At 39.0% G+C, this 72,089-nt stretch overlaps 6 protein-coding genes across 7 annotated transcripts; 5 read left to right on the top strand and 1 right to left on the bottom strand.

Annotated features, from left to right (window-relative positions):
• Positions 1–3,620: 3,620 nt before the first annotated feature.
• On the bottom strand, positions 3,621–27,989 carry LOC307121909 (piggyBac transposable element-derived protein 4). 2 transcript variants are annotated; one of them, XM_079809694.1, is made up of 3 exons: positions 27,798–27,989; positions 24,900–25,005; positions 3,621–5,705 (listed from the first exon to the last, which is right to left on the bottom strand). In XM_079809694.1, the coding sequence occupies exons 2-3, from the start codon at positions 24,905–24,907 to the stop codon at positions 4,070–4,072; spliced, it is 1,644 nt and encodes a 547-aa protein (XP_079665820.1). In that variant the 5' UTR covers positions 24,908–25,005; positions 27,798–27,989; the 3' UTR covers positions 3,621–4,069. The 2 variants fall into 2 exon arrangements, with proteins under 2 accessions (XP_079665820.1, XP_079665819.1); XM_079809693.1 differs by lacking the exon at positions 24,900–25,005 and having other exon boundaries at positions 27,798–27,983.
• A 13,126-nt stretch (positions 27,990–41,115) lies between these two features.
• Positions 41,116–41,427, top strand: LOC307121973 (histone H4; the record flags this gene model as incomplete). Its single annotated transcript, XM_079809764.1, has 1 exon — positions 41,116–41,427. One exon carries the CDS (start codon positions 41,116–41,118, stop codon positions 41,425–41,427), a length of 312 nt encoding a protein of 103 aa, XP_079665890.1.
• Positions 41,428–43,010: 1,583 nt separating this feature from the next.
• Positions 43,011–43,385, top strand: LOC307121958 (histone H2B-like; the record flags this gene model as incomplete). Its single annotated transcript, XM_079809746.1, has 1 exon — positions 43,011–43,385. The coding sequence occupies one exon, from the start codon at positions 43,011–43,013 to the stop codon at positions 43,383–43,385; it is 375 nt and encodes a 124-aa protein (XP_079665872.1).
• Positions 43,386–48,402: 5,017 nt separating this feature from the next.
• LOC307121919 (histone H1.5-like) lies at positions 48,403–49,008 on the top strand (the record flags this gene model as incomplete). Its single annotated transcript, XM_079809708.1, has 1 exon — positions 48,403–49,008. The coding sequence occupies one exon, from the start codon at positions 48,403–48,405 to the stop codon at positions 49,006–49,008; it is 606 nt and encodes a 201-aa protein (XP_079665834.1).
• A 675-nt stretch (positions 49,009–49,683) lies between these two features.
• On the top strand, positions 49,684–50,070 carry LOC307121944 (histone H2A-like; the record flags this gene model as incomplete). The annotated part of the gene is made up of 1 exon (XM_079809733.1): positions 49,684–50,070. The coding sequence occupies one exon, from the start codon at positions 49,684–49,686 to the stop codon at positions 50,068–50,070; it is 387 nt and encodes a 128-aa protein (XP_079665859.1).
• A 3,519-nt stretch (positions 50,071–53,589) lies between these two features.
• LOC307121936 (histone H3.2-like) lies at positions 53,590–54,000 on the top strand (the record flags this gene model as incomplete). The annotated part of the gene is made up of 1 exon (XM_079809725.1): positions 53,590–54,000. The coding sequence occupies one exon, from the start codon at positions 53,590–53,592 to the stop codon at positions 53,998–54,000; it is 411 nt and encodes a 136-aa protein (XP_079665851.1).
• Between the last annotated feature and the right edge of the window lie 18,089 nt (positions 54,001–72,089).

Raw genomic sequence — 72,089 nt, forward strand, 5'->3', positions numbered from 1 at the left:
TAGGGAGAAATGTGATTGGCCATCGTGCTACAGTCAATGTCCCTGGACAACGAGGAGGCAACATCACTCTCTGTGCAGCAATTTCTACAACTGGTGTTGTGGCACACAATGCTGTCTTGGGACCATACAACACAGCAAGGCTCCTACATTTTTTAAACCTCCTCAATGAAATCCTCTTTCCTCAGGGTGATCAGGAGCATATGGTGCGGAATTTTGTAGTTGTTTGGGACAATGTCCAATTCCACCATTCAGCACTAGTGCGAGAGTGGTTTGAGAATCACCCACAATTCAGGATGGTGTTTCTTCCACCATATTCTCCTTTCCTGAACCCAATTGAGGAATTATTCTCCTCTTGGAGATGGAAAGTACATGATCGCAACCCTTACAACCAAGTAAGTCTTCTTCAAGCGATGGAAGAGGCCTGTGGAGATATTGGGGCACAAGCATGTCAAGGATGGATACAGCATTCAAGGCGTTTCTTCCCACGATGCATGACTCTTGAAAATATTTTCTGTGATGTTGATGAAATTCTCTGGCCAGATGTAATTGAGAGGCATGATCAATAAAATAATTGATTCAATGAATGCAGTACATTTATCACTTTATTTTTTTATTTACTTATGTACTTTATTTGCATTATATAAATATATATATTTGTGTGTGTGTGGTGACAACTTATTGTTATACACCTGAACTCCTCATTAAAGAACTTAATGCAAAACATGTATTTTAATTTATTTCTTTGTGTATCTTCAGCTGAATTTGTTATAAAATCAACAGAGAACACACTTTTAGTTTTGTTGTTTATATTGAATTTTAATAAATGCATTACTAGAATAAAATGCTGTGTTTCATTGTGCAGTGAATACTTAACGGTTTCGCCAGCATAAGAGTGTGTTTAGTTTGCTGTGTTAACTGTTTTGAGAGCTGTTACCTGAGTTTGGAGAAATGTACCAAATCGATTGAGAAAAACTGTAATGATCCCGACTGTTACGTAATGGTATTATGTTGGAACCAGGGGCGGATCTACCGGGCTGGCAACCGCCACCCTAAAGGCCCGGGTATACTTCGGCCACACCCCGTCCACGCGCAGCCCAAATTTCGAGACTGCGCAGACAGTCCGCGCGCAACAGCGCATGCGCCAGCAGTACAGAAGAGTCCACTAGGTGGCAATACGCACAGTATTGAGCACAGTGTTCAGCCGTCGAAGAAGAGTGTGCAAAGACCGGTTTAAAAACAACACGCTTGGGGAAAAAAAAGAGATAATTTTTGATTCTTCAGTGTTTCTTCCAAACTATGTAGCAATGGTGGATGCACTACAGTTCTTCTCCGATCATGCCCAGCGAATGTGCCGTAAATAATAAATAACTTAAATACAGTAATCAAGTAAAATTACTCAAGTACTTTACACCTCTGGCGGTGACTGACAGCCAGCCACACAAACTCCTCCAAACTTTAGATTCATCCGCGCTGAGGAGCCGGGCCGATGCACAACCCACGTAGAGAATAACTCTGCTACTAAATGCAATTCCAGGTTTCAAACAGAGATGGCAACAGCATTATAATGGCAGTATAAGGCAGTTAAAAAAAGTGCATCCATCAAAAAGTAATCCATACAGCTCCAGGGGGTTAATAAAGGCTAGTCTCAGCCTCAGACGTCACGACCACAGACCGTTGCCTGAACCTCTGATGCATATGACACGTATGCATATTATCTGGAAACACTTCAGGTTTCAACACTTCTACACTTTAAACTCAAATTTACATCACGTTACTTACAAAAACATGCCATCATTAATTATTACATACTTTTATATAAAGCTGTTTTGACCATTATTCTCTCTTGATTTAGTCAAATGAACTATAACGATCAGGTTAGCTGCTTAAAGCTTACTTTTTGAAGTGGTGAATGAAGTTAGAAGTTGTGATGATCGTGTCCAATATCCCTTGCCAGTTATTATGCATACAGCATACGTTTTCTATCGAAAAAATGTTTTTCAAATGATCTTCAACTACCCTCTGTAGATTTAGCGTGCTCACTGCGCTGTATGTTTTTTTTCTGTGCTTGAGCAGCGGCAGGCAATAGCACAGACTCTGATCACTGGTGTCGATGCTTACATTTAGTTTGATTTATATTTAAAAAAAAAAAACAATTGTAATAAATTTAGTCTACTTTAGTTATGAACTCATTCTTGAGTCATACAGGTCAAGTCTTGAGTCATTGGATCTCAAGTCAGTCATTTTCTTCATTTAGTCAAGCAAATCGCAAGCAAATCTGACTCGAGTCCGCTACCTGTTCTAACCATGGCCTAAAAGCAATCAAAAAGTATACTAAAAATGTGTAATGGGTTACACTACCAGGGCTCCAGACAAAAATAAATAAATAAATTAAGGAGCCATTGGCTCCTATAAGGGAAAAAAAATAGGCGCCAAATAAATGGGTTTTAATGGGTTTCCTTTTACAGCATCAGCATTTTCCTGCGAAATAAGATTCACTTAAAGTAGGAACTGAATTGCTTTTACAACTTTAAGTCCCAGTGAAGGGTTTCACTTCAGCGCTCCTCCTCTCCATCTCACGCTCATAGCAGACTAACGGTTGGAGGGGAGTGGTTAAGGATATTCAAACCCAAGCCGTCACATAGTCGTCATCGGAAAGGGAACGCCATTCAAGACCGGAAGTTACTTTCAGATTTTGATTAAAGATTACCACGGCAAACACTTTTTTTTAATGTGTATTAACTTGCACGGATTAATTGTTCACCCTAAGACCTGTAATGTGGGCTAACAAAGTAAATAAGATCGATTTTAATTTCATGAAGACTTTAAGAACTACATAGTCACAAATAATCATTCTTTACACAGAATCTGAACCAGTGTCATAGACCATAATAATGTCAGCATCACTTGGCCAATGAGTATAGTTTGGTGAAAGGCAGATAAATAGCTTGATAATTTTGGTGAAAGGCAGCTCTTTACGTGCAATTATATGAGCAGTGTTTAATTTCATGTTTAGCTACTTCCATTCCTTTTCATGTAGACATCAGGTTAAGTAAAAAATATAAGGATTAGTGGATATATTTAGCAAAATACGTTTTTCTATAGCAATTTTTGTAGCTGACTAACGAGTTTATGAGCATTGAATGTCTTTTATAAGGTAAATTTGACATTACATATGAAATACAAGCTTTTTCCCAGGTCTAAATGCTGAAGGAGCGATCCCGTCAGGCCACATTAAAGAGCACATTTTTCGTGATACAATTAACAAACACATTAAAAGGTGACAGTTAAATCTTTTCGCGATTATGGATGGCTGCGCTACAAATGTGAAGTTCAGGCAGTAATAGAAAATAGCAAAGATTAAAAGATATTGAGGATACAAATCCATATCGGTATCAATTAAAAACAAGATTTGTTAACGATTATTTTGCGTCCACCCAACTGACATGTCTATACCATTGTGCTAATTTTCAGGAAAACTTAGGATACATGGAGATACCGTAATTTCTCAAAATAGTTAATGGAAGTCTAAAATCTCCATTAAAAATTATTGAAAATCCATTAAAAAAAACAACAACAAATTTTTGAGCACCCACATTCAACAAAAGCAATAGACCAAGGAATTAAAAACAATCTTTATTCAACTGGACAATTAATACATGGGACATTTTTTTTACAAATGCATATTCTGTTCAAGGACAAAAAAACATTTACCACATTTAAATATATACACACACATCAGATATAGGCAACAGTTTTCATTGCAATAATAACTTTAAACAGTCTCTACCTCTTATATTTATAACTACAGTTTCTAATGCTTACAACAGCAATTCAGCCTTGTAGTGGGTGTTACCCATCTCACCATTAGATGGTTATTTCCTATTCAAATGGATTTTTTTATTATAGGATACCCTACTTTTTATATTCTGCTTCATTCTCCAATGTAAAAACCCCCACACCTACTGTACATAATAAACAATACACATTGCGTGCTACAATAAACTAAAGACTTGATATCATGAGCTCTTTTTGGGGCTGAGCTTCCAAAAGTCTACTGTTCAAAATCTACTTACAAACCTTTGTGCCATTCCTGGAAACAGTTCCTGTTCAACTGAAGACACAAGTGAACATCACATTCCTGGCATTTCCAAGGTGTTTGCTGTTTCTTGCCACGCACTGCTTTGCAATGTGCACATATGCGGCGACCAGCAGTGGCAATGTTTCTGACATCTGAGGTCAGCTCAGCTCCTGGAACCGGCACATGGCCACTACTGGAGTGTTTTGGTGCTACTTTCTGAGACACACCACAGAGCTCTGCAATAAGCTGTTCCATAAATGCTTTGTGCGTCATGTTGCCGTTTAGCTCCTTGTGCAATATGAAAGCGTTGGCAGCAGCAACATCCAAGAAGTGTAGAAAAACTTTTCTGTACCACTTCATGGTTTTGTGCTGTGCGGTGTAGTACTGCAACAGCTGATCGGACAGGTCAACACCAGCCATGTGGTGGTTGTACGCGGTCACAGGTGCAGGACATGGAAAGATTTTTGTCTTCCATTTATCTTGTGCTTTCACTTTCCTTTTCACACGGTCTCCTTTATAGGCAGCATGGATGGTGGAACAAACAGACACCTCTTGTTTGTCCATCCACTTCACACACACAAGAGGCCCATCCCGAATCCACCTGATGGATCCCCTGGTGGACTTTTTGGTCAGTGAATTTGATGCGCTTCGTGGGAAGTCCTTCCTGTAGTCTCTGTAAGTCCCACAAGCACCAAACTTCATAGCGAACAAGTCTGTTAAGAGCTTTGGACTTGTGTAGAAATCATCCATGTACACATGGTACCCAGAGCCCAAAACTTTCTTGTCCAGAAGAGACATCACAGCATCATAAGAAAGCCCATGGCCGATGGGAAAGCTGTTCTTGCCCGTGTACACATTTAAGTCCACAGTATATCCATTTGACGAGTCGGCAAGGACAAAAAACTTGAAGCCCACCTTAGTAGGGATGGGTTTCATGTTCCGTGCCATTTCTGTATTTGCCCTGCATGCCACAAATCTTTCATTGACAGCTAAATTTTTTCTAGGATGATAGAAGGCTTTGCAGGCAAGACGGATAGTGTCCATGAGGGGCTTGACCCTGAAAAGTCGGTCATGTTCAGCTGTGCCCCTCTTTTTGTCATTTTCCTTGTCTGCATCTGGGTGACTCATGTGCACATTCCATGAAATGGTGCGGTATCTGTCCCTTGACATAATTGTGGCAGGAAAAGGCACAGAAAAAATACTGTGCTGCCTCCAGTAGTCAACGATGGAGCTCATCTTCACCGTGGCCATGTAGAAAACAAGTCCAATGTAGTGGTACAGCTCATCAACACTGACATCTGTCCAACTGTATTTGCGACCCTTAGCCTGTGCCCTGGCAGCCTGAGCGTTTGTGTTGTTGCACAGATTTGACACGGCGCTCTCTGAGAAAAACAGTTTGAAAAGACTCATAGGGGAGTGCGAGTCAGCAAGACTCAACTGCGGCCCAGGTTCCTGTGCAGGCTGGAATCTCATAGTCTTTGGAGTCATGTCGACATCAGTCTCTTCTCTCCATGACAGAGTCTTCTGGTTTCTTTCTGCATTAGTCTCTGCTTTCAATGACAGAATCTTCTTGCCTCTTTTTGCAACAGGTATCTTGTCACCGTCACTGTCACTGTCATCCTCACATCTGTTAAAAAAAATAAAAAAACAGCATTAGCATGCTGACAAGAACATAGGCTGGTATTAGCTGAATTTTTCAGTACATCTATGCTGGTGGCTGGTCCTGACCATTAGCTGGTCATCAGCATCACTAGCTTGGACCACCTAGTTGACTAGCTTGACTGAGTTGGTGAACCACCCTGAACAGATTGCCTTTGGCTAAGCCAAGCTGCTCCATAGCTTGGTTGGGTTGCTATTAGCTTGGCCTAGCTCAGTGGTGTCCAATCCTGCTCCTGCAGGCCACTTTACTACATAGTTTATCTCCAGCACACCTGCCTGGAAGTTTCTAGTGATCCTAAAGACCTTGATTAGCTTGTTCAGGTGTGTTTATAGGACTAGAGCTAAACTTTGTTAGATAAGCCACGTTTCCACCGCAGGAACTTTCCCCAGGAACTAGGAACTTTGAGGTGGTACTCGGTGTGTTTCGACCGCAGGAACCAGGGTCTAAATGAAGATCCAGGTAAATATTTCCCCCTCCAAACGGCCCTGCTCCCGGGGTGGTACTTTTTCAAAGTTCGGGAACTTTCGGGGGTGGGACTTGGGCGCTGAACATGCTGATTGGTTGAACTCACACAGTGTTTTATGCGAGGTTCGTTCGTTCTGCGTTCAGTAAATATCAGTCGTGCTCTTTCTGTCTGACGGCGTGCATTCGTCTCAGCCATCTCACAGTCAATGTCCGTAATAGCTGATAACATATGTTGTCTTATTTTAAATCTAGCTTTAGGCGTGGGCTCAAGTGTCTTATATCCTTGGAATCCTTCGCTCAAGGCGGACAAAGTGCATGCCTCAGATTGGCTTGCCCTTCAGGCGCCAATTTCAAGAAATTTTGGGTTTTTTGAAAAACCTACTTTTGTGTAACTACTCCCACAATTTTTCCCTGATTGGAACCAAATCACTGTAGAAATGTTTTTTGGAGAGAGACTATTAATAATTATGAAAAAATTTAAATTTTTCGATTCATGGTCGCTAAGGGGAATGAAAAAGTTCAATGTGTCGGGGGCCACTTTTACTAAAATGACTATAACTTGTGAACGGAACAAGATATTTTCACTAAATTCGGGTCACATGTCTATGATCTAAAACTTCGGTCACTTAGAAAATATTTTGATAATTGGCCACTTGGTGGCGCTGTAAGAGGAAAAAATGTCATGAAAATGGCTATAACCTCACCCAATCATTAATCAGATAATAAGTGGCATGCAGTGTCTTTGTCCAGGCTGCCATGATAGTTTATGAGAACATTGGCGTATCTCAAAAAACACAGTTTGCATATCGGCACAATGCCTTGAAGGAGCCTAAGAAGTTTCAAGCCAGTGTTTTTCACGGGAGTCATCTCCTTTGACTCCTGAATCCTTGCCGAGTCCAACGATACCAAACATGGAAGGTTTTGCCTTATGGTTTTCGTAACAGTGTAATTTAGCACTTACAAAACTTTTGCGATTATCCTCAAAACTGCTAGTCCAATTGAAACAAAACCACCACAGGAAATATGATAACATAGGTCAATAGCTAAACAATAACATCCAAATGTCAAAACTATGATAGGAAGTGAAATCTAATCAATGTTGCCCATTAGTCATTTTTATACTCTCATCAACATGACATCATGACTTTGCGTAAACATACACGCCACTTTCTAAAGCCAAATGGCGTGTTATCTGTACGCATTTTGAGCTATCCGCGTGTATGTCTACGCCATGTGATTCCGCGTGTATGTGTACGCCGAAACGAACCATCATCTCCGCGTGTATGTCTACGGCGTGTGATTCCGCGTGTATGTCTACGGCGTGTGATTCCGCGTGTATGTCTACGCCGTGTGATTCCGCGTGTATGTGTACGCCGAAACGAACCATAATCTCTGCGTGTATGTCTACGGCGTGTGATTCCGCGTGTATGTCTACGCCGTGTGATTACGCGTGTATGTGTACGCCGAAACGAACCATCATCTCCGCGTGTATGTCTACGGCGTGTGATTCCGCGTGTATGTCTACGGCGTGTGATTCCGCGTGTATGTCTACGCCGTGTGATTCCGCGTGTATGTGTACGCCGAAACGAACCATAATCTCTGCGTGTATGTCTACAGCGTGTGATTCCGCGTGTATGTCTACGCCGTGTGATTCCGCGTGTATGTGTACGCCGAAACTAACCATCATCTCCGCGTGTATGTCTACGCCGTGTGATTCCGCGTGTATGTGTATGCCGAAACTAACCATCATCTCCGCGTGTATGTCTACGGCGTGTGATTCCGCGTGTATGTCTACGCCATGTGATTCCCTGTGTATGTCTACGCCGTGTGATTCCGCGTGTATGTCTACGCCGTGTGATTCCGCGTGTATGTCTACGCCGTGTGATTCCACGTGAATGTAAATGGATTTATAAACATACTAAATTATGTTTTTTTTGAAAATGTAAAAATGCAGAATGTTTCTTGTGATGAGTAGGTTTAGGGGCAGGGGCAGTGTGTGTGTGTATGTGTGCGTGTATGTGTGCGTGTGTGTATGTGTGATGGGTAGGTTTAGGGGTAGGGGCAGTGTAGGGGGATAGAATGAAACGGCGTTGATAAACATGCTAAAAAGCGATTATGCGTCTTGATAGCACGCCAAAATGGCATAGCGAATTGGTGTGTCATACATATGCTATTTCATGAGATCAGTCTGCTCTCATAAATATACTGTAAGTGTCTATAACGGGGTGTCCAATCCTGCTCCTGGAGGGCCACTGTCCTGCAGAGTTTAGCTCCAACCCCAATTCAACACACCTGTACCAGCTAATCAAGGTCTTATTAGGCATGCAGAAAATTTCAGACAATAAAAAAACTTTAAAAAAAATTCCTTAGTAAATTGGCTCTAAATGGTCTTTTTTCCATCCATGATCTTAGTTTATTTATTTATTTGGATCCCCATTAGCCAATACCTAGGCAGTGGCTACTCTTCCTGAGGTCCCAACAAGTAAAAAATACATCCACAACAATAAAGTCAATGAAACATACAAACCCAAAATTCATTTCAAATTTCAAAATCAACAATTTACTATTGTGCCATTAAATGTTCCTTAAAAGATTTTGTACAACTTATTTCATTTTTATGACTGGTGTTGAAATTATGACTAGTCCTACTATATAAAAGTTGACATTACAGGACATTAGGAACTCACTACAAATTATTTCTTATAAAACAAAGCAGAGAGACAATCTTAAATTATCTTTAATAATCTAAAGTAGTTATTCTAATCTGGCTTTGGTGAGTGACATTTCAGATATTGCTGACCACCCAACTTATTATTCTGTACCTACTTTGACCAATTGTAATTCCTCATCCAAAGCAGTAGACAACTGCTTTATTGATGTTGCAGTTTAATATAATGTTTTGTCTGCATACATGACTGTGCACACTTTAAAACAAGAGGAAGTTTGTTGGTAAAATAGAAAATAGTAATGGTCCTTAAACAACTTCCTTGAGGAACACCACATTGCATTTCTTTCACATCTGAAAAACGTCCAATATAAAATACACAATGTCCCCTATTAAAAAGATAACTTTTAAACCAATGTACAGTATGAAAAGTAATTGTAAAATAAAATCTAACAATACTGTACCTAATTTATTTTCAACAATCTGTGCTAAGCAATCGTCTGTCATCTGTGTTAATGCTGTTCCTGTTAAGTTTCCTTCTCAATGTGCATGCTGAAAATTATTAAACACTTACATTTGCTCACAAACTATTGTTTCCAATACTTTGCTAAGAACCATTAGCAAACTTATTGATCATATTTACGTTCACTTATTTTAATGTAACATAAAACATTTTCTTTTTCCTATACATTTTCCTTACTTAAAGGAACTGTATGTAAGAAATGTATTTCAATTAATCATAAAATCGCCCTGATATGTCACTAGACATTAAGAAATCATGTTAATTTCAAATACTTATATCACTGACAACAGTAGTCCGGCCAGGATATTGTCATATAAAAGTGAAGTTGCAGCCCTCAACTGATGTTGATGTTGACATGTTGTGTTTTGGCCTGAAGCGCCACCCTCCACCTATCTACCAATCACAAAGTCAGTAGTGTTTCGGCATCCGGGTTGCCAGTTACCACAGCTGCAGCTACAAACTTTTTGGATAAAAAATAAAACTTTACGAAACCTAAAAGACCTCGTTATGAATCAGAAAAACGTTGTGACAATGCAAAAAAAAAAAAAAACTTGCTGTGTAGGACTCGTCACTTGCCATTGGAAGCTCCTTGTAGCAGCCTACGTTCGTGCTGGATCCTGCAGCCTATCTGGCAACCTCGAGTCAGGGGGAGAGGGGATACACCACTCTACAGTAATTTGAAAGTGATTGCAGTACCAGTTTTGGCCACAATCTTACATACATTTCCTTTAAATTCTTAATTTGCAATTGACCTCCCAATCCTCCTTGCTCCCAGTTCTGTTGGCTGTACCCTTTGAATCTCTTATATGATTGTTTATAAGTTACTTTTGGTTTTTGAAGGGGTTACATGCTTGCTAAATAAAACAATCTATTTTTAATGCATATGTGCTTAAAGGCCTTAAACTGCTTGAACCCCGCTAAATGCTGCTTGCAGCTTTAATTATAATACTTTTTAATAATTCATCTAATTTTACATGTGGCTTGAGAAAGTCATGTCTATTATTTTGGTTTGTTTGCGTCACTGATAAATCCAAACGTGCTTCTGCACTTTGGCTGGCGCTGAGCCAGAGACGACGTGCTCAGTGCTTTTCATACATCACTATTCAACCACATGTTTATTTGAGGTTGCAGAGATTTAAATAGACATTTAAACAAATTACTAGTCTATATAAAAAAAAAGACATGTATAGTTTGTTAAATTCAAATTCCATACACTGATATCTATGGAAGCTGCAATAATAATGCTTTAAATTATAATTTGAATACATGTTTTATTCATATCAGATACACATTGTGCATGAAATAATAAAGTTTGTTGTTCTCTCATGTTCACTGGCACAATTCATGATATAGTTAATAAGTTTGTAAATATTTTGAATGTAAAAGGAAAACTGACATGAACGCGATACTTATCTGTATTGTGACTGCATGACGCGGAATTCAGTACATCTATGTTCTTGTCGGCATGACGTCATGGAAATAATACTTTCTGAATTAACGGTCGCTTTAAAACAAAACCTCACGCTGAGGGCTCAGCTATAGACTGCTGACTTCAGGCGTTTCTTTGGTGGAAAAAAAGCTTGGCTGTTTGGTCCCTCTGCCACAGTTAATCCAGTGTGTACAGTATAGAGCCCGACCGATATATCGGCGGGCCGATATTATCGGCCGATATTAGGCTTTTTCCAAACTATCGGTATCGGCATTTATGATGGCCGATAAATGAATATTTTTTTAAAAATAAAAAAACCGGACGAAACGCCTCTCAAACACATTGAGTGTTGGCGTTTCATAGTTTGTCCACCAGAGGGCACTCTACAACGTGCCGGCTGGCAACACCACCAGCTGATCCAGCAGAGTCATGCTGAGCTTCAGCGCTCTGAGCGCTGCATTCACAACACAGATCATCCGCGAAATGCATGTAAGTTGGCAACGAGACATACATTGCTTGAATTGAATAACAGTTAAAAGAACATCCCCATCAGTTCTCTTAACTCAAATAACATGACACAATTTGTAACTGCCAAGTCCAGTTTTGCTGTTACATGTAAGCCAAGAGAGCTGGTAATTACGCTAGGTTACAGTTGACTGACTTATTTTACCTCGGACAATGTGACTGAATAAAATGTATTTCTTTAATAGTCTGACAGTTTGACAGCATGAGACGTATCATCTCTCCCCTGCCCGTTATTTTGAAAAAGTATACATATTTCTAAATTATAACTTATCATAGACGCTAACCACAAAGCTAGCTAATGCCATGGCTATCAGTGGGAGACCGCTAACATTAATGCGCCTTGGAAATCACAACAAACTTATTCTGCCTAAATAAAGTAATGATTACTGTATTTATAACTAGTATATTTGTAGTTCCAGTCTCTGCATTGTAAATCGTAAGTTAGGCTCGTGAAGAGTGAACGAAAGTGCGTGACTTCGTTCAGACGCCGCATTAACGAGTCAAATAATGGATTACACGAGTCATCATCAGTAACGTTAGTAGATTTTAGAAGGCAGGCAGCAAATGATGATTGAAAATGGTTTGTGGTAGCTTGATGGATAGAATTAAAAGTGCATGTAAAGGGATAAGCAAGTTGACATTGTAATTATAAGGTGGCTCATTTTTATACTGTATATAGTTTATGTTTTGCTGTTGTTGTTATTTATCAGAACTTCTAGAACTTAACTGAATATTTTTTTTCCAGTCTTGCTAAAAGTTATATTTATAAAGCTTACCACATCTATTAATACTGGTAACTTTGATTTTTTGTTTTTGTTAGCCTATTGTGTTTTCGTCCAAACGACTTTAAGTTTCATATCTTAAGTTTGTATTTTTATACATTTTATTTATCAGAACTTTAATATATTTTATGTTCCTCTGTTCTGTTGTAACAATAAAACAAACAAGTTTATTTTTAAACTGCATTATCATATTATTTTAGAGAGGCTCAGGGATCATGAATAACTACAAATAACTGATGTATAAGGGAAATCTGTTTGTGTTTTTTTACGCGTTTCTGTTATTTTATTTTTTTATTTTTTATATATATCGGCTGATATATCGGAATATCGGATTTTTAAGTGACCAAATATTTGTATCGGTATCGGCCTTAAAAATCCTTTATCGGTCGGGCTCTAGTACAGTAGTAGCCTCCGTGTCTCTGATAAGCACAGCACTTTAAGCTAGTGCACCGCTGGTGTAAATTTGTTTTTGTTTTGTGCAAGTTGCATTTCTGTTCAGTGCAAAATAAACACTCAGTGTTGCAGAGCCTTTACGGTTAATTAACCATGACGTTGTTAAAGGAACACTCAACCGTTTTTAGAAATAGGGCTTATTCAACTTCTTTCCTACATTTAGATATGTGGGCAAATGCATTTTTGTCTAAGTTGCATGCATTGTTTTAGTTTGGCAGGGTCGCCGCTAGCTTAGCATAATGAATGGAATCCTATGTTGCCAGCTAGCATGTCCCGAGTAAAAGTGATAAAAAATAAAATAAAAAAAAACACCTAATTACTTCTTGTGGCCTGCGTATTCACAACGAATACAAATAGTGATGCAGATTAAGACTAGGCGATTTCCTAGGCAGATATTAACTTGGGACTATATTATGGGAAAGCACAGGCAAAGCACTTGCTACTTGGGCGCAGCGATATTACTGGGATTTCATGTGTTGCGTGATATCTCTGCGCCCAAGTAGCAGTGCTTCGCCTGTGCTTCCCCACAATATAGCTAGCGGCAACCCTGTCAAATTAAAACAATGTATGCACTGAGACAAAATTGCATTTGCCCATATATCTAAATGTAGGAAAGATGTTGAATAAGCCCCTTTTCTAAAAACGGTGGAGTTCCTTTAACATTCACAAAGCCCTCATCAAGAATATTACTATTTCTTGTTTGAGTCTTTACACTGTTCAAATCACAGCAACAAAGTCTCCAATTTGCACTGGTTTAAATCACCCAACACGATCACAGGTGCATCTGAGCAGCTTAGCTGTAGTTTGTGAATATAGTCTGCTATCAGGCTGGCTGGCTACCTGAGATAATTTACCACTGGGCGGAACGTAACGTAGACTAACCATGTTCCGTACACAACGATGTTCCGTACAGATGAACTTTTACCGCTGATCGCTGGGTAAATACTTCCTGGTCATACATAAACTATATATCTGTGTCATCGTCATTTCTCCCTCTTTCACATCCGATCAAGACAGAGAGCCTACCGCCGTTTGTTCCAGTGAGATTTCAGTAAATTTGCATGGTGCGCCCACTGCGCTTGAAATTGGACGGTGGGGAAGCTGCACGTCAGAGTGCAGCTTGTGTGGGGAGATGACTAGAGCAGCGAAAATGTACATTTTGATTTAATTCATGCTTCTCAGAGTATTACAGTCTTTATTAAATGAATATTATGTTATCACAAATTGTTAAATATATGACCTTTTGTTGAATAAATGCTTTTAAATTGGATTTTTTAAACGTTAAATTGCAGGCGATGACCGCTTGGCGCCACTCAGGCTGAGACAGGCAGAGTTTTGAAGCTTACATTTCAAAAAAGTTTGTTAACTTACATTTTAACCAAATAAAAAGGTATTCACCTTTATTATTCATTTAAATTATGTTTTCTTTAGTTAAAATAAACACACAGCTCACAATTTATCAGATAAATGTCACTTTTCGCAGTTGAAATCAAGTTATTCGCTCTGTACGGAACATCATTGTAACCTGTACGGAACACCGTTAACGCTCATCATCTTCCGTACACCAGCGGAGGAGGTACTTTTCCCCACTTTTCTCAAATATTATTGGTCCAAAAGACATCAATCAAAGTGTGGACTGTCCAATGGGTATTCACCTAGGGAATGATCACACAAACATGCTTGTCTGGCTCTCAACAACGGTGGAGTGGGCGTAGGCGTGCGGTGAATGGCGAAAAGTGTACGGAACATGGTTAGTCTACGTTATACCACGAACGGCAAAATACAACCAAATTCTCTAGGCAGATTAAAAGGTCTTAAAATTGTGCAGAGAATTTTCACATTGGGATTACATATCAGTGTTTCCCCTACTATTGTTTTAGGGGGACGGCCCGCCTCCCCAAAACGACTACCCCCCGCCCCCCCTGAATGAATGACAAAAATAATTTGTCATTACAGTCGACAATATGAATTGCCCGATGGTCCAGTGGCAACGTGAAAGACACTCGGGCCAATGCTGCACCTTCACGGATCATTTGTGCAGCCTTGCCAAATTAAATATTCAAGCGCACAGAGAGGAGAAAGTGTCTCTGAGTTTGCTACTCGTGAAGCGCAGCAACAACACGCATAAGCATGGCCATGCGTCTCGGGTCACAGCATGCGAATATTCACACAAAATTATATCAAAATGCCTGTCTTGTTGAGTATCATCGTAAACAACATAGTCGGTTATGTTGTTAACGTAAACATGAAATTTGCCAGTCACCGCCATCATTTATGGTCATTTTCACAAGTTTCATGGCCCACAGAATATCTTGTATGATCTAAACATGCAAAATATCAAAAGAAAGAACAGACCCTCTGTTTTATTCTAGCTTCATACATTCTTTTTTTAATCAACACTTGAATGTTGCAAGTTTCATGAAAAAGCCAAATTGAGCATAAAACTGAGAAAAATCACGTTTTTGTAAAAGACTACATCCGAACGATGAACGATTATCAAAACACAGATGGACTAGATGGAGTTCATCAACAGCCCAAAGCTTCACAGTCCTAGAGCTTGTCCTGGGTTGAATTTTCATTCAATAACATTAGGCAGTTGTGATTTATATGCTGTTTAATGTGGATGATCGCGTTATTTTACATATGCATCTGCTTACATATGATATCGCACGTTGCTGCTTCTTCGTCTGTGTTTTGATCAGGAGATTCTGTACTCGTCCAGGAGATGTGGAATAGCGCCCCCTATCAGTGAAAACACCATGGAAAGCCGGAAAATATTGTCATTGGCTATATAAATATTGAGATAACAAAGGACAAAAAAAAAAAAATTCACTCACTGCTCTTGACTGAATAACTTTTAATAAGGGTTAATCTATATTTATATGCTGTGACATAATTTTATGCAGACTATGCAGTGATATTTTACATTTGATTATTTTTTTACCTGACAATCTAGTTTAGACCTACATGAAAATAACTGTTTTATTTAATTTGTATATGTTTGTTCTGCTGTATTTATTTGTGCTTTGCTCGTAATTCGATTATTTGTTCTTATTTTATTACTGACTGTCTTTAAAAACTATTATCCAAACAATTTTTTTATATATATATTGTTAGAGTCATAACCTTATTTAATAAGGTTACATGGCTCAAAAACAATACTAGGCCTATTTTATTTTATTAATCAGTTTTTTTGTGGTGGGGCCAGTGAAAATTGGCAGGGCAAGTACAAATTTGAACCCCTGAAAAAAATCCTTGGCAGAGCCCTGAAATATATTCCAAAAAAACAAAAACGGATTTGCACGTTCCATGTAGTAACTTTAGCAGTAAAAATGTCGAAGAGGAATGAAGAAAGGTGAAAAAACCTAAACAGGCAAAAATTTGGGGGGCAACAAAATCCGGAGAAAGAACTCAAGCAAAGCCAACCTCTTTTGTGATGTAAATAAATGTTTATATTTATTTACCAAATGTATTTATTTATTTATTGTCTATGACAACACCACGTAACACTCCCGCGGCACTTGATCGTGATGTCGGTCGGCCATCATCGGCCCAACCCTAGTGGAAGTAATCCAAGTATTCCGAATACGTTATTCAGATTGAGTAACTTAACGGAATACTTTACAAATTACATTTTTGGACATGTATTCTGTAACGAAATACATTTAGAAAGTATCCTTCCCAACACTGTTCATTCATGTAGCCTCATCCTGTCTGCAAATCCAGTCTCTTGTTTACAAACGAATCTGTAGTTAAATTAAGGAACAGACGCACGCGCAAGGTCTTCCCAGCGTGATCTGGATATTCATTAAAAATAAAGTTAATCCATGCATTCATAATATTGGAATCCAAATGAAGCTTATGTGGTATGTTTACTGCTTAGAAATTTGATGCGGTTTAGCTCTATGTAGGCCTATGTCATGTTAGTGGCACGAGTTGGGGGGCGGGGCTACAGAATCAGGCGTTTTTCTTTTTCTGCCTGCTTCACCACACAATGACGTCAATGGTCGTCATATTCTGAAATCGAGCGTTTGCTGGGCCTGGTGTCAATAAAAGCTTTTCTTTGACTAACAAGGAAGTTTTCAGCTCTGAAACGTACAGGACATTCTTATATTTCTATGACCTTTTATATATCAAAGGAAAAGTTGATTTCTCAATTCATCACCCCTTTAAAAGAGCAGCATATAGCATATAAGCCAATATCAGCATTGACCGCATCAAATATAGTTCAGTGCTTCCCATTCATTAACTAGACTGTGGCGGCCCGTAAGTATATTTAAACTTCTCATAACATAAGAGGCCTTTAAAGTGTTGTGCAAAGAGAAGTGCGTGCTTCGCTCACGCAATAAGCACGATCAGCTCACAGTGAATTAATGCAGTGAACTCCATATGTGCATGTGCTGAGTTTAGCATTTGGGAACGTAGTTCCGCATTATTTTCACATCTGCATAGTTGACATTTACCTTATTTTACTAGATTTGTAATGAGACGCAATTGTAAACATGATTTCCGCCAACATAAATTCTATACTTGAAAGGGATAAACCCGTGAGCTTTTATTTTGATGGAAACTGCATTCAAGCTTTTATGAAAAAACGAATTATTTATTTTTCAGTGCATTTGTTTTACAATATATGGCTAATATTAATAATTTCCCCCGGCTCGCGTTGCCTTGAACGCCACAATTTCAAGGTCATCTTTTTATCACACTCCATATATATTCATATATATATTATTTAAATGAATAACATAATATATGCAGTTACACTTGAATTAAAATCAAGGGAAACAATGCTTTGAACATTACTATTTTAAAACTACAGTTTAAACAAAGTGTTATAACTTAATTTAAAAAATAATGAAATAATAAAACACTTTGATGATTGTCATAATTATGTGGTAACTTTACTGATGGGCTATTGTAGGCTACGGTAGCCTATAGTTGTTTATATTTCTTAATAAAATTGTGCCAGCTGTAACACATGCTATAATGAAATTATGAATTATTACGGGTAGATCACCGCAGGATTAAACGTGGTCGAACATTTTTTCAAAGAGCCAGAAAGTAACTTTGCAGCAGGCACAACAAATTAACAATGATACTAACGTTAGCGTTTCAGGTAGGACAGTAGATATATCAGCAAATATCATTCTCAAAGAGATTATTTTTGGAATATAATATAACAATGCACAATCACAGTAGTGACACCGACTGGGTTAAGCATTTACTGTATCTGAGGGAAATGTTGCAGCGCGCTCTGCCAGTTTCTTCAAAGGAAGATTACAAATGGCGACCGCCAAATGATTACACACAAAGATTTGTTTTGGTGGTTTGCTGGACGATGTGAGTAAGTTACAGGACTTATTTCACTTTATGTAACGTTAGACTGTTTTTAATATGCCTAAAACATACGGCGCTATTCCTAGATGTTTTGATTCTCGCGCCACCTGAGCTGACACTGACAGGCGGTTGTCATGACAATTAAGTAGTTTCACGTTCATTCTCTCTCTCACACACACACACACACACACACACACGCTCGCTCACACACACACCTTCAGTGAAATGGACTCACAAACTGTTTCAGCGTCGCGTTTAGTTTGCTGATGCTGATTGCCGTAACTGATTCTCTGGTGCTGCTCAGGGGCCCGTTCTTCGTACGTCGCTAACTCAGTTAGCTGGATTTGATTGTTGACGATTTGACATGATCTCGGATTGTTTGGTTCTTCGAAGCTCATCCTGGACTTGCTGTCATAGTAACAGGTCCGTAAGCTTAAACCTGCTCATGAGCAGGCTTATTTCATGTAAACAGGATTAGATTTCATCTTGAGGTGATACTTAAAATCTGTCCCAGCCACTGCTACTTTATTACAATAGTTCATTACTGAACCAGGGGCAATAATAATAATTTTAAATAATAATAATAATAATAATAATAATAATAATATAAAAATGTTATATTTTATACGCATATGAGAATGTATATCATATTATAATGTTGTATATAATAATATAGACACAGCCACTTGATTGAGCGATTTATTTTGTGATGGAATAATTACTTTATAATTTTATTGGCGGTTTACACATGTTGTACAGTTACTCTGAGCCGTGCATTAATTTAAGTGATCACAGATATATGGGAGTGGCTTGATGCAGCGCAAGAGATGCAGATAATTTGATCTTGACCCTTAAGAAACTTTAATACTGTCAGGTTACAAATCTGCTCCAAATTGAATTAAAAATTAAATTACAACATTGAAATAAAAATGTAAAGGGTGTACAAATACTGTATAAAATCGTGAATATAAATAATTGGTAATCATGTTAAAAAAACAAAAAAACATTTATCATTTATCTATAATAACTTATGTTGGTTTGGGGGTTTGGCTGTTTCCTTATAAAGGTCCAGAAATTCGTGGGGTTTTTATTGTATAATTTGTCAAGTTTTTTGCCAGGTGGCTTTTTTAATTATATGATGTCATTACGTTGCTGTCTTGACGCCAGCCAATCGCGGCATTGCTGATCGTGGTTTCGAGTATCGATGCATCTGCCCTCTTCAGGGAACACAAGAACGCGCAGTGATCTTAGATCATTTAATCCAGATATTTTAATCCAATCCGCAAATTCGTTTGAAGAACCAAATTAGCCAGAGATCAGTTATCACGATTAAAAGATCTGTCAAATCATCTCAGATGTAATAAGCAACGTACGAAGAACGGGCCCCTGGTCGCAATTTCAATCACACACACAGCGCCGAGCAGGAATATCTGGACCACAGCCAATCAGAGGCAAAGACCTGCCCCATCTCTGTCTCTGATTGGTTTAGACCACGACACGATCCAACCATGAGTGTGTGAGTTCAGTGACAGCTGTCTCTCCTGTGCCTCTCCTTTGACTGAGTGCATGCAATGACGTTAGGTGCACTGGTGCGACCTAGGAAAAATTTTAGTCGCACGTTTACAAATTTTGGTCGCACTCTAGAGCCCTGATCTAATACAAATTAAGCATCTCTAGTTGATTAGTAGAGGTAAATAAGATGCGTTCTGGCTCTGGAATGTGTTTTTGAAATCATGCAGAGTGCTTGTGGCCGCTGTTTTCAGTATCAGTGGCTCATGCACAGACAAGCGCTGTTGCGGAGACTTTATGCGTTCCGTTGAAATCACAAAAGTGTGTCCCTGTTCTTGATATACAATCACTGATTAACATCTTTGGTTTTAATGAGAAAATAAATAAACTATACACAGTGGATCTATGTATTTATTCACTAACAAAGAATCTCTGGACTAGGGCTGAACGATACATCGAATTTTCATCGCCATCGCGATATGAACTCGCGCGATGAACACATCGCAACACACAGCCTGATATGATGAATAAGGGAAAACAGTTTACATGCGCCAATCTAAGTAGCGTATTCTGAATACTTGGATTACTTCCACATTGAATTGCATTTTATAAGTGTAGGAATGCGGCCATCAAATCCTGCTTAAATTATAAAATATTTAGCTAACGTCAAACGGGGCCAACGGCTCTTGGGCTGGTAAATCAGCGCATAGGAGAATGTAAAGTTGCACGTCAACTAAGCAGGAGCACCGGCGGTGGTCGGCCAAAACACTTTTTATTTTTTGTATGTGAAGCTGTTTTACGTGAATATTATGACACGAGTGAAGCACAAAACTTTATTTACAAAATAAATAATAGGTTCGCAGTTAAATGTTATATCACAGCCATGGAAACATATGGATTCAGGCCGTACGAGAGAGGAAGGCTTTGTGTGGTGAGCTAAATTTAAGTTTGCTTGCGTTTTGCTATCTGGTCACACGATTTTCCATGAATTTAACAATAGGCTTAGGCCTACTCCATTTTATTCTACTGGACATGGAATCTCTTATTTATTTTCCCAAATCCTCTTTTACGTCTCTCACAGTTTCTTCCTTGTTTGATGTAGGCTATTTAGGAGTAGGCCCTAGGCTATTATTCGCATCATTTACTGTGGTAAAGTAGAAAACGGAGTAGGACAGATACATTTTACTTCAAACTTTACTTTATTTAACACAGTTTGTGCTTGCTATTAGACTTGGTCAAGTTTATGTGTAGGTATAGCGCATTTCACGCCGGAGATTTTTAGTTTCGCTTTCTCTCACAGCGCATAATCAAACAAATCTTAAGTTCTTGACCCTGCGGAAGATAATTTCGTTCTTCACATTTTACTACAAGTAGCCTATCAGTTTTGGAACATCAGGAGAAAACATAAAGATATTAGAAAACGATGCTTCTTTCCTGCTCGTGTCATCCCTTTCAGCGCAAAGGCATATGACGCACGTTAATGGGGAAATATAAACAAATTTTTTCTTTAACTAATATTTAACTTATATTATTTATATTTCGATTATTTACAGATATTTATTCAAATTTTTTACAGGCTGTAGTATGTTGTTTCACTGACGGAAGTAGGCCTACTAAAATAAACACGCATGTTTGAGCCTTATATTTTTTTATTTTCTAAATGTAGGCTATTTAATTGAGGTACTCAATCTCAATTAAATTGAGTACCTCAATTAAATAGCCTACATTTTGAAAATAAAAAATATAAACAAATAATATATTTAACGAATATATAACGAATTTATATATATAATATAGCCAAAAATATATATAGGCTATATAGGCCTAGGCGTGTGTATCCGCCACCGCAGTTGCACTGCCGTGTTATATTTCGTTCTCCCTTCTCTTTTTTTCTTTAATATGAAATGCTGTTTGAATTTCCAAGATAGAAACGCATTCTTGCCCTGGCTCTGTTGTTCTGGCTCCATTTCTACCTCTAGCTCCCGCTCCTCTTCCGACTGATCACGCAAACCGTGCATTTTTTCGTTTTCATATTGGGGCGTTCTGAGAAATGCATTGAGTTGCCTTAATTTATTTAGAGAGTAAATAAACTCATGAAACAGAAAAGTATCGTTAATGTTATCCATTGATTTCAACAATGTACTGTATTCTAAATATCAACTATTTAAATTGTAACTGTAACAGAATACAGTTACTCATAATATGTATTCTGAATACGTGCCGGTACATGTATTCCGTTTCTGCCCAACACTGAACACGACCTATTAAAGCACTAAGACATGGGAACAGTATAGCTAACATTCACATTTGAATATTTATCGCAAGTCATATCGTCATTGCAATATTAAACAATGTTATCGCACATCGCAGCTTTTCCTCATATCGTGCAGCCCTACTCTGGACTACAAAATATTGTGTTATGTAGCAAATGTAAGCATGAAATAATCACTGTTGCCCATCCCTAATATGGGATGATAGAGTACTCGAACGTGACAGCGACGATCGATCATGAAAACGATGATCGCCCTGACTTAAAAATATATATTTGTCTATCTTTCTGATTGGTTATTGCGGCATTTTTGGCGGTAACTGAGGTTTGATTGGATAGCGTTAGACAGCCTTCCAGACAGGCGAAATAAAGTGAAACTGAAGCGCGCACTGCAGTGATGCCTGGAATCACTGTGATCATGAAATACAGGTAAGTGCAAGATGTGCAGCGCTAATCTGTCATATACATCGCATTATAATGAAAACAAGATTGTAATAGAATGTTGTAAATTATCTGTGCTTTAGTTCCCCGTGTATCAGGAAATCCACAAGCGCGGTGAAGTTCATGTGCGCATCCGCGTCCTTTTCTGCAGATGCAAGTAGTAAGATTACTTTTATGTTGTCTATATCTGATTCATCTCATATGGACACGTTTGGTTGAGTTTAATAACCAGCTAGTAAAGCGCTGCCGTTACCAACTGGTGTTCCTTCTCTTCAGTTTCAGCTCACATGCAATGCCCGACATTATCGACTCTGGGTTATTTGAGACGGTTATATTCTTTTTAGATAGGCTATTTCTCTTTCAAAAGCATTGATGATATTAACGCAGCAACGTTATTTCGTTCTCATATTTAAAGTTGTTTCTCATTATGCCTTCGAAAACACGCAGTGAGATCTGTCACTTTGATCAGGAAAAATAAAATTAAGTGCAAGATGTGCAGAGCCAATCTGTCATGTACATAACATTATAATGAGAACACAATTGTAATAGTGTTGTAAATTATCTGTGCTTTAGTTGCCCGTGTATCGGCGTTGTTGTTAAGGGAAGAGCGCATTCAAAATGTGTAAAAACTAGCACGACCAAGTTCACATGCGCATTCGCGCCCTTTTGTGCTGATGCAAGTAGGTACACTGATTAAACTAATATAGGGTGCGTTTGGTTGAGTTTATTAACCTGCTAGCAAAGCTATGTAGGGTGCTGTTTATTTACGGTTTCAGTTCAATTACAATGATATGATTGATTGGGTTATTTGATACGTTTTTTTTTTTAAACATCTATAAACAAAATAACCATTTATGCATCATCTAGCAGTTCTTTTTTCTAGTCATATGTTCATGTTTTCATAGACATGTGATGTTTGTATTTGTCAACATTAATTTTCGTTACTCTTAAAATAGTTTCATATCTCTATGACGGAGACGCCCCACCCCCCCACACACAAGCCCCGCCCCCCAATTACTTGAGTACTCGTTTTTGAGACCTATCGATGATCGAAATGAGAAATTGACAAAAATTCCCATCCCTATCCCATATCCTCCCATTTCTGGACACACACACTCCTTTTGCAGATTTTGAATATGGGTTGAGCTCTTCATTTGTAACTCTAAAAATGGACCAGATTGATGAATTTAAAATTAAAATGCACAAAATTCTCTTCCGGAGGGGAATGCCCCGGAGCCCTCTAGAGGGACCGAGGTCCACCCACTAGTTTCCCAAAACACTGGATCATGTGACATTGAAGACTGGAGTAATGATGCTGAAAATTCAGCTTTGATCACAGGAATATAGGGCTGCAACGACGTGTCGACGTCATCGATGGCATCGACGTCATCGACTACGAAAATACGTCGCCATGCGTGAAAGGCGTCGACGTCACATTATTTACGTTCTAGAATAGAACAGAAGATCTAGAATAATGGCGGCTTCTGCTCCCGGGCATAGTGAAAATTATAATTTATCATATAAAGCAAGACCGCGACATTCAAAAGTGTGGGAGTACTTTAAACAGAAGCCGAATAAAACTGCTTTGTTTGCTCTGCCACCGCGTGCAGTGTGAAACCAGAGTTACAGAGCAGAAGCTGTGCACGTGGAGAGCGGGAGCCGCGCGCGCCCGTTGGGCTTTCACACTGCCAGTGTTTGTCTCGCGCAGCTGAACCGTGGCGTGTGTATTGTAAATACAGACGAATATTGTCCATTCGGTCACATTTTCCGGTGTTCTTCTCCGACCCCAGTAGCCTATGTCTTGTACTTTTATTTATTATGGGTAGCATATATCTGCAGCAAATGCGACCGGGTTCCCCTCTGTCCCAAACACATATGCGTAATAACATGCTTTGTATAGATAGTTTACATGATTAAAGTAACATTAAAGTTAAGAGTATGATTTACTTATTGATTTGTGTCAATAGTAAACGAAAATGCACTTGTATTTATCTGCAAAAGGTTCACATACAGAAGCTTTCAGCATAGTGTTAATTAGGGGTGGTGAAAAAAATCGATTATCGATTAATCGCGAGTATGTTATGGACGAGTATGAATCGATAATTAAATTTTCAAAAATCGATTTATCTAAACCTGACACTACCACCTTGTGTGTGTGTGTGTTCATTAGATGAAATCTGTAAATCTGTCGATAATGCTGAGATGATTCTGAGGGAACACTCTAGAAATCCTCCGGCCTCGCCTCCTCTGGAGCGCAGGCACATTAGCGCGTTAGCACGGCTCAGATTCGCGCACAAACACCGAAAAAACGCCTTCAATCCGCAGATTTATGAGCGCGTCAGATGAGCGAGCGCGACACACATCGACGCGCACATTCGCGGGAATAAAGGCGATCCTGAGGACGCGATGAGCGGATCACACACACACACACACAGCCGGACTGATGCTGGAAACACACACAACGCCACACTAAAGCAGCACAGATGTCTGATAACGGGATGTGTTTACCGGACAGGCCCGTCTGATCTCCCCGGGCTCGAGTCCCGCGCTCCGCCGCACCGACCCGCGGCTCCCGCTCACGGAACCATCACGCACACTCTTGACATAATGACATTTTGTCACTGTGTTCTACAGTACAGTATATAAGCTGAAGCTACAGTAAGTTGTTCAAAAATGTTAATTTTGTCTTCTTAATGATTAAATTGGACAATTTTCTTCTAGAAAGACAAGGTGTTTAGGTGGAGAAAAAAACTTCTTTACCTTGACATGTTTCGACTGCAACCTGCAGTCTTCCTCCACCTGAACACGTTGTCTTTCTAGAAGAAAATTGTCCAATTTCTACAGTATGTTGGTTCTGATCTACTTCCTAAAGGAAATAAGCCTTTCATTTATTTGTTATTGTTTAGTTCAACTTGATGAGTCACAACACAATGTGATGTATTCATTTCTGTGTAAATACAAGACACTACACGACAAGTGCTTTGAGTTGTTGTTACTCAATAAAAGAGTTAAGTAATTCAGTAGCTGACTTTTTTTTATACTGCAATCACTTTGTAGTGTATTTTCGTTTACTGTTGTGAAATGGAAAATCAATAATCACTAATCGAGAATCGTTAATAATCGGAAATCGACTGTAATCGAATCGGGACTTCAATAATCGTAATCGAATCGAATCGGGAAATCAGACAGATTAACCACCCCTAGTGTTAATGTATAATTAGTCGTCTATTTTGAAGATATACATGTGCATAAACAATGACTAAAGCTGCCAGAAGTTTTTGCCCAAACTTCAAAGACACATTTAAATGATTAAAGCTAGAGGCATATCTTAACTTTAATGTTACTTTAATCATGTAAACTACCTATACAAGGCGTGTTATTATGCATATGTGTTTGGGACGGAGGGGAACCCGGTCGCATTTGCAGCAGATATATGCTGCCCATAATAAATAAAATTATATAAGTTATATATTTGTTCCTATTTCCATATCAACCCACCGTAACCGTAACCTGTTAATTAATTAGTTTAACGTTTAACCGGTATATGGAAAACTCCTGTGATTTTTGTAGTAATAATCATCTTTTCAATTTGTCCAACAATATTTCGGACGGACGTCTCTAATTTCATTTCTGGGCAATTCTTAGACTATGGGCACTTTCATGTCCTTTGATCATATTTTATAAAAAACATTTAATTTTTAAAAATTCACACTTTCATAGTTAAATTTACAATGAAAGTACATTAAGAACTTTTTACCAGTAGTCTATAATGATTTTTTCACCTTTTTAAACATTATACATGCAAATATTGCTGTTTTGTGCTTGTCCCTCACCCAGACTTCTGATCTTCAATAATGAAAAATAAGTGTAAAAAAATTATTCATCTATTTTTTTAAATATGACTGAATAAAGTATCAGTAAAATAATCAAAACATAATTGAGGTTTTTAAGGTCAGACAACTATTAATGTGATTTTATATACAAAATGTAGTTGTCCCACAGTATTGCTGTCATTTCCACCACAACGCTGTAATGTCCCTTTAAAACGTTTTTTTGAAAGATTGTTTGGGTAGTTTCTATGGAGATGAACAATGACATCACAGCACATGTCTGACATGGAGGAGATTTTAAATTTCTTCAGCAACTTGGAGAAGAAAACTCAAGTTAAACATTGCTTGAAATGAAAATATTTTTATTGTATGTCAATTTCAAACATGGCGTAACATCAAATGAGTTTGTAAATAATGTAATTTTTTTAACACAACGAGATGTATTTTGCATGCATGCAATGCTTGCTACCAATTCATAGCTAATCTGTAACACTAGCTTGGATTTTTTTACAAAATACTGTAGGATTCTGACAAATGACATTTATGCTTACAAGATGCAATTCATAGATTGAGTGGCTACATATGAATATTTTATTTATTGAAATGTACAACGCTAATGTATTTATCCAAATATATATTTGTTGAAATGCCTTTTCATCTATTTTTAAGATTACATTTTTCATGTGACTATTTGTGGTTAAAGTTGTTTACAGTAAGACAGTAACTGTTCATCTGGTTATGGAACCAAACAGACTAATGATTAATGATTTGTTAAATGGGTTTCAAATCATTTGTTTCTGTTTTTCTATATGGACGTCCATTCATTGTCATTTCCACAACACTCAGTCATTTCCACCACCTCATAACTTTTAAAAAAATTATGTACAAAATTGTAATCACTCATTCAAAATTTCTGCATAGTTTATGGGATAATGTTCCACTTAATGTAATAACACAAGTAGTTATTTTTCTGAAATGCATCTAACTAATGCAATATTATATTTCAGGTTGTGGTGGATGTAAGCTTTGTGTTTGGGCCTCATGACAATTAATTTACTTAATCCACAAATCTATGGTAATTGCAATATAGGTATAAATTGGTAAAACTATGTGTGAAAGTAGTCTTACACTGTTAAGAAATGATGTATATCATAATAATTTTAAATAATAATCAAATATTTACATGTGATGGAAATTACATTTGTTCAGTGCGGATCGGAAAATATGTCAAAAAACACCAATTTGTCTTATAATGTAAGTGCGTTCTCTTATGGATCATTAAACTAGACTAGTTATATTTAACTGTTAGACTGTGACAATTTTGATTTGAACACTTTTTTTCCCCTCAAGTTCACAAGGCCAAAAGAGCCGGTAGTTGAAGAATCACCCTTCTATGTTTGGGAACATTAACACAAATCGAAGTGTGTCACGTTATTTAACTTAAATAATTACATTTTTGTACACAATACTATTGAATTTAATTACATACCTTTTTATTTTATTTGGAGAAACGTCATACTCAAGTAAAGATATTGACTAAAGCTAAACCAAATTGCGAACAATTTATAAAAGAAATTAAACAATGACACTTTAAATGTATTCAATGAGGCAGGCTTTCACAGTAACACATATCGTTGTCAATATTTCAGTGGCGTACAGTATAAACATTATTTATTTTATTTTAACCATAGAAAACGAGATTGTACAAATCGTATAACGCATTCCACTAATAAACCGGTTGAATTCAGTCTATAAGCCTTATAGAAACAGCTAACGTTATACGAGTAACGTTATGTGGGAACTCAGAACGAAGGTAAAAATAACTCACTTGTTGGTATCCTCCACTGGATCAAAGCGCTCCTCAAAATGCAAGCGTTCATCTTCAAAGTCTTCCTCTTCTTCCGAGGAAAAGGTGCACTCTTCCTCACTGTCCATGTTCTCCCGGAGAGCTCGCTTTCGCGCCCGCCGTGCCATCGTGATGAAAAGTTCTTCTGCTTCTGCCTCTTCGTCTTCTTCTTCTGGTGTTTAATGGCGGATTGGCAGACCAACATAAATGGGGCATTACCGCCACCTACTGATCTGGAGTGTGGAGTATACTTGGCTTTGGAAGAAATGAAAAGAAACAATCAACAAAATAAAAGGACAGAAAGAAATTAATTTATATTCATTATTCCTGTTTTATTTGGATATTTAAATATTAACTCATTATTTCTTGATTGTCTTGACCCATTTCCTAACAATACTTTTATTGAAATTTTATCAACTCCCATCCATCGTAACTCTTGAATTAACTGTTGTCTCTCCCTTTCATATGCAGCACATTCTAAAATAATATGCTGTACTGTTTCTGAATCCCCGCAATTATCACAGTTTCCTATTCTATGCTTCCCTATTTTATAAAGAATTGAGTGCAGTGTGACCAATTCTTAACCTTGTAATAGTTATAGGCCTATATTAGTTCCTATTTCCATATATTTTCCTCTCATTTCCAACCCGTTTCTGAATTTGATAAAGATATCTTCCTTTAGAGTCACTATTCCTTTTGCCATCTTTTACTAATTTCAATTGCTATTAATCTCTTGATTTCTGATTTACTTAGAGGTACATTCATTTCTATTTGTGGATGATTTAATGCTTTCTTTGCCAGCTGGTCTACCTCCTCATTACCATCCACACCCACATGTGCTGGCACCCAGAGGAAGAATACTCCTAACTGCCTTGCTCTAAAAAAACATTGCAAAACTTCAAATATTAAATCTTGCCGAGATTCAGATTTTCCACTCAAAAGGCTAGTGAGAGCAGCCATTGAATCAGACTGACATATCACAGTTCTTGGTTGAACTTCTTCAATCCACTGTAGTGCTAATATGATAGCTAGTAATTCAGTAGTAAATACTGATACATGATCCGATATTCTTTTTGCAATTTTTATATTAAATTTAGGAATGAACTGCTGCAGTTCTACCAGACTCTGGCTCCTTTGACCCATACCTGTAATACTGAATAATACTCTCGATTTACATACTGTTTAACTACTAACTCAGTATGGCTATTGGTTTACTTATTTCCTTATGCATTTGTAAGTCAATTAATGGCATAGGAAACATCCAAGGGGGAATTATAATAATAATAATAATAATAATACAATGTTTATTTTTTATAGCGGCTTTCAAGAACACAAGGTCACTTCACAATGGAGTACAAGAGTACAATCAATTACAATCAGACAGTCCTGTTCATTATAGCAAATAAACAAGCAGGTGTACAACAAATAACTCCAACAACAACAAAGAAGTTATTTAATCAAAGAGAACAATTAACAGTAACTAGTCATGTAGCATAACATGAAGAGGTGTGAGATCACTTGAAGGCAGAGGCGGTGAGAGAAAGATAATTATTTACTGCACAGAGAAAAAAGATGAGTTTTAAGTTGGGATTTAAAAATCTGGAGAGTATAGGTGTGTTACGGATAGTCGAGGGCAGCTTATTCCATAATTTAGGGCCAATAACACTAAAAGCCCTTCCTCCTTGCACAGTAGAGCGTTTTAACTTGGGTATGACAAGCAGGTTTTCATTGCTGGATCTGAGGGTCCGGGCAGGAACATATGGTTGAACTAACTCAGTAAGATGTTGTGGTGCAGGGCCATGACTGGCTTTATAGACTAAAACTAACAGTTTAAACTGGTTGTGACCGGCCACAGAAAGCCAGTGAAGTTGGTTGAGGATGGGAGTGATGTGTATAGATTTTTTATTAAATGTTAGGGCTTGAGCAGCAGAGTTTTGCACCATTTGAAGGCGATTGGTAAGCCGCTGTATAAGGCGTTACAGTAGTCTAATCTGGAGGTTATAAAAGCGTGAATAACCATTTCAGCATCGTTAAAGTTGAGGGATCGGCGGATACAAACAATATTTCACAGGTGGAAAAAGCATGACTTAACTGTCTGACCAATATGTGAGTCAAAAGATAACGTGGAGTCAAGCAATACTCCCAAAATTGCTGGTATTGGAACAGAAGGGGCTATTAAATATTTTTTAAATCCCAAGCTGTTTGCCTCCTTCCTTACTACCTAACCAAAGCTTGCTATTTCTTTGTGTTCATACTCCCAACACTCCTTCAGAAGTATTTTTACTGGATGACTTTCCAGATGTCCACATACACCAGACCAGTACCTCATCCTCAATAGAAGTCTGCGTTGTTCCAACGGTAATTCTCCCAATTCAACTTGCAGTGATATTACAGGAGATCTAAATGCTCCACAACAAATTTGCAAGGCCTGATTTTGTATTACTTATATTTTTTTAAGCAAAGTTTTATTCGCAGAACTGTAAACCATACTACCATAGTATCACTGCATAATAAATTGTTTTCAGTGACTGGTAACTTGCAACTGGCAACCATTGATGGAATTAGAAGAACTAAATAATTAAATCAATGATGTATATAATGAAATGTATATAATAATACAAAAAAAATATATATATATATATATATATATACTCACCTAAAGGATTATTAGGAAGAACACCTGTTCAATTTCTCATTAATGCAATTATCTAATCAACTGATCACATGGCAGTTGCTTCAATGCATTTAGGGGTGTGGTCCTGGTCAAGACAATCTCCTGAACTCTGAATGTCAGAATGGGAAAGAAAGGTGATTTAAGCAATTTTGAGCGTGGCATGGTTGTTGGTGCCAGACGGGCCGGTCTGAGTATTTCACAATCTGCTCAGTTACTGGGATTTTCATGCACAACCATTTCTATGGTTTACAAAGTATGGTGTGAAAAGGAAAAACATCCAGTATGCGGCAGTCCTGTGGGCGAAAATGCCTTGTTGATGCTAGAGGTCAGAGGAGAATGGGCCGACTGATTCAAGCTGATAGAAGAGCAACTTTGACTGAAATAACCACTCGTTACAACCGAGATATGCAGCAAAGCATTTGTGAAGCCACAACATGCACAACCTTGAGGCGGATGGGCTACAACAGCAGAAGACCCCACCGGGTACCACTCATCTCCACTACAAATAGGAAAAAGAGGCTACAATTTGCACAAGCTCACCAAAATTGGACAGTTGAAGACTGGAAAAATGTTGCCTGGTCTGATGAGTCTCGATTTCTGTTGAGACATTCAGATGGTAGAGTCAGAATTTGGCATAAACTTGGATCCATCATGCCTTGTTACCACTGTGCAGGCTGGTGGTGGTGTAATGGTGTGGGGGATGTTTCTTGGCACACTTTAGGCCCTTAGTGCCAATTGGGCATCGTTTAAATGCCACAGCCTACCTGAGCATTGTTTCTGACCATGTCCATCCCTTTATGACCATCATCCTCTGATGGCTACTTCCAGCAGGATGATGTACCATGTCACAAAGCTTGAATCATTTCAAATTGGTTTCTTGAACATGACAATGAGTTCACTGTACTAAAATGGCTATCTTTGGGATGTGGTGAAACGGGAGCTTTGTGCGCTCAATGTGCATCCCACAAATCTCCATCAACTGCAAGATGCTATCCTATCAATATGGCCCAACATTTCTAAAGAATGCTTTCAGCACCTTGTTGAATCAATGCCACTTAGAATTAAGGCAGTTCTGAAGGCGAAAGGGGGTCAAACACTGTATTAGTTTGGTGTTCCTAATAATCCTTTAGGTGAGTGTATATATGTATATATATATGTGTGTGTGTGTGTGTGTGTGTGTGTGTGTGTGTGTGTGTGTGTGTGTGTGTGTGTGTGTGTGTGTGTGTGTGTGTGCATTAGCCTACCTTTTAAATCCTAAACAGATCTAGCCTACCCTTCTTATGCCATAGACTCAAGTATAGGTCTCTGCAGGATAGTAACCAGATCAGTGGGCAATAAATAGAGGGCGTTTTCCACTGCATTACCTGATTTGCCCAATTCACAGTGTGGGTAGGGTTCAGGGGTGGGGTAGGGTGAAGGTGATTGTGGGATGTATAAACACCCATCATAAGTTTGAAAACACCCACAAATTTAGAAATTTGCAAACACCCAGCCTTGTTCCACAGAGACCCCATACCATAGATATGGATACGTAGATGCCTCATTAGCAACTGTTTCTATGGGGCGCTATAGACCAATTTACTGTTTGTAAACATACAGGATGCGTGCACAGATAGGTTGCAGAAAACCAAGGGGAGATGGCATTTACGTATAGAAAATTACATGGATATGGTACAAAATCGTTCGATTTAAAAAGATTATAGATTATTTATAGATTATATTTATAGATGACTAATTATAGATTATTAGATGTTATTTTCAAAATGTTGTCCGCATATTACAATAGTTTGTCACCCAGTGAGAGGGCTGTGCATGGTATCCCCTGCGCTGGTCGGCCAAAACACTTTTTTTGTGAAGCTGTTTTACGTGAATATTATGACCCAAACCTTTATTTCCAAAATAAATATTAGGTTCGCAATTAAATATTACATCGCAGCCATGGAAACATATATTCATGCCGAACGAGAGAGGTATAGGCTTTTTGAGCTGAGACAAATTTAAGCTTTGCCTACGTTTTGCGGGTTGGGTCACCCAATTTCCCATTAATTTAACAATAGGCTTACTCCATTTTATTCTACTGGACATGGAATCTCTTATTTATTTTCCAAAATCTTAATTTACGTCTCTCACAGGGGATTATGCATGTTTCTTCCTTGTTTGCTTTTAATTAGGAGTTTGTAGGGGTGTAACGATTCGTTTTAACAACGATACGATTCGTATCACGATTTGAGGTTGTCGATACGATTCAAGGACGATATTGGTTAATTTAGAACGATACGATCCGAAACGATTCAGTGACTTGAAATCGATTCAGTAACTTTTTAGCCAAAAATTGTGTGACTGAAATAAATATCTGGATACTGGTCAGTGCAGGTGAAGTTTCCAAGATTCCTGTTGTTTCTTGTAAGGGAATCCGGTATATCAATTAATTATGGATATAAACAAACAAGTAAACAACAATTAATGGCAAATGCATTAAAATTTTATTTGAATAAAGTGCAACCAACAGTTTAGGTTGAATTAACAGGAAGATAACCTTTTCTGCTCTCATTTTCAATATTCAATACATATTCAATAAAAGCACAGTAAGTGCAACCAACATTTCAACAGTAGGTTAATCTGCTACTTCTGCTTTTGTTTTCCAACATAAAAATATTACAATATTAGTATAAAAAATAAAGTGCAACTAACTTCTCTTCAGGTTTAATTAATAGTAAGTTTACCTGCTACTTTTGCTGTTGTTTTTCAACATTAAAATAATACAAATACAATATTAATATCAAAAATAAAGTGCAACCAACATTTCTTCAGATTGAATAAACTGGCCTGCTACTACTCTCAGTTTAATAAACAAACAATATTTAACAAAAGATAAAATGTAACCAACTACTCTTCAATGACTCTACAGATTTCTTTTTCAAAAATATCACCATGATCTGACCTCAGAACACTTCTCTGTGCGTTCACTATGTCGCCAGCAGTACTAAAAACTCGCTCTGCTGGCACACTGGTGCCAGGAATGCACAGGTAACAAGCAAGGGTTGAAAGTACAGGTAGCACTTTCTCCTGGTGGCTTGATAATTTCTCGCTCGTTGGCTTCTCCTCTGCCATCCGTCATGCTATGTTTTGTTTTCTCAAGCCCCGTTCACACCGCCAGCGACACGCAGCGACAAAGCGACACGATCCCATTCATTTCAATGAGCGCTGCTGCTGGTGCGTTGCGATGATGTCACAGATAGGCAGACTGAATCGAGTAACGGTTAACGCCTTTATCATTAAAAGTGCTAAGAAAAAACATCCATATAAAGTCTGACGTGCTTAAATCCAATGCGTTATTTCCTATGATCGATACAATCAATTGATTACCTTTTAAAACGATGTTAGATCGATATATGTCGTCCGGAAGGCCAACTTGCCGAGCACAGATCGATGTAGTTAGATCATAGGAAAATAAATCGATACATCGATGTAGTAGATGAATCGTTACACCCCTAGGAGTTTGCATAATTTACTTTGGTAAAGTAGAAAACGGTGCTCGGGAAACCAGCAAACCTCCTGATAATCCAGCAAACAGAGCGTTACAATAATCAAGCCTTGACGTGATAAAGGCATGGATAAGCCTCTCTGCATCAGGCCTAGAGAGAAACGGTCTAATACATGCAATGTTCCTCAGATGGAAAAAAGCAACCTTCGTTATATTTTTAAAATGTGAATTAAAAGTTAGCTGGGCATCAAAAATCACGCCCAAATTTCGAACCTGATCAGAAAAGGACAATTGAGTATTGTCTACTGAGATTTTAAAATCATTACATTTACTGACATTCAAAGGAGTGGCAATTAATAAGACTTCAGTTTTGGAGCACTTTAGTTTTAGAAAGTTGAGTTCCATCCACCCTTTAATTTCCAGCAAACAGTCAGAAACTTTTTGAGGAGGAAGAATTAAGATCCGGCTGAGAGCTGATATAAATCTGGGTGTCGTCTGCGTAGCAGTGAAAGCTCATACTTCCGAATGATCTGCCCGAGAGGCAAAATATAAACACTAAATAAAACAGGACCCAACACTGACCCCTGAGGGACACCCTGACACAGAGGAACAGTCTGAAATCTGTTCGAACCTAGGTAGACAAATTGGGAACGATCTGAGAGGTAAGATTTAAACCAGTTTAACACAGTTCCAGACAGACCGATCCACTTATGTAATCTGTCCAATAATATACTATGACATATTGTATCGAATGCAGCATTCAGGTCTAACATGACCAGAATGCCACAAGCCCTGGAGTCAGCTATAGCAAGGAGATCATTGAGAACCCTGACAAGAGCAGTCTCTGTACTGTGTCCAGATCTAAACCCAGATTGAAATCGTTCTAATAGGCTATTTGAACCACACGCTCAAGCACTTTTTTGCCAGGAAAGGTAGATTAGAAATGGGTTGATAGTTTGACAAATCGGTGATATCGCTCCCAGCTTTTTTGAGAACAGGCTTAACTGCGGCTATTTTTAAAGCAGAAGTGACATTCCCTGAATTGAGTGAAACATTTACAATAGTAATGATGTGGGGTAAAATGGCAGGCAGACAATTTTTTAAAACAGTCGTAGGGAATGGATCAAGTATGCAAGTAATAGAATTCATTGACAAGACAAGTTTAGAAATTAAATCAGAGTCAACAGCACTGAAACTTGAAAAAACAATACCAGAGAGATTTGGAGGATGCACCTCAACAAGCTCAGGCCTCAGCGTCCTCACAGGCAATAGCATTATAGATCTTCTCAGTTTTAGTTGAAAAATGATTAAGAAATGCATTACACTGCTCAGTGGTGGAACAGTTAAAGTCACTAGGAGGTTTAATTAGATATAATTATATATATATATATATATATATATATACATATACATACATAATTATATTGAAGCGGCAGTAGATTCTAGAATCTTTCACAAGCATTGGAAGTGTTGTTTTAATCTTTCTGCCCATAAGGAGTTCAGCCGGGCTTACGCCAGTAGTGATGTAAGGTGTTGCCCTGTAGCTCATCAGAGCCAGAAGAGGATCTTTCTGTTTTAAAATTTGCTTAGCAATCTGCACTCCTCTCTCTGCGTGTTCATTTCCTTGAGCATGGTGTGGACTAGATGTGATGTGAAGAAAGTCAACTTCTTTTGCAAATTCTTGGAACTCAGAACTCACAAACTGACAACCATTTTCCGAGACTATTTCATCAGGGCAGCCAAACCTCGCAAATAGTGCTTTCATTTTTAAAACTACTTCTGAGGTGGTGGATGTTGGCATGTGAAGGATCTCAAGAAATCGAGAAAAATAGTCTGACACAACAAGGTAAGTGTGCTTGTTATACTCGCACAAATCAATAGCTAGCTTTTTCCAAGGCCTGTCTGGAAGTGGGGTTGGGATTAGAGGCTCCTTTTGCTGTGTCTGCTTCATTTCATGGCATGTTCTACAGGATTTAACCTTTTGTTTGATTTCAGACTAGATGCCTGGCCACCACATAGATGTATTAGTGTGTTCCCTACACTTCGTCCGACCTTGATGTCCATTGTGTATTCTGTTTAGAATATCCGCTCTCATGACATCTGGGATCAACATACGACTTCCTCTTGTCAGTATTCCGTTGTGCTCAGACAGCTCATTCTTGAAAGGGAAAAACTGTCGAACTGCCACTGGAGTTTTGTCTGCAAAATTTGGCCATCTTGACTGGATATACTTCAGTACAGTTTGCAGGTTGTTGTCGGCCTTTGTAGCAGGCCTAAAGGCTTCAAGTTTTGTTGGGCTTGCGGGCATGCTTCCACTAACAGCAGCAATGTAACACTCCACATCAGAGTGTATGTTGAGTTTTCCCTGCATGCTAGCGGGCTTCGTGATAAGGTATCAGCCACCAGCAAAGTTTTTCCTGGAGCATGTTCTGCAGTCAGTTTGAATCTCATAAGCCTCATAAGTAGTCTCTGACATCGCAATGGAATATCGTCCAAGTCCTTCTTATTCATAAGAGGCACTAAAGGTTTGTGATCCGTCACTAATTTGAAGTTTTCAAGGCCAATCAGGTACCTTTGTAATTTTTCACAAGCCCAGACACTCACCAGACATTCTTTCTCAATCTGGGCATATCTGGACTCAGGCTCAGATAAACTGCGTGAGCAACGCCACAGGTTTCCAGTCTCCATCATGCAGCTGCAGTAACACTTCACTATGCCATAGCTGCTAGCGCCAGCTGAAACAGCGGTAGGCAGAGCCACATTGTAGAATTTCAAAACTGGAGAAGTGGAAAGGATGTCTTTAATGCGCTGGAAAGCCACCTCCTGAGGATATGCCCAAGTCCACTGTTGTTGACCTCAGCAGGTCATATAGTGGTTTGCCTTCTGTTGAACGATTAGGCATGTACTTGCCCAGGTAATTGAACATTCCAAGTACACGTTTTCCTGAACAATACGTGGAGGTGAGAGCTCACAGACTGCTCTGACCTTCTCAGGATAGGGCCTCATGCCAGTTTTGACCGAGGAAGTGAAGTTGCTGTTGTCTCAGCAGACATTTTTCACGATTTAACTTCAACCCAGCAGACTCAATTCTCTCCAACACCTTAGTAAGCTGTTGGTCGGGCTGTTCCATGGTGTTTCCATACACCAATATATCATCCATATACACGGATATACCTTCAAGCCCTTGTAGCGTTTCTGTCATCTTTCGTTGAAATATTTCCGGGGCACTGGAGATGCCAAAAGGAAGAGTACCTTCTGAATGGTGTTATGAAAGTGGCCAGTTTGCTACTTTCCCGGGGGTATATCTGTCAAAAGCCTGAGGCAGCATCCAAAGATGAGAAGACTGTTGCACCACTCAGGTTTGCCTTTATCTCCTCTGTTGTTGGAAGAACATATCTTTCTCGTTTTCACAGCTTCGTTCAACAAGCACTCTAGTTTACCTCCAGGACTACACAGTGAAACATTTGATGGCTCCAGCATTCTCCTGGGATTTAGCCAGCTGAATGTTTCTTCACATGATGTTTGCATTCGCATCGGTATCAATTTTAAATTTAACTGCTGTCATTCCAATGGAAATTTGCACAGTCCACTGCTCATCATTTCTTTGTCAATTTGTAACTGCACCCAGGAAATATGGTGTTTGTGCAACAGTCTCTGTCACTTATCTCACTGCTTTGCTGTGACACATTCTTTCCCAGTGGCCCACTTTTTACATTTATTGCATGTTGTCTTAATTGCTGGGCAATTTTCCTGCTGTTCGATTTGTCCACACCTTCCACATTTTGGTTCTCCTTGCTCTTTATAATTTTTCACTGTGCCAACGGAGTCATCTAAAATATCTTAATTTGTGTTCCGAAGATGAACAAAGGTCTTACGGGTGTCCAACGACATGAGGGGAAGTCATTAATGACAGAATTTTCATTTTAAGAGATTGCACTTTGTGCATTGGAAGCACTCAAATGTCTGTTTTGTAAAGCCACCTCTGTAAAACAGGAAGTTATTTATTATTTTTTTCAGAAGTTGTAGCATATTCTTTTTGTAAAGCTACAGAACTTGACTCAATTTTTGTAACTCAATTTGACTCAATGTTTTGTAAATTTGAGCCATGTGTTTATTAAGGTCTTCAATAAAACAAGATGAGAACTTAAATATTCCCAACACTTTCTGTGATGTAGTGCTTTTTTTCTCTTTTTCATCAAACCGCAGTTTTTGCAAGTTCCCGCAATTTTATAGCATAAAATTGCATAAATATCCCACATTTTCCATCGCATTTTTTAAGAAAACGTGCCGCATAATCAAGGATTTTTGCCCTCTACAATCACCAAAAAAGCTGCATTTTTCTGGAAGGACTGATTAGTGAGGAAATCTTTGAGCAGTGAGGACATTTAGTGCCTCACACATAAAACCAAACACACCATCTCTCTTTTAACCTGAACCCAATCTAATAGACTTCTCGGCCTAAAAAACATACTTTGGTCATTGACATGCATAAATTCATAGAATTTCATTCTTGAAACTGATCAATGATACAGTTATTTTTTTAATAAACTAACAGTATCAGGGTTTCCAACTTTGTGTAGCAGGTTGGCATGAGATTTTGATGACATCAATGACACAAGGTTTTAAGGATCAAACATTTTTTTTTACTTTTGTCTTAATGAAAATTACTCAAATATTGAAGCCTATTGTTGAACTAGATACACGTTTTAGAAACCGTTCCTATTAACTTTGCCAATATTACCAGCCAGTCAGATTTCTTACTAGTTTATTAAAAACAAACATATATATTTTTTTGTATGATCTACACCAGGGGTCTCCAAACTTTTTTCATTTGAGAGCTACTTTTAAAAATAAAATTGGCAGAGCTATGTTATACAATACTTAAAACTCCATACCAGATTCTACACTGTGTGGCGAAAAGGTGCAGTAAATAGGCCTACGTTACTGTATATTGTAAATAAATTATAAAAAGTGTTATAGATCATACGATATAAGCTTGCCTGTCCACATTAAAGACAGTTAAAAATCAGAAAACAATCTCAGACCAGATTTTAAAGAAGTGTTTGACTTTCTCAACAAATAATTCTGATCTCTGTTTTGCTAGTCTCATACAATACTTAAATATTTGAAAAGCTTTCAACTCAACATTTGTTGTTAGGCTTTGTTTTTGTGACCAGAGGGAAAAAAACTGAAATATTAGTAATAATGCAATAATATAAACAAACAGTTGCTATTGTACAGCTGCAAATAAAATTGGATATACTTATAGTTGGAGGTTTGGGTTAATGTGTCATGCTGTGATAGAGGATTATGAATCTGTAAGGTTTCGTAGAATTTATTAGCAATTTGGTATAATGACAAGCATAATCATTAAGATATTTCACAAGACACTGGATGTGAGTAAATGTTTTATATTGTCCTGCCCCAGACGCATCGTATTCAATTGGTTCTAATAACTAAATGTCAAAATCCACACTTTCATATGGAATGTATTAGACAAAGTTATATTAGATTAATCTTGTGTTATGTTCTTAAAAACATCAAATGGAACAAGAACTAAATCATATCACAAGAAATACAAGCTCTTCAACCGAGAATATGGGTGGCTCTTAAAAGAGCCTTTGGTTCGCGGAGTCTCAGTTGACTCTACTTGGAGCTGATGTACTTGGTGACGGCCTTTGTGTCCTCGGACACGGCATGTTTGGCCAGCTCTCCAGGCAGCAGCAGGCGCTCGGCGGTTTGAATCTCTCTAGAAGTGATGGTGGAGCGCTTGTTGTAGTGCGCCAGACGAAACGCCTCACCGCCGATGCGCTCGAAAATGTCGTTGACGAAAGAGTTCATGATGCCATAAAAGGTAACGTTACTAAAGACGTCGTTACAAAGTCCATCTCACTACAGTGGTTCCACAATAACTTTATGAAGTGACGAGAATAGTTTTTGTGCGCAAAAAAAACCCCTAAATAACGACTTATATGTGATGAATGAGAATGAACAAGCACGTAATTATTTTTGTATTTTATTTTTATTTTTTTATATATCATTCTCAGTTAATATCAGACATATACAAATATGGGAAATATATTGACTATTCAAGTCTAACATCACAAATTCAAGTCAATTAGACTATTACTCGTTTTGAATCAACTGTATTTTATTTTTCTCTATTGAGTTATATTATTAATTTTTTTGTCCTTGTGTTATTAATGAATAAAAATCAGTTTAAAAATGTTACCTAAACCTTTATAACATAGCTTATAGGCCTATAGCACCTATACAAAAACATATTACACACACACATATATCTATATCTATATACACCTTTATTAAATGGATATTTCTTTTATAATTTGATATATTTATATACTTTGAGCTCATGCAAACCAAAAATAAGTAATTTAATCTTTAAAATGGCTAACTCATCCTCGCTCTCATCACATGGAAGAATGAACTCTGCAGTCTTGGGCAATAGTCTTCCTATTGCCCTTTCCGTATAATATTGCAGTATTAATTTTGTGAAAAGAAGACACAATTTTGTTATTTATACATAAATACAACTATAATACAATAAACACTTCAAATAAATGAATACACACTATATTATTGATGCTACTATGTATAAAAAATCTCAATGAGTAAATGTGCCTCAGCAAATATGCCTCAATGTGCAGCGTTGCCATATGGAAACATTGGTATCCTCTCAATTTACATTGAAACTGTTGATTTGTGAATAAAAATATCTAATTTACATTTCAAAGATGCTGCAAAAAAAAAAAAAAAATCCTCTTTGAGAAGAGATGTTTAAAAATGAGTTTATTGGAGCAATTTCTGGAGCACTTCAACTTCTGTGTGAGGGTGACAGAGTTTTGGAGGGACATTCAAATGACATTTGACTTAAAAACAGCACATCATTGGCCTGCCCTTTTAATTATCATAGAGCAATATGTTGTATTTTGTATTATATAAAGAGTAGGAATTAATTGTTGGCATGATTAAAAAAGTACAGGCCTCCTGAGATCGTGCTGAACATCGAGGGGCGGGCGTGTTGCGCGGAGGTGGGTTCTGTCAGGTCCTGTAAGCAAATATAAAAAGCCTCCCTGTAGCGCATTTTACTTAATTGTCTTCTGTCTGACTCAGAGAGAAAAATGTCTGGAAGAGGCAAAGGCGGTAAAGGGCTCGGTAAAGGAGGCGCTAAGCGTCACCGTAAAGTTTTGCGCGATAACATCCAGGGAATCACCAAACCCGCCATCCGTCGTCTGGCTCGCCGCGGCGGTGTCAAGCGCATCTCCGGTCTGATCTACGAGGAGACCCGCGGAGTGTTGAAGGTGTTTCTGGAGAACGTGATCCGCGATGCCGTGACCTACACCGAGCACGCCAAAAGAAAGACCGTCACCGCCATGGATGTTGTGTACGCGCTGAAGCGACAGGGACGCACCCTGTACGGCTTCGGAGGATAAACGCCTGAAACCAAGAGACACTACAAACCCAACGGCTCTTTTAAGAGCCACCCACACGGTCACATAAAGAGTCCTGTCACAGTTCTGATAATATTATTCCATCCTTATAAAAGAATAATAAAGATTCAAGGCTTTAGATATATCGTTTTATCAAAGACTTTTCTGTGTCGAGAATGAACTCAATTATGTTACTTTAACGGTAATGTATTGACACGGTTAGCTTAGATGATACCCCAAATATATTGGTTTAAAGGGCACACGGACACAATGTTTAACAATTTAACGAACGTTTAAAAAAATGATTTAAAGATATTTAGGTCAGAACTGAAGTTGGCAGTAATGAAATGGAGAAAACGAAAATGAAATATTATTATTTTTTACCATTCCTGTAGTTAAAGGTCCCGTTCTTCGTGTTTTTTTGAAGCTTTGATTGTGTTTACAGTGTGCAATATAACGTGTTCATGTTTCGCGTGTAAAAAAACACAGTATTTTTCACACAATGTACTTATCTGTGTACTGCTGTTTCCACTGTCCTAAAAACGGCTGGTGATTTCCTCTTTCTATGAAGTCCCTCCTTCAGAAATACGTAACGAGTTCTGATTGTGCAAGCGCTTACCGTGTTGTAATTCGACCACAGCTTAGCGCACGTGAAAGCGGTTCCTGTGTTATGATTCGACAGCAGCTTAGCGCACGTTGGAAAGGTCACGCCTCTTAACGGAGAGATGTATGCGTTCAATAATCTCTACAGCGTCCCTGGGAAAGCCAAACAAAGGTGATTTGACTCCTGGATGAAAATAACAGCGTCTCGATGACATGGCGATAAACACACTCAACGCAACAGTTCCTTTTCTCCACGCGACACGTCCGCTTCTCCACGTGGGACAGCAACAAGACCGCGCCCCCTTTTTCGCGTTTCTTTGTGGGCGGAGGTTAGTCTGTTCTACTGCTCTACTGACGTAATTAAAGAAGGAAGTACCAGGATGTAGTCCAAGCCAGCCGTTCGCTGTAGGCTTTGAAAGGGAACTTCTGTTAAATAAAATATCTCGCTTGGCATTGAACTTTGAGCTTTATCATTTTACAGGTATTATTTATGCTCTAACAGCAACATTACACACTAACTAAAGTTTGAACAATGGGATCATGCGGAATGGGACCTTTAAAACAGTTGAACAGTTTCATGAATTTATGAAGTTTAGAGGAAAAACTGTTTTTAAAGGGTATCTGACTGTTATTGGTCTCTCTCTTCCAAAAATCCCCCAATATCTCTATAAGGAGTTTTAAAATTATATGATGGTGCACAATATTTGCCCAGAACCTCTTATTTTCTCAAAGTATTAATAAAAATAGCTGAAATGAAAAAGGAAAGAGTCAGGGTGTCGTGGGGCGGGGCTGTCATTTATCCACCTGTGATTGGCCCTCAATTCCTCTCATGTTGCATTACGTTGTCCAATGAAATACGAGCTTATGGGTTCGGCCTATGAAAACAGGAAATCAGGTGTTTCCATATCTCTGTGTAAATTTGCATATGGTAGTGAATAAATGGCTCTGATTCGCTCTTGCGCTCACATTGGTCCAGTATCATCATGCCTGAACCAGCAAAGTCAGCGCCTAAGAAAGGCTCAAAGAAGGCCGTTACGAAGACCGTCGGTAAGGGAGGAAAGAAGCGCAAGAGGTCAAGGAAGGAGAGTTATGCCATCTATGTGTACAAAGTCCTGAAGCAGGTTCATCCTGACACCGGCATCTCCTCCAAGGCGATGGGCATCATGAACTCTTTCGTCAACGACATCTTCGAGCGCATCGGCGGTGAGGCGTCTCGTCTGGCGCACTACAACAAGCGCTCCACCATCACCTCTAGAGAGATCCAGACCGCCGTGCGTCTGCTGCTGCCCGGAGAGCTGGCCAAACACGCCGTGTCCGAGGGCACAAAGGCCGTCACCAAGTACACCAGTTCCAAGTAGAGTCAACTGAGACTCTCAGTGACCCAAAGGCTGTTTTAAGAGCCACCCATATTCTCGTTTAAAGAGCTTCTAAAGTTTACAAGCTGAATCAAATGTTATTCTTGTGTTAATGGTGTTTCAGCAAAATGATATTTAAATAAAGATATTTCATTATGAATCAAGCATTAAAAAAAAAAAAAAAAACTAAACTGTCATTTTCAGTACTTTTATAATGTTTTTTGTTGTTTCTTTTCAGTAACATTTCCTCAAGCTATGGCTTTTTCTTCTCTAAACTACACACAAAGCCGCAAAACTAATAGCGCTATAGAAATAGAGATGACTTAAAATTTTAAATTTATATTTGTTTCTGAAAACATTTGAGTTTTGATCTCTAAGTGATCAATTCATTGGTGGTGGTTGAGGAGATTCCCCCTTCTATATGTAAAGCGCTTTGAGTGCCTAGAAAAGCGCTATATAAATGTAACAAATTATTAATTTATGTATAAGTGTTTTCACACATGAAACGAGCTGTTAGTTTTTAATGATGTGTCTAATGAAGCATATCATGTGCTTGCAGTTTTTCAGACTAGGTCTGAAGATTAGATATGCGTGAATGGTTTCACGGAGTGGCCTCAAATACTACTTTTATTAGGCCGGTTTCACAGACAGGGCTTAGACTAAGCCAGGATTGGTCTCAAATCAATCAAAACATTTAAGTAGCTTTTATAAACATACCTTATATAAAACATTACTGTGTGCATCTTGAGACAAAACAATGGCACTGACGTATTTTAAGATGCATTTTATTCTGGGACTAATTTAAGCCTTGTCCGCGAAACCGGGGGAATGTGTGTAAGCCATTAAAAAAAAAAACTGTAAAAGAAGCTATTGAAAGAGATGCATCTGATATGTAAACTTATTCTTTTGATTCAGATACACTCTCTTCCTAAGATGGTATGATAACTATGTAATGCATTTTGATTAAATGTGCTATGGCGTGACTTTCAATTAATTATCTGCTTTGGGGCAGGACGATATAAACAAAATCTTAAATTGATTTTTTATATCATTGTCAAATGTAAACTATACTATCACAGCTCTAAACTGCTCAATGTAGAGCAGTGGTCGGCAACAGCCAAAATTGGCCCGTCACTAATAATATCTGGTCCGCGCCCGCAGCCAGATTATTTTGAAAGCGGCTGGTTCTGAAATAGATCTGTCATGATAGTGTAACGGAGGCCAGCTAGTGAGAGCTGTGCAGGTAAATCTCAATAGTGACTAATGCTAGAGGTTGCAGCCTTTAGCCTCCTTGTTAGAGCGTCCGACTCCCATGCAGTTAGACCTGGGTTCGAGCATGGCTTCGAGTGGGCGGTGCGAACCAGAGGGATTACATCTACAACAGTTGCTCACAATCAATGTCTTTAGTGATTTTGCCTTCAAAAAAAGTACGAGAATGTTTTTGCAGCAATGTTTTATTGTGGGATGAACTGAGAGCTTTTAATTTGAAAAGTTCTGAAAGACATTCAAAAGAGTCTGTGGAATGGATCGCTAGACACGCCTCTAAAATAGCCATCATGAAATGTGTGGTATGAATGTTTGCTTATAACGCGGGGGCATCAGCACGCACACGTGACCAATAACAAATCAAATTCAGCTTCCTTTTTATTAAAAAAGACAAAAAAACCAGCAAAAAAAGGTGCCATGCTTTGTCTCGTGGTGCGTCTGATATTATATTCTTTACAAACAGCGACAACTTTGTTGCAGATGAGACACACCGGCTTTGCATTCACAAAACCAGGTAGGACCATTGTTGTCTTTCCATTCTTCTTTCTATGCCCTATTTTCGCTGTCGACTTTCCTCTTTAGACTCTTTGATAGTGCCATTTTCTCTCACCGGCTGGCTTAAATGTTAAAGGAACACTCCACTTTTTTTGAAAATAGGCTCATTTTACAAGTCCCCTAGAGTTAAATAGTTGAGTTGTACCGTTTTTGAATCCATTCAAAAGGCTCTTTGAATCTTTGTATCTGGCGGTAGCACTTTTAGCATAGTTTAGCATACATCATTGATTCTGATCAGTCCATTAGCATCTCATTCTAAAAATGACCAAAGACACTTTCAATATTTTTCCTATTTAAAACTTGACTCTTCTACAGTTACGTCGTGTGCTAAGACCAACTGAAAATTAAAAGTTGCGATTTTCTACAACTATATGGCTAGGAACTACTTTCTCATTCCTGCGTAATAGTTGCGGATCTTTGCGGCCGTACCATGGCTACCATGAAATGAGACCCGCCACCGATCACAGATTCGCTGATTCACCATGGCAACTAGAGCGGCGTACTTTTCCCCGTCGGAGGCACAAATCCTCATGGAGGCATACGAGGAGGTAAAATACATAATTAAGAAGAAAGGCAACACCGCCACAGTGATAAAGCAAAGAGAAAAAGCGTGGCAAAGTATTGCAGACCGCCTGAATGTGTAAGTAGTGCACAATTACACACTCACCGCTCCGCTGAAACATCAATTACAATCCAAATAGTTCATTCACATCTCCAAAAACGCAGTTGCACTCTGATTATGAAACAGTTGAATTTTTAATTGAAATGGACTGCAGGTATGAGTGAAATTGTGTAAAGTAACTCCATCACACTGTATAAGGCTTTGATAAATTATTATCAGTTGAAATGACCTTTGGCTTCCTGAAGGCACGCTTTCACTGCCTTCACAAATAAAGGGTCAGCCCTGTGAGGGCATGTGACACTACTGTGGCTTGTGCTGTCCTCCACAATGTGGCCTGCCTGAGGAAGGAGAGGACCCCAGAGGGCCACCAGCCATGGACTGGGACAATCCGGCAATCTTCCCTGATGACGACAGTGGTCGGCTGCTGAGGGACCAATATGTGTTGAATTATTTTTGTTAGTATGTGTGCATTCAATTTTGGTTAAATATGTCCTGGGGTGGCTGAGGAATTTGGGCCTCTTATGATGTTTGTGCTGTATACTGTGTGTAATACAAGCTTGCAGGGAGGCTATTGCATCCATTCATTCATTTGTCTGTTCAGTTGATGTGTATGGATTTGTCCTGCATTTATTTCAGTGTGCAGACATGCGGGGTGTGTTATATACAGGCCTTTGAATGTGTATTTATCCTTTTGTTGTATAAGATGCTTTGATTCTGTGCTTTCCATCTTGTAGAGTCACTGTGTGACTTCAGTTTCGAAAGGAGCTGATGGTTTACCTGCTTTTTATCCTTATTCAATAAAGGAACATAATGTTACACGTTGTGTTTTTATATTTATATGGAATGTGTATTTTATTCGACAGAGTATTAGGGCCACACTGAGGAAGAAGGAAAAAGTCTTATGAGGCTGGTTCTTTCTGCGGAAAAGATGCATATTCTTTTTACAGTCCTGATACTTATGACAATGTGATGCTGATGTGCCAAAAGATTAAGTATGTCCTTGTTTGTGAAACCATTCTGAAGAACAATTCCACGAAATGCCCCACAGCTGTCATTTTAACAACTGTCCTCCTCTAAAACAACGGGTTACAATATTATGACTTCATTCTCGAAAGTCTGTGAATTTTCTTTTTTTTCCTCTGTGGCCCTAATATTCTATCATTTTATATATAGCCTTATAGTCTATGGGAAACTGTAAATTATCTAATAGCAACATCATCTAAAAATCATCATTTATCCAAAATGATAGAAATTAATGATCACAAACGTTTAAATATTGACAGTGGATCTAGTTATATGTGATAACAATGTATAGTGGGCAGTGGAATAACTATTGGTTTCCGTTTGTGGTGACTGCTGACTGACATAAGGGATGAGATTAAATAGATTCTGGAATTTAGCCTGGTCTGGAGCAGGCTAGCTCCACAGAATAAATCTCCATGGTAATTTATACCATAACATCCAACTGCCCCCTTATTCAGCTTTAGTGCATCCGGATCACGGATAAATTGAGCCAGGATCACCAAGATATCCCGGCTTAATCCCTTATCCTAGTTTTGTGCAATAGGCCCCAGTTGATACAAATACAACAACAAATGTTGAGTTTAATGCTATTTAAACGTTTAAGTAAAGTATTGTATGAGACTTGCAAAACAGAGAGATCATAATTATTTGTTAAGTAAGTCAAAACACTGCTCTCATTTTTTTTTTTATATATATATATCTTCTGGTATAAGCCAATGTTGTTTTCCGGCCTTTCCAAGCATTCGGCACATCCATTCAGTATTTGAGTAATTTTCATTAATACAATACAATTAAAAATATTTGATCCTTAAAACGTTGTGTCGTTGATGTCCTCAAAATCTCATGCCAACCAGCCAAACAAATTTAGTTTATGAATAAAATAACCCATTGTTCAGTTTTAAGAGCAGAAATATATAAATTCAAGCACATCAATGTCCAAAATATGAAGTTTTAGGCTGAAACGTTTCTCAGTTTTGGTGCAGGGTAAAAGAGAGATGGTGTGTTTGGTTTTACGTGTGAGGCACAAAATATCGTGTGCTTCAAGCTGCCCAGAACAGCAGCTGTGTGAAAGCCTCCTCACGCCCTCACTGATGCGGATTTCATTAAAGTCTCCTTCAGACTGTTTGCTGAACACACAGAGGATGCGTTTGGGCTTTTAGCAACTTTTATACTTATACTTATACTTAAAATATCCATCAAATGTACACGCGGCTTTTCACCGTGGCTGATGCTCGCCTTGGGTTTGATCTGATGGAGGCAAAATAAACATTTCCTCTTCGCGTGTTTTAGTCTCTAATGAAAGCTCAGAACCTCTGCTTTGTGTTCACTTTGTTTTGACTGTGACGAGATATTTTACCGCTTCAGTTTTGCCAGAAATATAAGAAAAGAAAACACACGCGCGAGGGGCTCGTGGACGCGCACAGACACCGAGCGGGCAAGTTGAGTCTATAAGGTTCTCATGTGTGCTATTTACGAGCAGCGCCGCGCGAGCGCCATTCATTCATTGTTGAAATCAGAACAGCTTTGAAATACTCTAAATCCGATCAGTGAGAGATGGCAGAAACCGCTCCAGCACCGGCCAAAGCGCCCAAGAAGAAGTCCGCTGCGAAAGCCAAGAAAGCAGGTCCAGGCGTCGGTGAGCTCATCGTCAAAACTGTGTCCGCTTCGAAGGAGAGGAGCGGCGTGTCCCTCGCCGCCCTGAAGAAAGCTCTCGCCGCCAGCGGCTACGACGTGGAGAAGAACAACTCCCGCGTCAAGATCGCCATCAAGAGCCTGGTGACTAAAGGCACCCTGGTGCAGGTCAAAGGGACCGGCGCCTCTGGCTCATTCAAGCTCAACAAGCAGCAAGCCGAGACCAAGAAGAAACCAGCCAAGAAAGCGGCTCCTAAAGCGAAGAAGCCCGCGGCCAAGAAACCCGCCGCTGCAAAGAAGCCCAAGAGCGCCGCGGCAAAGAAGCCCGCCGCCAAGAAATCGCCCAAGAAGGCCAAGAAACCCGCCGCCACAGCCGCTAAGAAGACGACGAAGAGCCCCAAGAAGGCAAAGAAGCCAGCAGCCGCTAAGAAAGCAGCCAAGAGCCCCAAGAAAGCCAAGGCGGCTAAACCCAAGACGGCAAAGCCTAAAGCCGCCAAGCCTAAAAAGGCAGCTCCCAAAAAGAAATAAACGTCCACTATTTTTTACTCAACGGCTCTTTTAAGAGCCAACCACTAACTCTGAATTAAGAGCAAAACTCGTGATTTTTAATAATTTAATTATGAAAAGAAATAGTCAAGATGTGACTTTTGACCTCAACTCATGCAATCTGACCAACCAATGTAAAATGCTTAATTTTATATCTAAAGTAAGTAGCAAGTCTTGAATCACTCAAGTTCAACAAACCATTTATATACATTAGAAATGTATTAAAAATGGCCCATAAGCTTATGAGGGTTCAGGCAGTGATCACAGTACAAACAGAATAAACACACACACACCAAACCCCAAAAACATTGATATTAAAGTAAATTATTTGAAGTCTGTTTAAATGTTTTACATATTAACTGTGCACATAAAAACACATAGTTATATGAATATTTAGGAATTTATTTCCTTTAACATCTGTAATGCATTTATATGAATTTTCTATCACAAATATTTCAATAGTTTCATTACTTCTCTCTTAATAGTCACTCGTCCCTGGGGGTTGGGCTTTGGAGGGAAGTTCAGTGATTGGTTGAAATCTTCTCAGATTCTAAACCAATGAGCGACTGGCACTTTCCTTTAAATATATTGTGTGGAGGCGCGGATTCACATTCCGTTAACTTCGACTGTTAAGGTTGTTTTAACTGATTAATTAAAATGAGCGGCAGAGGTAAAACCGGTGGTAAAGCCAGAGCGAAGGCTAAGACTCGCTCCTCCAGGGCTGGACTGCAGTTCCCCGTCGGCCGTGTTCACAGGCTTCTCCGCAAAGGCAACTACGCTCAGCGCGTCGGTGCCGGTGCTCCTGTTTATCTTGCGGCTGTGCTCGAGTATCTCACCGCTGAGATCCTGGAGTTGGCTGGAAACGCCGCTCGGGACAACAAGAAGACCCGCATCATCCCCCGTCACCTGCAGCTGGCGGTGCGCAACGACGAGGAGCTGAACAAACTTCTGGGCGGAGTGACCATCGCTCAGGGCGGCGTGCTGCCCAACATCCAGGCCGTGCTGCTGCCCAAGAAGACGGAGAAGCCCGCCAAATCCAAATAAACCTATTCAATATTGTTATTAAAACCCAAAGGCTCTTTTAAGAGCCACCCATTTTATCTCATAAAGGGCACGTTGTTTGTTAATATTCAATGGAACCAAGGCTTAGATTGATAAGAAAATTAATCATCAAAACAATCGTTTGAACGTTTGCTTCTTATGAACATGTAGTAATATAACCGCAGAAACAAAGTTGTTTCCGCGGGTCTTTATTTGACCATCTGCAATTTAAGGCCTTAAAGTTTTAAATTGGAGCAGAAAGTCTTAAATTCTATATCATGGATTACTCAAATTTTGGATGAATAAATCAAAATACTGGATCAGTGGCTACACTTAAAGAGCGAGTTCACACAGAAATTAAGATTCTGTCATTTACTCGCCCTAATGTGAATAAATAGTTCACCCAAAAACATAAAAGAGAATTTGGTAAAAAAAAAAAATAAAACCTCATAGGGCCCTAATATATTTTTTGTTCAACTTTTATTAAATAGGTTTAAAAAAACGTTTCATGATTTCAATGAATTAGACTTGCCTTTTGACTAATAACATTTAATCTAACCATTAAAACTATATATATATATATATATATATATATATATATATATAAAAATGTATTTCAAATGTATTTCTAAATTTAATTGCATGCATTGCAAAAAAAAAACTAACAAAAACAACACCACATATACACTTAAATCAAGATACATTTACTGAGATGCAAAATGAAGAAATTTATTCTTGTTTTCTGAGAAACTAAACAAGAGAACAAAATTAAGTGATTTCATGTTTAAAACCAGAACAAATATCTGTCAATGGGGATGAGCATTACTTATTTGAATAAAATTTGTCGAATTTGTTTTAATCATAAAATCACTTTTACAAGATTTCTTATCTTGTCATTTTGCTTCTCTAGTAAATGGATCTTGATTTAAGAATCTTTTAGATATTTTCATTGGAAAACAAAACACAACTACTGCAAAAGAACATTACTTTGTGTAGTGTGATCATAAAGTTCAGTAAAAGTTATTTCCATATTCTAGTGTTTGGGAGAAAAGCTTATTTTGTAAAATTAATCAAAAAGTAATGGAGATCTGGGGCCCGTTTCAGAAAGGAGGTTAAGTGAAAACTCTGAGTAGGTTAACCCTGAAATAAGGGAAACTCTGGGTTTTCTGTTTCAGAATGGGAGGTATGTCAAACCCGAGAAAGCAGGGTAAGTCAAGCCCGTTTCTGAAAGAGAGGTAACTTATACTCAGAGTCAGTTACCAGGGTAACTTACTCTGTGAACCTAACCTGGTCAGAAGCAGGTTTTCTTTGGTAAACCCAGAGTTTCTTTCGTTCTCCTCCCCCTTTTCAAAGCACCAGCAGTGTTTAAATACTTTATTCATTCATTCAAACGCCACAAATGCTTTTCTTACTGAGTATTTTGGTCGTATTTCAAGTATAAATATAAAAAAAATTATAAATTTAATCTAAATCTAAAGTAAGCAAGGTTTACTTAAAACAAATTACATTTTCTGCCACTTGACAAAAATACAAAGTAAGAAAAGCATTCTTTGCAGGAACATTCATTGCTCATATTTTCATCATGAGGACACTGTCAAACTGACAAAAATGGCATGTCCTTTTATACAGGATCCTGACGTTCACTTGATAATCCTCTAGAAGTAACCTAATAATTCGAATTTCCTTTAGGATTTCCAGTGGTTGGACGCATTTATGACACTCATATACCCATCATCACACTTTCTGAAAACGGATTATTGTATGGAATGGAAGGATGCTGCCAGATGGTAGTACAAGATATATGGCATAACCACCACCACAGCTGTTAAATACATTTATTTACATTTTTATAGTCATCTTTATTTCCTACAAATACTTTATTCTTTTTCCTGTTGGGTGTTAATATTCTTCCTCCATCTCGTCTTCATCTGTCAGTGGTGCTGGTGTTTGGCTGGCCTGAGTAGAAGTCAATAATGTTATTACCCTGATTAATAAATGTAACCGGTGGGATCAGAGAACATTTCATTATGTGAAAAGAGCATAGACCCTTTTCACATTTCTGGGTTTCAGAAGCTGAAGTCGTCATAGTTGGGTTAACTCTTATAGCGGTGAATGAGAGAATACATTAAATATATATTTCTGTGTCTCCATTTGCTCAAATAGCAAAAGAAAAACTCCACAATAGTGATTTCACAACTTTCAAAAAGATGGAAAAATTAAAGTGAGATTGATAACTCCAGTGAAAAGAGAGAAAGATGTTAATTTTAACTATCACTCCCATAGACGCTGTATTAGAAACACTCTCACAGCAGCGGTAACTTGATTTTTGTAATTTGATGCAAAAGTAATATAATACAAAGTATTAGTGTTATAAATGTACATACATAAAAAAATAATAATACAAAAAACGTTGCAGGATTTACGATATTGATGACCATTAAAACACGTCATCACAGTCTGTGAAAAGGGTCTATGTGGGAAAAGCTGCTGCACATTGGACACTGAATGATATTTATTTAATATGTCAAATGTTTGTAAAGTCATTAAACCAACACCCATGATCATTTTATGCTTAAAGCTTTTCCTGATTGAATTATGTTTTTTTAATTTATTTTTTTAGCTGCTGCCACATTCTTTGTTTGCCTTTTGGATACCATGAAAATTAAACTTAATTAAAATAATTAAGAATTAAACTTGTGTATTGACCCAGAGGTATGCAAAAGTCTTTTTGTTGGGTGCTGTTGCCATGGTGAATCGTAATTTCGGAGCTCCATTGATCGTGGCTTTTCATAGTTGGAATGCATGAGCTTAACTCAGAGTCAGTCTACTCAGAGTTGATTGAACTACCTCAATTCAGCTGCTCTGAAACCCAAAACTCAGAGTTTCCCATCTCAGAGTAAGTCAACTCAGAGTTCAGGTTTAAACTCAGAGTTGGTTGAACCTCCTTTCTGAAACAGGCCCCTGTTGAAGTGTTGCTAATACAGCTCGTGTGCTTCATATCCATTTACATTTACATTAAGAGAACATATTGACGAACAATTTATGTTCCCTTCAATTTATTCCTTCAATTTTCTTTAATCTTAAATGTACCTTCATAAAACCTGCAGAAACCCTGACAAAGTGTGCACGCTCATGGACATCCTGAAACGTGTTTGCTTGATAGAGATCATTCTTTGGGTCGTGTCTTGTTTGATTGCAGTGATTGTTTGATTTTAGAACAAATAAATACAATAATGTAAGTATAAAGTCTGTGGGTCTGTTCCACTGTTTGAAGAGCAAAGTAGTGATAGTGTTCAAAAGAGAACAAAGCGCTTTGAGCGGGAAACCCTCCACTTGTTTGAAAAGAGGAAACGCGCAATCATTGGCTAGCAGTCATAAGCGCACGTCTCATATCAGCCAATCACAAGCCTCTGTACTCTCGACACTATGAGCTCACGCTGGTTCAACGCTTTAAAGGCAGGCGTGTAACATAAAAGCAGCATTTCCAGCGCCCTGCAGGACAGAGAGAAGTGAACTACAGCAATGGCAAGAACCAAGCAGACCGCTCGTAAATCCACCGGTGGCAAAGCCCCGAGGAAGCAGCTCGCTACTAAAGCCGCCCGTAAGAGCGCTCCGGCAACCGGCGGCGTCAAGAAACCTCATCGCTACAGGCCCGGGACCGTGGCTCTGCGAGAGATCCGCCGTTATCAGAAGTCCACCGAGCTGCTGATCCGCAAACTGCCCTTCCAGCGTCTGGTGAGAGAAATCGCTCAGGACTTCAAGACGGATCTGCGCTTCCAGAGCTCCGCCGTCATGGCCCTGCAGGAGTCCAGCGAGGCTTATTTGGTCGGTCTGTTTGAGGACACCAACCTGTGCGCCATCCACGCCAAGAGAGTCACCATCATGCCCAAAGACATTCAGCTGGCCCGCCGCATCCGCGGAGAGCGCGCCTAAACCCGCATCTGCATCAGCCGCTACAAACCCCAAAGGCTCTTTTAAGAGCCACCAAAACGGCACTGAATGAGACCATTTCCATTTAATTCAATTCAATTCAATTCAAATTTATTTGTATAGCGCTTTTCACAATACACATTGTTTCAAAGCAGCTTCACAGAAAGTGCATTTCATAAATGTACATTGAAAAATGTTAGAAAAGAGAATGTTAAAGAAAAAATGTTAGGATAAGTTAATCAATCATGTATTATTTTAGGCCATAACAACGCTGGCGTTGAGTCGTCTCTTCACAGGCGTCGAGTCGTCTCATCACAGGTGTCGGGGCATCTGAAGTCTCCATCAGAGGCTGGATACAAACTGGAGCTGACGAACTAGTTACCTCGGGACTAGTGTCCCGAGATAACAACAGAACACTTAAACAACATTTAAACACTTAATATGAGTAGAAAGTTATCATTAACACTTTCTGGGTCTTCATTCTCTAAATCATAGGTTACGTTTACTATAGAATATGGAGGGTAACAAATATGGAAATATCATTTTTTTTGTTTACTAAATTATGTAATATTTTACACAGATTCTTATACATTAATGAATATTTCCATAGACAGGTTAGTGCATAATAACACACACACACACACACACACACACACACACACACACACACACACACACACACACACACACACACACACACACACACACACACACACACACACACACACACACACACACACACACACACACACACACACACACACACACACACACACACACACACACACACACACACACACACACACACACACACACACACACACACACACACACACACATACATACATTATATATATATATATATATATAATCAACCCTATGGCAATAATTCATTTCTATTCATTTCCTCTTTATTCAGAGAAATAATAAATCACACTAGGATTTAAAAGGGCAGGCCTTAATGTAGCCAATGATGTGCTGTGTTTTAGTCAAAACTGTCCCACTGTCACCCTCACACTGAAGACACCTGTTGATGAAGTGCTCCAGAAATTGCTCTAATAACCTAATTTCTAAACATCTCTCCTGAAGAGTTTTTTTTTTTTTTTGCAGCATCTCTGGAAACTAAATGAGATTTGTATGCACAAATCTACTTTGTCTAATATAGTTTTACTGTAAATTGAGAAAATATCAATGTTTCCATTTGGCAACGCTGTGCCACAGTGGAATTGCAGTAATGTATTTCCTCATTGGGATTTTTTTATAGATAGTAGCATCAATAATATATTGGTATTATTTACAGTTTCAAAATAAATGGGGATACCCATGCTAAACCTAACGATCTGCTAGGGATATTTGAATACATTTGAACATCCACAGTATTATTCTAAAAGGTGATCAAATTAAACATCTTCCAGCTGATTCAATCTTAGATTACCTGTTTGTCAAAAACATGGCTTCATAAAAACTCCATATCTTCTGCCTTATACAGGTAATCTCAATAAATTAGAATGTCGTGGAAAAGTTAATTTATTTCAGTAATTCAACTTGAAAGATGGAACTAATATATTATATCGACTCTTTGCATGCAAAGTGAGATATTTCAAGCCTTTATTTTTGTTATAATTTTGATGATTATGGCTTACAGTTTATGAAAACCCCAAATTCAAAATCTCTGATAATTACATGAAATAAAAATAAAAAAAGATTTTAAATCCAGAAATATCTGCCTTCTGAAAAGTATAATCATGCATATACTCAGTAGTTGGTTTGGGCCCTTTTTGCATGAATTACTACCTCAATGCGAGCGTGGCATGGATGGTCTCAGTCTGTGGCACTGCTGAGGTGTTATGAAGACCAGGATGCTTCAATAGCGGCCTTCAGCTCTTCCGCATTGTTCGACCTCATGCCTCTCATCTTTCTCTTGGCAATGCCAGGTCAGGCGAGTTTGCTGGCCAATCAAGCACAGAAATCCCATGGTCATTGAACCAGGTTTTGGTACTTTTTGGCAGTGTGTGCAGGTTCCAAGTCCTGCTGGAAAATGAAGTCTGCATCTCCATAAAGCGTGTCTGCTGAAGGAAGCATGAAGTTCTCTAAAATGTCCTGGTAGACTGGTGCGTTGACTCTGGACTTAATAAATCACAGTGGACCAACACCAGCCGATGACCCCAAACCAACACAGACTGTGGAAAATTCACACTGGACTTCAAGCATCTTGGATTGTGTGCCTCTCTATTCTTCCTCCAGACTCTGGGATATTGGTTTCCAAATGAGATGCAAAATTTGCTCTCATCAGAAGAGAGGACTGGACCACTGAGCAACAGACCAGTTCTTTATTTCTTTAGCCCAGGAAAGATGCTTCTGACGACATTTGAAGCCCATGTCCAGGATCCGTCTGTGTGTAATGGCTCTTGATGCAGTAACTGAAGCCTCAGTCCACTCCTTGTGAAGCTCCCCCACACATTTAATTGGCCTTTTCCTGACAATCATCTCCAGGTTGCGGTCATCACTGCTGCTTGTGCACCTTTTTCTTACATACTTTTCACTTCCACTTAACTTTATATTAATGTGCTTTGATACAGCACTTTGAGAACATCCAACTTCTTTTGCAATTACCTTTGGAGGCTTTTCCTCCTTGTGCAAGGTGTCAATGATGGTTTTCTGCACAGCTGTCAGGTCAGCAGTCTCTTCCCCATGATTGTGAATTACTGAACCAGACTGAGAGAGCATTTAAAGGCTCAGTAACCCTTTGCAGATGTTAGCTGATTAGAGTGTGACACTTTGAGCCTACAATACTGAACCTTTTCACAATATTCTGAAATATCTCACTTTGCATGTAATGAGTCTAATATATTAGTTTCACCTTTTAAGTTGAATTACTGAAATAAATTAACTTTCTAATTTATTGAGATGCACCTGTATATTCCTGGGTATAATGCCTTCAGGAAAGATAGAGCTGAGGGTAGGGGTGGGGCTCTTTTATATTAAAGATCTCATATCATGTAAAAAGATTCAATGCCATGCTGAGATCGATCTAGAATGTATTTGTCTAGACGTCACACTGTCAGCAAAAATGTCTTTCATCCTCATTGGAGTCTGCAAAATCTGTATTTCTTGAGAAATTATGTGCTGTACTTAGGCAATGCAGCTAAGGGAAGGAAGTAATTATGATGGGTGATTTAATATCAACTGGGAAGACAAATCAGACAAAAACAAAACAAAAAAAACACTGAAGCAAATCACAACTAAATTTGATCTGACACAGCTAGTAAAGGAATCTACTATGATAATTTCCTCAAATTGATTTGATCTTCAGTAACAAACCTGAGAGAATAACTAAATCTTTTAATATGGTTACAGGGCTCGTATTTATTAAGCTTCTCAAAGTGCCATTTGTGCTGAGAATTCATGAAATGTTCTCCTGCTTTCTAACTTATAGGATTAGTTCACTTTCAAAGAAACTTTTGCTTATAATTTACTCACCCCCATGTCATCCAAGATATCCATGTCTTTCTGTCTTCAGTTGAAAAGAAATTAAGATTTTTGAGTAAAAGATTTCAGGATATTTCTCCATATAATGGAAGTCAATAGACCCCAAACAGTTCAAGGTCCAAATGAGAGGTTCAGTACAGCTTCAAAAGGGCTTTAATCCACATCAAACGGTACCAGACGATCAATAAGGGTCTTATCTAGCGAAAATATCGGTCAATTTTTTTAAATAAATAAAGTTTAAGTTTTATAAGCACAAATGCTCACCTTGCTCTGTTCAGAGATGCGCGCTCGTGACGTCACGTAAAACGCAATTATGTTGAAAAGGTCACGCTAGACGCAAGCTAGACGCAAATCTTCATTTCTTTCCGACTGAAGACAGAAAGACATGGAACTCTTGGATGACAAGGGGGTGAGTAAATTATAAGCAAAAGTTTATTTGAAAGTGAACTAATCCTTTAAGTAGGGTTGCCACCTTCAGTGTGGCAAAATAAGGGACAACCATTAACGACTATTTCATGATTATTTCAACATTAACAACTTGACAGGTCAATAATAAACCATAAGAAAACATAAGATCAAGTACGTGAACTTGCAACAGAACACATGCTATATTATTTTACATTTGAATATTTTATTTAATTCTAAAGAACTCTTAGCCTATTTGGTGCACTTTATGACGCCTCATGATGTTCCAAACCTGTATGAGTTTCTTTGTTCTGCTGTACACAAGAAGATATTTTGAAGAAAGTTTGTACCAGGCTGCTTTGGGGGCACCATTGACTTCCACAGTAATCTTCCTATGTGTTCAACATAACAAAGAAATGTATACATGTTTGGAACAACTTGAGGGTGAATAAATTATGACAGAATTTTCATTTTTGGGTGAACTGTCCCTTTAAACAGTCATTCTGAACCAGTAGGCCTAATCACTTTTTTGAATTTTAAAAATGTTTATTTTCTTTGAATAATTTACTTAAATTATGACTATATTATCGTGTAATTATTTGTCCCATTTTTATCTAAATATTTTTTAAATGTCATAAACTTTATATGACACGATTATTTATAATGTATGATTAATATAGCCTAGCTAAATTATGAATTAATAATAACATTTATTAGGCTATAATCTATTAATTAACCTGTCAAAAAAAAAAAAAAATTCTGTCTGCCAAGCTCTGATAATGTATTGGAAAATTGTATTACTATATTATCCATTAAAAAAACTATAGGCCTACCTTTAGAAGCACGGATGTGTCTGTCACATAGACCGGTCTGTCACCACAGTCAGTCAGTCTGAGACACTGAAATGCTTCTCATAAAGTGTGCAGTTGGCCTGAGGTTCATTATGAGTTACTGGACAGACCCATTGATACCTTTTTGATATAAATTCAGTTCTATATCTGGAGATCCTCTTGCGTTCAAACGGTGGACGCGACGAGAGCTCGACATGTTTTTAAAAAACCGCACAAGTTTACAGGCACACTCTGGCACAGCGCATGTTCTCGAGACTCCGCCGCTATGGCAACAAAGCCCGCAATCACGCACAAATGAGCTCCTGTACTACTTATTGTGAAATTGATTTCTTTATATTTGCTATCAGTATTCTCCACACTGCAAAATCCGTGTGTGTTTATTGAACTATGTGTGGACCTGTGTAAAATACGGGACAAATCGCGTCCCGTATTGGTTTGATACGGAACGCGTCATTTTGCTTGTAAATACGGGACGATTCCGTATTTTACGGGACGGGTGGCAACCCTAGCTTTAAATATAAAAGCAAGTTATCAAATGTCTTAAAGCTAAGAATCACTTTTACTTTTACAAGATTTACTAATCTTTCAAGAGAGGAAGAATGTTTCTGAAATGTTTGACAACGAGCAGTTAATCAAATGGTATCGTTTGGATAGAGCAGGCATCATCTTTGTCGTTGCTGGTTAATGTTGGGCTGAACTTGCCTTTTATAACACGTTTCCGCTGTTCGACTAATCCAGCAAGCAGTAGCGATCGCTTCTTCCTCCCGCCAATTCGGTTTTCTTATGGAATCCATGGTGGCTGATTATATTAGGGCTGCACAATATATCGAAATATTGCAAATGTACATTTCACGAGTTTGTGTGCCCATATAAAGCCGCGTTTCCACCGCAGGAACTTTCCCCAGGAACTAGGAACTTTGGGGTGGTACTCAGTGTGTTTCGACCACAGGAACCAGGGTCTAAATGAAGTTCCGGGTAAATATTTCCCCCTCCAAACGGCCCTGCTCCCGGGGTAGTACTTTTACTTTTACTTTTTCGGGAACTTTCGGGGGTGGGACTTGGGCGCTGAACATGCTGATTGGTTGAACTCACGCAGTATTTTATTTCAACCGGCATTTTTAAAATTCAATTCAATTCAATTCAAATTTATTTGTATAGCCCTTTTCACGATACATATCGCTTCAAAGCAGCTTCACAGAAAATGCATCTACATTACAATTTAAATTGATTTGTACATGTTGTGCATTTCAGAATTGCACATATACAAGCACACAGATTAGCTAACTATCTATTATTAATCAATATTATAGCTATGGCATAGAAATAAGAATACATGTTGTTAATGAATAGGTATAGATGATTATGAGTGCGTGTTGATGCAGAGCTGCGTCATCTGAAGTCCTCGCAGGAGTTGAGTCGTCTCTTCACAGGTGTTGGTCATCTGAAGTCTTTACGAGAAGCTGGATCCAGACTGGAGCTGACGGACTCCCTAGATACCTCGGGATGGGCGTCCCGAGATAAAACAGAACAGAAAAATAATTAGCATAGCTGCTGTTCTAGGCATTAAGCAAAGACAATCATGTGCATTGATATAACTATAGAGTACAAGGTTAGGAGAAGCATCATGTGTATGCCTGGCTAAAGAGATACGTCTTTAATCTAGATTTAAACTGGAGGAGTGAGTCTGAGCCCCGAAACATTATTAGGAAGGCTATTCCATAGTTTAGGTGCCAAATATGAAAACGTTCTCCCTCCTTTAATTGACTTAGATATCCTCGGTATTACCAGAAGCCCAGAGTTTAGTGATCTTAAAGATCACGATGGGTTATAAGGCGATAGAAGATCAGTTAAATACACAGGAGCTAAACCATTTAGGGCCTTATAGGTCAGTAGCAATACTTTATAATTGATACAAAACTTAACAGGTAACCAGTGTAGAGATGTTAGAATTGGTGTTATGTGATCATATTTTCTTGACCTAGTAAGAACTCTAGCAGCTGCATTTTGGACTAATTGTAGCTTGTTTATTGAGGAGGCAGGACAGCCAGCTAGTAGTGTATTACAGTAATCTAGTCTTGAGGTCATAAATGCATGAACTAACTTTTCAGCATCAGAGACAGATAGCATGTTTCGTAGATTAGCGATGTTTCTGAGGTGGAAGAAGGCTGTTTTTGTAGTATTTGAAATATGATTTTCAAAAGACAAGTTGCTGTCTAATATAACACCCAGGTCTTTAACTGTAGCAGATGAAGTAAGTCAAGTCAAGTCAAGTCAACTTTATTTATATAGCGCTTTTAACAATGTAGATTGTTTCAAAGCAGCTTTACAGTGTTAAACAGGAAAATAATGCAGCATTATTTTATTCAGCTGTATAGCCATTCTGGAAAAATTTCAAGTATCATACAGTGACAGTGTGGGCTTTAGATCAATAATTTGATCAGTAATTTAGTTTAAATGGTTAATTTAGTTTATTATTTAGATGTATTTCGATGTTTAGTTGAAAAATTTAGTGTCCCCAACTGAGCATGCCAAGCCAGAGGCAACAGTGGCAAGGAAACCAAAACCCCATCAGGTGACCTAATGGAGAAAAATAAACCTTGGGAGAAACCAGGCTCAGTCGGGGTGCCAGTTCTCCTCTGGCCAATTAACAAACAGCGTATTATTATTATTATTCTGGCAGTTTTACAGCTCGGAGGTCATAATAGATCAGAATATTCAAGGGACCGGGGGCAACATGCTGGAGACGGGTTTATTGAGGATGATGTTGATTAAATAATTATTAAAGTGCAATATTCGAATGATCGGAGGCAACACGCTGGAGACAGGTTTATTGAGGATGACATATCGATTTAAGTATTATTTAATTGTAATATTCGAACAATCTGAGTCAACACGCCGGAGACGGGTTTATTGAGATGCCGTGTCGATGAGGCAGTTGCAGGGGGAGTCTAATCACGTAACGTCCAATCAAGTAACAATACATCCTTCTAAATGTAAGTTATAATTTAAGAGATTCTCTGTACCAGTTTTTGGTCCAATAAGTAATACCTCAGTCTTATCTGAATTTAGTAGGAGAAAATTACAGGTCATCCAATATTTTATATCTTTAACACACTCTGTTAGCTTGGATAATTTAGAGATTTCATCAGGTCATGCTGAAATATATAACGGAGTATAATCGGCATAACAGTGGAAACTAATTTCATGTTTTCTTATAATATTACCAAGTGGCAGCATATATATTGAGAATAACAGAGGGCCTAACACAGTGTCACAATCACAAGTGAGAGTGCCCCTGATTACCACCTGAGGGCACTCCACCCCGGACTGTCACTCCATCACAAACAACTTACAAGACTTCGCAGTTAATGATAGAGTGAACATGGTTTATATAGGCTGGGGTAATGGGGTAATGAGGTAATGTGACACAGGTGCAAACAATGAGTGATGATGAGTCCGGGCAAATGATTATGGGTAATGTAGTTTGTGATGGAGTGACAGTCCGGGGTGGTGTGCCCTCAGGTGGTATTCAGGGGCACTCTCACTTGTGATTGTGACACACAGAGCCTTGCGGCACTCCATAATTTACAGACGTCATTTTTGATTGTTCCCTGTTTAAATAGACAAATTGGTAGCGCTCTGATAGATATGATCTAAACCACTTTAATGCCTGTCCCTGAATAACAGTGTAATTTTGTAGACGATCTAAGAGTATTTTATGATCTATGGTGTCGAATGCTGCACTAAGATCAAGTAAAACTAGTATTGAGATATAAAAGTCTTTTGTGAGGTTCGTTCGTTCTGCGTTCAGTAAATATCAGTCTTGCTCTTTCTGTCTGATGGTGCGCGTTCGTCTCAGCCATCTCACGGTCGATGTCCGTAATAGCTGATAATACATTTACATTACATTTATGCATTTAGCAGACGCTTTTATCCAAAGCGACTTACAACTTGGGGGTACAATAAGCGATTGGTCGTGAAGAGTCGAGTGAGCGCAACAAGTGCCTGAAATACTTAGTCCGTGTACATTTCTAAGTGTAGCACAGGCTAGAGTAGGGAGGGAAAGAGGAGGAAAAGAGGAAAGGAAAGTTTATTTTTTATTTTTTTTAATTTTTTTTAAGAGGTTAAGTGCTCACGGAAGAGATGAGTTTTTAGTTGACTTTTGAATGTTGTCAATGAATCAGCATTTCGGATGGCGGTGGGCAGATCGTTCCACCAGCTGGGAACGTTGAATGAAAATGTTCTGGAAAGGGATTTTTTGCCTCTCTGTGAAAGTACCACAAGCCTTCACTCCTTAGATGAACGAAGGCTTCTGGTGGGGGTGTGGAGTCGTAGAATCGAGTCAAAGTATGCAGGAGCTGAGTGCGTGGTGGCTCTGTAGGCAAGCGTCAGCGCCTTAAACTTGATGCGAGCAGCGAGTGGTAGCCAGTGCAGAGAGATGAAGAGTGGTGTGACGTGGGTCCTTTTGGGCTCGTTGAAGACCAGACGTGCCGCTGCATTCTGGATCATTCGAAGTGTTTGGATCGCACAAGAGGGGAGTCCAGCCAGAAGCGCATTGCAGTAGTCAAGTCTAGAAATAACCAGGGCCTGGACAAGAAGCTGTGTTGCGTGTTCTGTTAGGAACGGAATCTTCCTGATGTTGTAGAGCGCAAACCTGCAAGAGCGAGATGTCTTAGCAATGTGTTCTCTGAAGGACAACTGGTCATCAAATGTAACTCCAAGATTTCTGACTGATTTTGAAGGGGAGATCAGGGATGTACCTAGCTGGATGGTGAAGTCATGTTGCATAGTGGGACTGGCGGGACAGATGAGGAACTCAGTCTTTGCCAGGTTGAGCTGTAGGTGATTTTTACTCATCCATGCAGAGATGTCAGCCAGACAGCTGGAGATTCGTGCAGCTATGGAATGAAAGGTAGAGGTGAGTGTCATTAGCATAGCAGTGATATGAGAAGCCATGTGCCTGTATGATGGGACCTAATGAAGTAGTGTAAATGGAGAAAAGGAGAGGTCCAAGCACTGAGCCCTGAGGAACCCCCGTGGTCAGTTGATGCGCTTGGGATTCCTCTCCTCTCCAGGCAACCTTGAAGGACCTACCTGTGAGATAAGATTCAAACCAAAGGAGCGGAGTCTCTGTGATGCCCAGTGATTAGAGGGTGGACAGAAGAATTTGATGAGTTACCGTGTCAAAGGCAGCAGATAGATCAAGGAGGACTAGGACTGATGATTTGGACTCAGCTTTAGCTATCCGCAGGGCTTCGGTGACCGACAGTAATGCAGTCTCTGTGGAGTGGCCCCTTTTGAAACCGGATTGGTTAAAGTCCAGCTGGTTATTCTGTGAGAGGAAGGATGAAACCTGGTTGAAAACAACTCGTTCAAGAGTTTTTGCTATGAATGGCAGGAGAGAGACAGGTCTGTAGTTATCTATGAGTGATGCGTTTAAAGTGGGTTTCTTAAGCAGTGGAGTTACCTGAGCCTGCTTGAAAGTGGTAGGGAAAGTGCCAGTGCAGAGCGATGTGTTGATGATGTGTGTGAGTGCAGGAAGGAGAGTAGGAGAGATGGCTTGAAGGAGGTTTGAGGGAATGGGATCGAGAGGACAGGTGGTAGGATGGCTGGAGAGGAGAAGTTTAGATACTTCGGCCTCAGTGAGTGTGGAAAATGAGGAGAGAGTATGTTCGGCCGTGGAAGTGGCAGATCTAAAATCCACAGTGTGTGGGGGTGAGAACTGATTGCTAATAGTTGTTGTTTTGTTTGTGAAGAATTGTGCAAAGTCGTCTGGAGATAGGGAGGTGGTGGGAGGTGGTGGAGGAGGACAGAGCAGAGAGTTGAATGTTCTGAATAGTGTGCGTGAGTTTGAGGTGCTGCTGATTTTGTTTTGGAAATAAGAAGATTTAGCTGCGTGTACTTCATTCGAGAAGGATGAGAGCAAAGACTGATACTTAGCTAATAACATACGTTGTCTTATTTTAAATCTAGCTTTACGAGTTTTCAGAATACGCTTTAGCATCAGTGCTCGTCTCTTTTCTGCCGTTTTGTTAATGACCTCTTTATTAAAACAATACATAACTACCAAAAGCAGCGCATCTCCTCGTTATTGTTGCAGACAGTGTTGCGCAAAAATGATTACTGTCCGTTTTGACTGGGAGGAGCAGCCGCCCGCGCAGTCCAACATCACCGGACTAATTTGCCTAATCTTCCCGGTACTTTAGACCGCAGTGGAAACGCAGACAGTAGCAGATCTGGGGGGAAAAAAAGTTCCTGTAAAAAAAGTTCCTTGTACAAATTGTTCCGGGTAATTTCGGTGGAAACGTGGCTTAAGCTATAGAGGGGCTCGGAGAGGATATTCTACCCAAGCTCCAATTGCCCCCCTATAACAGACAAAATTGTACCAAAGGAGGAGCAGGGGAGGAGGAGGGATGCTGCAGGAACTAAAAATGGGAAGAGGTAAGCTGCTGGTTTAATACCTTGGTATTAATTGGAAGATTAGATGGGCGTACTCCTCCTGAAATTACGTTTAATAACTTCACATCGCGATATGCATATCGCAACGGCACACAATATCTGAATGATTTTAATTGGCTACTTCAACATTGTGAAAAGTGTAAGTTTTAGGTCAACGCATATAGCAGAGAATAGACTGGGCACACGACTGTTACTTATGTGACTTGCTTGATGTTAAAAAGAGTTATTAAATGCAATAACTTGTGAAAAACAACTCCTTGCTGTCTCGCGCTGTCTGCGGTCTGACACACACACACACACCGAAACGTGCACATCTCTGAAAGCATGGGATCCCTTCAGTTCTGTTTCGTGTCTTGTTACGCCACTTGAACTGTCAAATACACACACAGTTATGTCAAAATGGGTATTGATAAGTATTCATGTAAACACATTCGGTTATGCTTTAAGTGAACAATATCAGTTGGAGAAAGAAACCGAATGCGTGTCAATGGGATCCGTGCATTAGTTCTTAAAGCGACAGCCTGCTAATACAATAAACCTGCTGATACAGTAAACCTGCTAATACAGCAAACCTGCTAATACAGTAAACCTGCTAATACAGCAAACCTGCTAATACAGTAAACCTGCTAATACAGTAAACCTGCTAATACAGTAAACCTGCTGATACAGTAAACCTGCTAATACAGTAAACCTGCTAATACAGTAAACCTGCTGATACAGTAAACCTGCTAATAGAGTAAACATGCTAATACAGTAAACATGCTAATACAGTAAACCAGCTGATACAGTAAACCTGCTGATACAGCAAACCTGCTGATACAGTATAATATTAAAATTAAAATAACAAAAATAATCATCCACCCCTAGTTCAGGTTTCTTTGTTTACCTGGATGTTCTTGATGTTAAATATAATTTAAATAGATTTTACACACTTAAAGCAATATCGTATCGCATATCGAATATCGCATTATTTAACAAGGTATAGCATATCGCATTTTTCTTCAATATCGTCCATTCAGGCTGATCTTTTTTTTCTCGTTTTGTGAAGAGTGACATTACAAGGTAATACAAAATCAATAAATCAATAAAAATTTAAAATAAAAAAAAATTTGTCTTGTGCGTGACCATGACAGCAGGAGATGGTTATCGACCATCCAGTAGTGCTGCAGAGAGCAAGAGGGTTGCCTTGGAGGAAGAAAAACGGGCAAGGCTGACACATGCAGCAAAACACAGGAAGCAGGCCCCTGAACTTACGAGGCCGGGTACAAAGTATCCCATGTTGATGCATTTGTAACCAGTGGGATCTTGAGTTTTCAGTTTTGAGTGTTAATAAATAAGCTAAGATGATTTCCAACATACTTTTTATCTGGTTGTTGTCTTCTTGTTTTTGTTTTATGTATGTATTCAGATCCCATATCTATTGAATCCTTTTTTGTGTTTTATAAAGGGTTGTTTTGCCCTGCATAAAACACAAAAACTTTTAACCCCTTACCTGTTAGAATTTGTTTTCAGGCAGATGCAAAGATACTTAATAGTGTCTAGAAATGAGCATCAAAAGTAAATAAAAAAAAAATTAAATAAAAAGAAAAACCTTTGAGAATGTTTTCTCTATCCATGTAATGTTCTCACCTTTTTTATCCCTCACCTAGCCTAGAAATCTATACGCACCCTAGCGGCAGAACATTTATTTTGCCGCGAGTGTAGACCTGAGAGCTGGAAAATCCAAACTCTGGTCAGGCCAATCACAGCGTGTGTAGAGTCGGTGGGCGGGCTTAACATAATGATGGCACGTCACGGCAGAGTGGCGGAGGTTCTGCGTGCTACTCGTAAACAAAGAAGCTGACGAACAGCTGTATTTTGAATCGGCTTTGGCCGCGACTCTGGAAGACTTGGAGTTAAGCTTTTCTTTGAGAAAAGAACAAAGAACAGCACTGAAGTCATTCTTAAGAAAAGAAGATATGTTCGAAGTTTTGCCTACCGGATACGGTGAAAGTCTATCAACTAACGTTAGCTCGGCTTCACCTTCTTCTTCGCTCTGGTTGGTTGTGGCGCTCATGGCGCTATCCAATTGCGTGTGTAGTGGGATGTATTGTGGCCCTGTAATTAAACTAATGTGCTTGGGGTAGTGCGGGTCCAATCACGAACAGGATGGGACGGTATAAAAATAGCAGGAAAACAACTCTTTGCGTGTGCTTACCATTTGAGTGTCGCGTGGTTGCCCATGGGACCGCCCCTTGTTCCTGTAACACTTCCGCTCTGAGGTAGGTGTCGTTTGAGCTAGATAGTAACACAGATGTGGGATTTTGTGTAAACGATTGTTTTGCTCATAGGATAGGCTCATTTTGGAATAGTTTGCGGCTGTTGGCGGCTCCAGATCTCATCACGTCTCTCTTGCAGTCCTGTGTCTCACGATGCTTTGAGGTAACCTTATGCGTGTGCGTTGGCTGATTAATTAGTGCACAGGCATATGATGTGTCATAACAACTATGTGATTTATAGCTGCGGGGATAGCTTACAGTGTGAGCTTTTCGTGCCCCTCTCGCATTCCCGTGCTTTGGGGGAGGTTGTGTCCCGTGTCCTGTGTATGCGTGGTGTGGATGGGCGACGGGTTCATGAATTAAAGGTATGTGAAACCTCCACTTCGTACAGCACTCATGTTTTTATATATTGCAAGTATGTTTATGTGTGTATTTTTAGGAGGAATCGATGTTCTGCGACACCTAGGGGGGCAACGCGATTTAACTCTGCTGCTTTAGATATTAAGATTATCTTGATCACAAACTCTTCTCCAAGCACGTGTGTACACAGCCTACGTGTCGTGTGTGTGTGACGCTCGCTCGTCCTCTAGTATGTGCCACCGTGATCGCTGAATATCTTCCACCTGACATTTTCTAATTGTTTTGTATTGGGTTTGTTTTGACATATTTGGGTTTTTTTTTGTATTTCTTTGATTTTTCTATTATATAAATTTTTTCATTGTTTGTGTTGATTGTTTTGATTGGTTTACTTTGAGTGTTTTGCAGTGTGGTATTCGTTAATTTCGTTTGATTTGTGCTTTGTTTCTAAGATGCTGGTAGAAGGCCAGTGAAGGTAATAGCGTTGGCACTGAACCTTCATATTTTCATTGTAGTATTGTTTTTTTTTTTTGGTTTATTAATTTAAATGTTATTGTGTATGTTTGGTGTGAGTGTTATTGTATATTGAGACCTGTAGTAATGTTTTACTCTCGTTACAGGAGCCGAGGCTTTAGGGCAGGCCACTAGTGGGCCCTTACGCGGTGGAGGGCTTGTCACAGAGTGCTGCGTGGTTATTTCTTGATGTTATTGCGGTGTGTGTGCTGACATTTGTACACAGGGGCTGAGAGTGATATAGAAGCCTTGTGCTTACTAAGTTCGTGCATCTGCCGTTAAGCCTCGGCTTCCTTTATTTCGTGGTCTCCTTTTTATTGTGAATGTTGATGACCCAGTTTTGATACTCTTTTAAAAACAATCATTGGGAGTAATTAAATAAACCTTTTTGATTATTGACATCCACGTCTCTAGCCCTTCTTGACAATTTCGTTCCTGTGTGTCTTGTGTAAAATCTTAAATCCATAGTATTAATGTTTCCCTGGTAACCAGGGTGGCGTAGTCATGTTTAAGCTAGAGGTAGTATCCCTATAATTGTTCCTCGTGTAGGAGAGGGAGCCCCGCTACATGTGCAGAGGGAATTTGAAAGACAACCGTTCATCCCGCCTCTCGGATTGAGCCCTGTCAATGGTGAGTTTCCAGACCCAACATCTTGATGTGGGTCTGGCTTGTCAGGCTACCCCTCACCCGTTTGCATCCCTGCAATGTGTATATCATAATGTATTCTCTTCACCATTCAATGTGAATTTATATGAGAATATTCCTAAATTAAATAAGGAAATCTATTCAGTGATTGGTCCATGCCTATGTCGTCATCCCAAATCCCGTTTGTGGCACAGCAAAGTGCTGTGAATCATATCTACGACTGACACGTTTTTTTGAAGCTTTGATTGTGTTTACAGTGTGCAATATAACATGTGTTCATGTTTCATGTGTAAAAAAACAGTATTTTTCACACAATTTACTTATCTGTTTACTGCTGTTTTCACTGTCCTCAAAACGGCCTGAGAATTTCCTCGTTCTATCAAGTCCCTCCTTCAGAAATACGTAACGAGTTCTGATTGTGCCAGCGGTTCCCGTGTTGTGATTCGACAGCAGCTTAGGGCACGCAGAGCGCACGTGCACCGGGAAGGCCACGCCTCTTACCATAACGGGGAGATGAACGCGCTCAAACTACAGCCCCTGAAGGCCAAACAAAGGTGATTTGACTCCGGGATGAAAATAACAGCGTCTACCACCAACCGAACCGAACCGAACCGAACCCAACGCAACACTTCCTCTTCTCCACGAGGGAGCAACAAGACCACGCCCCCTTTTTCGCGTATTCTTGTGGGCGGAGGTTAGTCGACAAACTGCTCTACTGACGTAATTAAAGCAGGATATACAGGGATGTAATCCAAACCGGCCGTTCGCTGTAGGCTTTGAAAGGGAACTTCTGTTAAATAAAATATCTCGCTTGGCATTGAACCTTGAGCTTTATAATTTTACAGGTATTATCTATGCTCTAACAGCAACATTACACACTAACTAAAGTTTGAAAAATGGGATCACGAAGAACAGGACCTTTAATATTTAATCCTACACATCACTTAAATTATGACTGAGATGCTTGATAACTAACTTTTCTGTGCACCTTTGAGACAATATTTTTTTACTCTTAAGTCAATTCTTAGCAGCGTTCTTGTGAGTAATTCTCAGAGGCTTGATTACATTTACATTTATGCATTTGGCAGACGCTTTTATCCAAAGCAACTTACAGTGCACTTATTACAGGGACAATCCCCCTGGAGCAACATGGAGTAAAGTGCCTTGCTCAAGGACACACTGGTGGTGACCGCTGGGATCGAAACGGTAACCTTCTGCGTATCAGTTCCATGGTTTAACCCACCTGACCACCATCTCACATAAATACAGGCCCAGGTCTGTCTAAAGGTTACGGTCCTACTTGACTTCCAACACAAAACCTTGCCACCTTATTCGGAGACTAATGAAGGAGAGAGACCTCGCCCTGTGAACATTTCTTAAGACTAAGTTACTGACTGACAGACACATCTTCACTTCTCTAAGAAATGAGAAGCACATTTGCAACAAAGCAAATACGAGCAAACTTAAACCTAAAGCAAACTTCTTTGTTTGTCTGCAGGAGAAGCCAAGGGAAATCACAAACAAATCTGGGACAAATAGAAATGGACAATAGAAACTCTCCTACTTTGTGAATTCTGTTAAGACGATAGTACAAACCAATCAAATTGGAATTCAGGGTCCGCCACCTCTTAATCAGCCTTGTCTCTAATGGAGGTCTCTGAATCTAAAGTTAATGCATTTCTGAACTCTCTTTAAGGGCCTCATTTATAAAATTTTGTATAGAAACTGTCCTACGTTTGATCTAAGATCATGTTTTTTTCTCAAACGGAAGGCTGCATCCTACAAAGGCCGCGTCCTTCCTAGTCTAGTCCTTCTGAGGCTTGTAGGCTAGTGTCCTCCTCAGCAATTAAACACCAGAGTGAGACGGTCTTGTAAGTGCGCATGGCTACGTCACACATGTTCCCGCCTCCACAGTTACGTCACGAAAATACTATTGAAACTTAATTTTGGACAAATACTTTGTATTACAAATCTTTATATTAATTGGCTTTCTATTAATGCAATACAGTGAATGATAGCCGTCTGCGGTCTCCCAGTGGTTTACATTATTGTCAGTTTAGTGTTAGTGATTCATTTACAGCAAAACAAAAGATAACATCTATGCTGTCATGCCCAAAAACATTATTTTTGTCTTACATTTGATAATAAACTCAGACAAGCTCAGTCTTGACTCATTTTCCATCAGTTTATTTTTGTGAATTTAAATTTGAGCAAAGGATTGTGGGAGATTAAAAGCTGCGAAGGATACGTCTGATGTATCCTTCAAAGGACGCAAAAGGTCAAACTGAGATGGCCTTCGGCAACGTTTGATGACGTGGCAGCCGAGATATGCAGCCTTCGTAGGATGCAGTCTTCCGTTTGAGAAACACCCCATTTCTCAAATGTGTGTAAGTGTGATTCGGAAAAAAATGAACGTACGCACAAAAAAAAAGTGTGTATGCCTCTCTTTCACATGTGAAATTTATAAATCGCAAATTATCTTGAAATTGTGCGCAGCTGAATGGTTTCAGGTCTCCGCCTTGTAAACGCCCCCTAATTATCATTAATATAATTGTATAGCCTAGATTAGTCTAAATCATTTACACGTGTGGAATCAAAGTAAGCCTATACATGCTAAATAATTTAAAGGGTTACTTCACCAATTAGCATTAAGCTTTGTATCAGTAGAAACCAGGTAGTATCCCAGCCAGCACAGTCATGTGGGGCCCATATGGGCGTCACCTGGGCTGTCTAACTGGGGCCCAGCCAGTTTTGTCCTCAGTTTCCATGTAGGCCCCACATGGGCTAGCCCAGATGAACTGAACACTGCTCAGTGTGCACACTACAGGCTGTTAAATGTAACTGAATCAGTGTTGGAGTTAATGAGATAATTAAGTGATTAATAGAGTTTAGTTTTTATTGATAATTCCCACTGAGCAAAGGTGTACGTTGAAAAGACGTCCACTGAGGAGCCAGAATGAAAGTTTTTATGACGTCTGTTTTTGACGTGTTCTGCACGTCCAATATAGACGTTCATGGAACCTCAATGTTAAAAACTAGTTCAAATGTGCTCATTGTGGACATATTTTCCATTTGTAATTGCAAAGCAACTCACAGACAGTGTGTGTTTGTCCAG

Source organism: Gobio gobio (genome assembly GCF_949357685.1).
Source record: "Gobio gobio genome assembly, chromosome: 25".
Lineage (NCBI taxonomy): Eukaryota > Metazoa > Chordata > Actinopteri > Cypriniformes > Gobionidae > Gobio > Gobio gobio.

What these genes read in the sequence shown, in the direction of transcription:
- LOC307121909 (XM_079809693.1), bottom strand. Translation starts at nt 27,943, where the DNA reads ATGGCACGGCGGGCGCGAAAGCGAGCTCTCCGGGAGAACATGGACAGT. An exon ending in CCAGTGGAGGATACCAACAA is followed by an intron (nt 5,706 to 27,797) that starts GTGAGTTATTTT and finishes TTTTTTTAACAG; the next exon opens with ATGTGAGGATGACAGTGACA.